Genomic DNA, 72089 nt, shown 5'->3' with positions numbered 1-72089 from the left:
GTCCGTTTTCGTAATTTGTTATCGAGTCGACTTAAAGCCAGATCGTCACCTTGGCCGCTCTGCTGTCTGAAACGGGTACATTTATCGTCTGCAAAGCAATGTCAAGTGCTGCGGTATGCGGAGACGCAAAAAGCACCATAGTAGAACACAGATGAAGCTCCTAAGTTGATGTAATAGCTAGGAAGAAGTAGGAAAATTCAAGTTTTAGGTATCGATTATTGACTTTTTACCCGTCTTTGGTGCCGTGGACATGAGCTAGGGACTTATGATTTTGCATGAAAGGAGGACTAGCAGACGCGTTGCATGGGAGAATGTGAAAAGTTTCATATGTAGTAAAAACCTGAGAAATCCGTCAGTTTTCGTCATTTGTTATCGAATCGACTTCAAGCCAGATCGCCACATTGGCCGCTCTTCTGTCTGAAACGGTTACGTTTATTGTCTGCAAAGCTATGTCGCGTGCTGCGGTATGCGTAGGCACTAAAAGCACCATAGTAGAACACAGATGAAGTTTCTAAGTTGATGTAATAGCCAGTAAGAAGTAGTACAACTCAGGTTTTAGGTATCGATTATTGACTGTTTTGCTGGCTTTGGTGCCTTTGACATGAGCTAGGACCTTAAGATTCTGCATGAAAGGAGGACTAGCAACCGAGTTGCACGGGAGAATGTGAAAAGTGTTCGTATGTAGTAAAAACGTAATAAATCCGTCCGTTTTCGTAATTTGTTATCGAATCGACTTAAAGCCAGATGGTCACATTGGCCATCTCTTCTCTGAAACAGTAGTACTTATCGTCTGCAAAGCTATTTCACGTGCTGCGGTATGCGGAGACAATAAAAGCACCATAGTAGAACACAGATGAAGCTTCTAAGTTGATGTAATAGCCAGTAAGAAGTAGTACAATTCAAGTTTTAAGTATCGATTATTGACTTTTTACGCTTCTTTGGTGCATTGGACATGAGGTAGGAACTTCAGATTTTGCATGTAATAGCTAGGAAGAAGTAGGAAAATTCAAGTTTTAGGTATCGATTATTGACTTTTTACCCGTCTTTGGTGCCGTGGACATGAGCTAGGGACTTATGATTTTGCATGAAAGGAGGACTAGCAGACGCGTTGCATGGGAGAATGTGAAAAGTTTCATATGTAGTAAAAACCTGAGAAATCGTCCGTTTTCGTCATTTGTTATCGAGTCGACTTAAAGCAAGATCGTCACATTGGCCGCTCTTCTGTCTGAAACGGTTACATTTATCATCTGCAAAGCTATGTCGCGTGCTGCGGTATGCGGAGACACAAAAAGCACCATAGTAGAAAACAGATGAAGCTCTTAAGTTGATGTAATAGGTAGTAAGAAGTAGTACAATTCAAGTTTTAGGTATCGATTATTGACTTTTTACATTTCTTTGGTGCCTTGGTCATGAGCTACGGACTTATGAATTTGCATGAAAGGAGGATTAGCAGCCGCGTTGAGCGTGAGAATGTGAAAAGTGTTCATATGTAGTAAAAACCTGAGAAATCCTTCCGTTTTCGTCATATGTTATCAAATCGACTTAAAGAAAGATCGTCACATTGGCCGCTCTTCTGTCTGAAACGGTTACGTTTATCGTCTGCAAAGCTATGTCGCGTGCTGCGTTATGCGGAGACACAAAATGCACCATAGTAGAACACAGATGAAACTACTAAGTTGATGTAATAGCTAGTAAGAAGTAGTACAATTCAAGTTGTAGGTATCGATTATTGACTTTTTATCCTTCTTTGGTGCCTTGGACATGAGCTAGGGACTTATGATTTTGCATGAAAGGAGGACTAGCAGCCGCGTTGCAAGGGAGAATGTGAAATTGTTAATATGTAGGAAAAACCTAAAAAAAATCCGTCAGTTTTCGTCATTTGTTGTCGAGTCGACTTAGAGCCAGATCGTCACATTGGCCGTTCTCCTCTCTGAAACGGTTGTACTTATCATCTGCAAAGCTATGTCGCGTGCTGCGGTATGCGGAGTCAATAAAAGCACCATAGTAGAGCACAGATGAAGCTTCTAAGTTGATGTAATAGCCAGTAAGAAGTAGTACAATTCAAGTTTTAGGTATCGATTATTGACTTTTTACCCTTCTTTGGTGGCTTGGACATGAGCTAAGAACTTAAGATTTTTCATGAACGGAGGACTAGCAGCCGCGTTGCACGGGAGAATGTGAAAAGTTTTCAAATGTAGTAAAAACCTGAGAAATCCGTCCGTATTCTTCATTTGTTATCGAATCGACTTAAAGCCAGATCGTCACATTAGCCGCTCTTCGCTTTGAAACAGTTGTACTCATCGTCTGCAAAGCTATGTCGCGTGCTGCGGTATGTGGAGACACTAAACGCACCATAGTAGAACACAGATGAAGCTTCTAAGTTGAATTAATAGCCAGTAAGAAGTAGTAAAATTCACGTTTTTGATATCGATTATTGACTTTTTACCCTTCTTTGGTGCCTTGGACATGAGCTAGGGACTTATGATTTTGCATGAAAGAAGGACTAGCAGACGCGTTGCATGGGAGAATGTGAAAAGTTTCATATGTAGTAAAAACCTGAGAAATCCGTCAGTTTTCGTCATTTTAATCGAATCGACTTAAAGCCAGATCGTCGCATTGGCCGCTCTTCTGTCTGAAACGGTTACGTTTATTGTCTGCAAAGCTATTTCGCGTGCTGCGGTATGCGGAGACACTAAAAGCACCATAGTAGAGCACATATGAAGCTTCTAAGTTGATGTAATAGCCAATAAGAAGTAGTACAACTCAGGTTTTAGGTATCGATTATTGACTTTTTTGCTGGCTTTGGTGCCTTGGACATGAGCTAGGACCTTAAGATTCTGCATAAAGGGAGGACTAGCAGCCGCGTTACACGGGAGAATGTGAAAAGTGTTCATATATAGAAAAAATCTGAGAAATCCGTCCATTTTCTTCATTTGTTATCGAATCGACTTAAAGCCAGATCGTCACATTAGCCGCTCGTCGCTCTGAAACGGTTGTACTTATCGTCTGCAAAGCTATGTCGCGTGCTGCGGCATGCGGAGACACTAAAAGCACCATAGTAGAACACAGATGAAGGTTCTAAGTTAATGTAATAGCCAGTAAGAAGTAGTACAATTCAAGTTTTAGTTATCGATTATTGACTTTTTACCCTTCTTTGATGCCTTGGACATGAGCTAGGAACTTAAGATTTTGCATGGAAGGAGGACTAGCAGCCGCGTTGCACAGGAGAATGTGAAAAGTGTTCATATGTAGTAAAAACCTGAGAAATCCGTCAGTTTTCGTCATTTTAATCGAATCGACTTAAAGCCAGATCGTCGCATTGGCCGCTCTTCTGTCTGAAACGGTTACGTTTATTGTCTGCAAAGCTATGTCGCGTGCTGCGGTATGCGGAGACACTAAAAGCACCATAGTAGAGCACATATGAAGCTTCTAAGTTGATGTAATAGCCAATAAGAAGTAGTACAACTCAGGTTTTAGGTATCGATTATTGACTTTTTTGCTGGCTTTGGTGCCTTGGACATGAGCTAGGACCTTAAGATTCTGCATGAAGGGAGGTCTATCAGCCGCGTTACACGGGAGAATGTGAAAAGTGTTCATATGTATTAAAAACCTGAGAAATCCGTCCGTTTTCGTCATTTGTTATCGAATCGACTTAGAGCCAGATCGTCACATTGGCCGCTCTTCTGCCTGAAACATTTACATTTATCGTCTGCAAAGCTATGTCAGGTAGTGTGGTATGCGGAGACAATAAAAGCACCATAGTAGAACGCAGATGAAGCTTGTAAGTTGATGTAATTGCCAGTAAGAAGTAGTACAATTCAAGTTTTAGGTATCGATTATTGGCTTTTTACCCTTCTTTGGTGCATTGGTCATGAGATAGGAACTTAAGATATTGCATGGAAGGAGGACTAGCAGCCGCGTTACACGGGAGAATGTGAAAAGTGTTCATATGTAGTAAAAATCTGAGAAGTCTGTCCATTTTCTTCATTTGTTATCGAATCGACTTAAAGCCAGATCGTCACATTAGCCGCTCTTCGCTCTGATACGGTTGTACTTATCGTCTGCAAAGCTATGTCGCGTGCTGCGGCATGCGGAGACACTAAAAGCACCATAGTAGAACACAGATGAAAGTTCTAAGTTGATGTAATAGCCAGGAAGAAGTAGTACAATTCAAGTTTTAGGTAGCGATTATTGACTTTTTACCCTTCTTTGGTGCGTTGGACATGAGCTAAGAACTTAAGATTTAGCATGAAATTAGGACTATTAGCCACGTTGCACGGGAGAATGTGAAAAGTGTTCATATGTAGTAAAAACCTTAGAAATCCGACCATTTTCGTCATAGGTTATCGAATCGACTTAAAGCCATATCGTCACATTGGCCGATCTTCTGTCTGAAACGGTTACATTTATCATCTGCAAAGCTATGTCGCGTGCTGCGGTAAGCTGAGACACAAAAAGCACCATAGTAGAACACAGATGAAGCTCTTAAGTTGAAGTAATAGCTATTAAAAAGTAGTACAATTTAAGTTTTAGGTATCGATTATTGACTTTTTATCCTTCTTTGGTGCCTTGGACATGAGCTAAGAACTTAAGATTTTGCATGAAAGGATGACTAGCGTCCGAGTTGCACGGGAGAATGTGAAAAGTGTTCATATGTAGTAAAAACCTGAGAAATCCGTCCGTTTTCGTCATTTGTTATCTAATCGACTTAAAGCCAGATCGTCACATTGGCCGCTCTTGTCACTGAAACGGTTGTACTTATCGATTGCAAAGCTATGTCGCGTGCTGCGGTATGCGGAGACACTAAAAACACCATAGTAGAACACAGATGAAGCATCTAAGTTGATGTAATAGCCAGTAAGAAGTACTACAATTCAAGTTTTACTTACCGATTATTGACTTTTAGCTGGCTTTGGCGCCTTGAACATGAGCTAGGACCTTAAGATTTTGCATGAAAGGAGCACTAGCAGCCGCGTTGCACGCGAGAATGTGAAAAGCGTTCATATGTAGTAAAAACCTGAGAAATCCGTCCGTTTTCGTCATGTGTTATCGAATCGACTTAAAGTCAGATCGTCACATTGGCCGCTCTTCTGTCTGAAACCGTTACGTTTATCGTCTGCAAAGCTATGTCGCGTGCTGCGGTATGCGGAGATACTAAAAGCACCATAGCAGAACACAGATGAAGCTTCTAAGTTGATGTAATAGCCAGGAAGAAGTAGTACAATTCAAGTTGTAGGTGTCGATTATTGACTTTTTACCCTTCTTTGGTGCCTTGGACATGAGCTAGGGACTTATGATTTTGCTTGAAAGGAGGACTAGCAGCCGCGTTGCATGGGAGAATGTGAAATTGTTCATATGTAGGAAAAACCTGAAAAAATCCGTCCGTTTTCCTCATTTGTTGTCGAGTCGACTTAGAGCCAGATCGTCACATTGTCCGTTCTCCTCTCTGAAACGGTTGTACTTATCATCTGCAAAGCTATGTTGCGTGCTGCGGTATGCGGAGTCAATAAAAGCACCGTAGTAGAGCACAGATGAAGCTTCTAAGTTGATGTAATAGCCAGTAAGAAGTAGTACAATTCAAGTTTTAGATATTGATCATTGACTTTTTACCCTTCTTTGGGGCCTTGGACATAAGCTAAGAACTTAAGATTTTTCATGAACGGAGGACTAGCAGCCGCGTTGCACGGGAGAATGTGAAAAGTTTTCAAATGTAGTAAAAACCTGAGAAATCCATCCGTATTCTTCATTTGTTATCGAATCGACTTCAAGCCAGATCGTCACATTGGCCGTTCTTCTGTCTGAAACGGTTACGTTTATTGTCTGCAAAGCTATGTCGCGTGCTGCGGTATGCGGACACACTAAAAGCACCATAGTAGAACACAGATGAAGTTTCTAAGTTGATGTAATAGCCAGTAAGAAGTAGTACAATTCAAGTTTTAAGTATCGATTATTGACTTTTTACGCTTCTTTGGTGCATTGGACATGAGGTAGGAACTTCAGATTTTGCATGTAATAGCTAGGAAGAAGTAGGAAAATTCAAGTTTTAGGTATCGATTATTGACTTTTTACCCGTCTTTGGTGCCGTGGACATGAGCTAGGGACTTATGATTTTGCATGAAAGGAGGACTAGCAGACGCGTTGCATGGGAGAATGTGAAAAGTTTCATATGTAGTAAAAACCTGAGAAATCGTCCGTTTTCGTCATTTGTTATCGAGTCGACTTAAAGCAAGATCGTCACATTGGCCGCTCTTCTGTCTGAAACGGTTACATTTATCATCTGCAAAGCTATGTCGCGTGCTGCGGTATGCGGAGACACAAAAAGCACCATAGTAGAAAACAGATGAAGCTCCTAAGTTGATGTAATAGGTAGTAAGAAGTAGTACAATTCAAGTTTTAGGTATCGATTATTGACTTTTTACATTTCTTTGGTGCCTTGGTCATGAGCTACGGACTTATGAATTTGCATGAAAGGAGGATTAGCAGCCGCGTTGAGCGTGAGAATGTGAAAAGTGTTCATATGTAGTAAAAACCTGAGAAATCCTTCCGTTTTCGTCATATGTTATCAAATCGACTTAAAGAAAGATCGTCACATTGGCCGCTCTTCTGTCTGAAACGGTTACGTTTATCGTCTGCAAAGCTATGTCGCGTGCTGCGTTATGCGGAGACACAAAATGCACCATAGTAGAACACAGATGAAACTACTAAGTTGATGTAATAGCTAGTAAGAAGTAGTACAATTCAAGTTGTAGGTATCGATTATTGACTTTTTATCCTTCTTTGGTGCCTTGGACATGAGCTAGGGACTTATGATTTTGCATGAAAGGAGGACTAGCAGCCGCGTTGCAAGGGAGAATGTGAAATTGTTAATATGTAGGAAAAACCTAAAAAAAATCCGTCAGTTTTCGTCATTTGTTGTCGAGTCGACTTAGAGCCAGATCGTCACATTGGCCGTTCTCCTCTCTGAAACGGTTGTACTTATCATCTGCAAAGCTATGTCGCGTGCTGCGGTATGCGGAGTCAATAAAAGCACCATAGTAGAGCACAGATGAAGCTTCTAAGTTGATGTAATAGCCAGTAAGAAGTAGTACAATTCAAGTTTTAGGTATCGATTATTGACTTTTTACCCTTCTTTGGTGGCTTGGACATGAGCTAAGAACTTAAGATTTTTCATGAACGGAGGACTAGCAGCCGCGTTGCACGGGAGAATGTGAAAAGTTTTCAAATGTAGTAAAAACCTGAGAAATCCGTCCGTATTCTTCATTTGTTATCGAATCGACTTAAAGCCAGATCGTCACATTAGCCGCTCTTCGCTTTGAAACAGTTGTACTCATCGTCTGCAAAGCTATGTCGCGTGCTGCGGTATGTGGAGACACTAAACGCACCATAGTAGAACACAGATGAAGCTTCTAAGTTGAATTAATAGCCAGTAAGAAGTAGTAAAATTCACGTTTTTGATATCGATTATTGACTTTTTACCCTTCTTTGGTGCCTTGGACATGAGCTAGGGACTTATGATTTTGCATGAAAGAAGGACTAGCAGACGCGTTGCATGGGAGAATGTGAAAAGTTTCATATGTAGTAAAAACCTGAGAAATCCGTCAGTTTTCGTCATTTTAATCGAATCGACTTAAAGCCAGATCGTCGCATTGGCCGCTCTTCTGTCTGAAACGGTTACGTTTATTGTCTGCAAAGCTATTTCGCGTGCTGCGGTATGCGGAGACACTAAAAGCACCATAGTAGAGCACATATGAAGCTTCTAAGTTGATGTAATAGCCAATAAGAAGTAGTACAACTCAGGTTTTAGGTATCGATTATTGACTTTTTTGCTGGCTTTGGTGCCTTGGACATGAGCTAGGACCTTAAGATTCTGCATAAAGGGAGGACTAGCAGCCGCGTTACACGGGAGAATGTGAAAAGTGTTCATATATAGAAAAAATCTGAGAAATCCGTCCATTTTCTTCATTTGTTATCGAATCGACTTAAAGCCAGATCGTCACATTAGCCGCTCGTCGCTCTGAAACGGTTGTACTTATCGTCTGCAAAGCTATGTCGCGTGCTGCGGCATGCGGAGACACTAAAAGCACCATAGTAGAACACAGATGAAGGTTCTAAGTTAATGTAATAGCCAGTAAGAAGTAGTACAATTCAAGTTTTAGTTATCGATTATTGACTTTTTACCCTTCTTTGATGCCTTGGACATGAGCTAGGAACTTAAGATTTTGCATGGAAGGAGGACTAGCAGCCGCGTTGCACAGGAGAATGTGAAAAGTGTTCATATGTAGTAAAAACCTGAGAAATCCGTCAGTTTTCGTCATTTTAATCGAATCAACTTAAAGCCAGATCGTCGCATTGGCCGCTCTTCTGTCTGAAACGGTTACGTTTATTGTCTGCAAAGCTATGTCGCGTGCTGCGGTATGCGGAGACACTAAAAGCACCATAGTAGAGCACATATGAAGCTTCTAAGTTGATGTAATAGCCAATAAGAAGTAGTACAACTCAGGTTTTAGGTATCGATTATTGACTTTTTTGCTGGCTTTGGTGCCTTGGACATGAGCTAGGACCTTAAGATTCTGCATGAAGGGAGGTCTATCAGCCGCGTTACACGGGAGAATGTGAAAAGTGTTCATATGTATTAAAAACCTGAGAAATCCGTCCGTTTTCGTCATTTGTTATCGAATCGACTTAGAGCCAGATCGTCACATTGGCCGCTCTTCTGCCTGAAACATTTACATTTATCGTCTGCAAAGCTATGTCAGGTAGTGTGGTATGCGGAGACAATAAAAGCACCATAGTAGAACGCAGATGAAGCTTGTAAGTTGATGTAATTGCCAGTAAGAAGTAGTACAATTCAAGTTTTAGGTATCGATTATTGGCTTTTTACCCTTCTTTGGTGCATTGGTCATGAGATAGGAACTTAAGATATTGCATGGAAGGAGGACTAGCAGCCGCGTTACACGGGAGAATGTGAAAAGTGTTCATATGTAGTAAAAATCTGAGAAGTCTGTCCATTTTCTTCATTTGTTATCGAATCGACTTAAAGCCAGATCGTCACATTAGCCGCTCTTCGCTCTGATACGGTTGTACTTATCGTCTGCAAAGCTATGTCGCGTGCTGCGGCATGCGGAGACACTAAAAGCACCATAGTAGAACACAGATGAAAGTTCTAAGTTGATGTAATAGCCAGGAAGAAGTAGTACAATTCAAGTTTTAGGTAGCGATTATTGACTTTTTACCCTTCTTTGGTGCGTTGGACATGAGCTAAGAACTTAAGATTTAGCATGAAATTAGGACTATTAGCCAACGTTGCACGGGAGAATGTGAAAAGTGTTCATATGTAGTAAAAACCTTAGAAATCCGACCATTTTCGTCATAGGTTATCGAATCGACTTAAAGCCATATCGTCACATTGGCCGATCTTCTGTCTGAAACGGTTACATTTATCATCTGCAAAGCTATGTCGCGTGCTGCGGTAAGCTGAGACACAAAAAGCACCATAGTAGAACACAGATGAAGCTCTTAAGTTGAAGTAATAGCTATTAAAAAGTAGTACAATTTAAGTTTTAGGTATCGATTATTGACTTTTTATCCTTCTTTGGTGCCTTGGACATGAGCTAAGAACTTAAGATTTTGCATGAAAGGATGACTAGCGGCCGAGTTGCACGGGAGAATGTGAAAAGTGTTCATATGTAGTAAAAACCTGAGAAATCCGTCCGTTTTCGTCATTTGTTATCTAATCGACTTAAAGCCAGATCGTCACATTGGCCGCTCTTGTCACTGAAACGGTTGTACTTATCGATTGCAAAGCTATGTCGCGTGCTGCGGTATGCGGAGACACTAAAAACACCATAGTAGAACACAGATGAAGCATCTAAGTTGATGTAATAGCCAGTAAGAAGTACTACAATTCAAGTTTTACTTACCGATTATTGACTTTTAGCTGGCTTTGGCGCCTTGAACATGAGCTAGGACCTTAAGATTTTGCATGAAAGGAGCACTAGCAGCCGCGTTGCACGCGAGAATGTGAAAAGCGTTCATATGTAGTAAAAACCTGAGAAATCCGTCCGTTTTCGTCATGTGTTATCGAATCGACTTAAAGTCAGATCGTCACATTGGCCGCTCTTCTGTCTGAAACCGTTACGTTTATCGTCTGCAAAGCCATGTCGCGTGCTGCGGTATGCGGAGATACTAAAAGCACCATAGCAGAACACAGATGAAGCTTCTAAGTTGATGTAATAGCCAGGAAGAAGTAGTACAATTCAAGTTGTAGGTGTCGATTATTGACTTTTTACCCTTCTTTGGTGCCTTGGACATGAGCTAGGGACTTATGATTTTGCATGAAAGGAGGACTAGCAGCCGCGTTGCATGGGAGAATGTGAAATTGTTCATATGTAGGAAAAACCTGAAAAAATCCGTCCGTTTTCCTCATTTGTTGTCGAGTCGACTTAGAGCCAGATCGTCACATTGTCCGTTCTCCTCTCTGAAACGGTTGTACTTATCATCTGCAAAGCTATGTTGCGTGCTGCGGTATGCGGAGTCAATAAAAGCACCGTAGTAGAGCACAGATGAAGCTTCTAAGTTGATGTAATAGCCAGTAAGAAGTAGTACAATTCAAGTTTTAGGTATTGATCATTGACTTTTTACCCTTCTTTGGGGCCTTGGACATAAGCTAAGAACTTAAGATTTTTCATGAACGGAGGACTAGCAGCCGCGTTGCACGGGAGAATGTGAAAAGTTTTCAAATGTAGTAAAAACCTGAGAAATCCATCCGTATTCTTCATTTGTTATCGAATCGACTTCAAGCCAGATCGTCACATTGGCCGTTCTTCTGTCTGAAACGGTTACGTTTATTGTCTGCAAAGCTATGTCGCGTGCTGCGGTATGCGGACACACTAAAAGCACCATAGTAGAACACAGATGAAGTTTCTAAGTTGATGTAATAGCCAGTAAGAAGTAGTACAACTCAGGTTTTAGGTATCGATTATTGACTTTTTTGCTGGCTTTGGTGCCTTGGACATGAGCTAGGACCTTAAGATTCTGCATGAAAGGAGGACTAGCAGCCGAGTTGCACGGGAGAATGTAAAATGTGTTCTTATGTAGTAAAAACCTGAGAAATCCGTCAGTTTTCTTCATTTGTTATCGAATCGACTTAAAGTCAGATCGTCACATTGGCCGCTCTTCTGTTTGAAACGGATACATTTATCGTCTGCAAAGCTATGTCACGCGCTGCGGTATGCCGAGACACTAAAAGCACCATAGTAGAGCACAGATGAAGCTACTAAGTTGATGTAATAGCCAGTAAGAAGTAGTACAATTCAAGTTTTAGGTATCGATTATTGACTTTTTACCCTTCTTTGGTGTCTTGGACATGAGCTAGGAACTTAAGATTTTGCATGGAAGGAGGACTAGCAGCCGCGTTGCACAGGAGAATGTGAAAAGTGTTCATATGTAGTAAAAACCTGAGAAATCCGTCAGTTTTCGTCATTTTAATCGAATAGACTTAAAGCCAGATCGTCGCATTGGCCGCGCTTCTGTCTGAAACGGTTACGTTTATTGTCTGCAAAGCTATGTCGCGTGCTGCGGTATGCGGAGACACAAAAAGCACCATAGTAGAAAACAGAAGAAGCTCATAAGTTGATGTAATAGCCAGTAAGATGTAGTAAAATTCAAGTTTTAGGTATCGATTATTGACTTTTTACCCTTCTTTGTTGCCTTGGACATGAGCTATGAACTTAAGATTTTGCATGAAAGGAGAATTAGCACCCGAGTTGCACGGGAGAATGTGAAAAGTGTTCATATGTAGTAAAAATCTGAGAAATCCGTCCATTTTCTTCATTTGTTATCGAATCGACTTAAAGCCAGATCGTCACATTAGCCGCCCTTCGCTCTGATACGGTTGTACTTATCGTCTGCAAAGCTATGTCGCGTGCTGCGGCATGCGGAGACACTAAAAGCACCATAGTAGAACACAGATGAAGGTTCTAAGTTGATGTAATAGCCAGGAAGAAGTAGTACTATTCAAGTTTTAGGTATCGATTATTGACTTTATACCCTTCTTTGGTGCGTTGGACATGAGCTAAGAACTTAAGATTTAGCATGAAATTAGGACTATTAGCCACGTTGCACGGGAGAATGTGAAAAGTGTTCATATGTAGTAAAAACCCTAGAAATCCGTCCGTTTTCGTCATAGGTTATCGAATCGACTTAAAGCCAGACCGTCACATTGGCCGCTCTTCTGTCTGAAACGGTTACATTTATCGTCTGCAAAGCTATGTCGCGTGCTGCAGTATGCGGAGACACAAAAATCACCATTGTAGAACACAGATGAATCTCCTAAGTTGATGTAATAGCTAGTAAGAAGTAGTACAATTCAAGTTTTAGGTATCGATTATTGACTTTTTACACTTCTTTGGTGCCTTGGACATGAGCTAGTACCTTAAGATTTTGCATGAAAGGAGCACTAGCAGCCGCGTTGCAAGCAAGAATGTGAAAAGTGGTCATATGTAGCAAACACCTGAGAAATCCGTCCGTTTTCGTCATTTCTTATCCAATCGACTTAAAGCCAGATCGTCACATTGGCCGCTTTTCTGTCTGCAACGGATACATTTATCGTCTGCAAAGCTATGTCGCGTGCTACGGTATGCGGAGACAATAAAAGTACCATAGAAGAACACAGATGAAATTTCTAAGTTGATGTAATAGCCAGTAAGATGTAGTACAATTCAAGTTTTAGGTACCGATTATTGACTTTTTATCCTTCTTTGGTGCCTTGGACATGAGCTAGGAACTAAAGATATTGCATGAAACGTGGACTAGCAGCCGAGTTGCACGGGAGAATGTGAAAAGTGTTCATATGTAGGAAAAACCTGAGAAATCCGTCAGTTTTCGTCATTTGTTATCGAATCGACTTAAAGCCAGATCGTCACATTGGCCGCTCTTCTGTCTGAAACGGTTACGTTTATTGTCTGCAAAGCTATGTCGCGTGCTGCGGTATGCGGAGAAACTAAAAGCTCATAGTTGAACATAGATGAAGCTTCTAAGTTGATGTAATAGCCAGTAAGAAGTAGTAGAATTCAAGTTTTAGGTATCGATTATTGACTTTTTACCCTTCTTTGGTGCCTTGGACATGAGCTAGGAACTTAAGATATTGCATGAAACGTGGACTAGCAGCCGAGTTGCACGGGAGAATGTGAAAAGTGTTCATATGTAGGAAAAACCTGAGAAATCCGTCCGTTTTCGTCATTTGTTATCGAGTCGACTTAAAGCCAGATCGTCACATTGGTCGCTCTTCTGTCTGGACTGGTTACATTTATCATCTGCAAAGCTATGTCGCGTGCTGCGGTATGCGGAGACACAAAAAGCACCATAGTAGAAAACAGATGAAGCTCCTAAGTTGATGTAATAGGTAGTAAGAAGTAGTACAATTCAAGTTTTAGGTATCGATAATTGACTTTTTACATTTCTTTGGTGCCTTGGACATGAGCTAGGGTCCTATGATTTTGCAGTAGAGCACAGATGAAGCTTCTAAGTTGAAGTAATAGCCAGTAAGAAGTAGTACAACTCAGGTTTTAGGTATCGATTATTGACTTTTTTGCTGGCTTTGGTGCCTTGGACATGAGCTAGGACCTTAAGATTCAGCATGAAGGGAGGACTAGCAGCCGAGTTGCACGGGGGAATGTGAAAAGTGTTCATATGTAGTATAACCCTGATAAATCCGTCCGTTTTCGTCATTTGTTATCGAATCGACTTAAAGCCAGATCGTTACATATTCCGACCTCCTCTCTGAAACAGTTGTACTTATCGTCTGAAAAGCTATGTCACGTGCTGCGGTATGCGGAGACAATAAAAGCACCATAGTAGAACACAGATGAAGCTTCTAAGTTGATGTAATTGCCAGTAAGAACTAGTACAATTCAAGCTTTAGGTATCGATTATTGGCTTTTTACCCTTCTTTGGTGCCTTGGTCATGAGCTAGGATCTTAAGATTTAGCATGGAAGGAGGACTAGCAGCCGCGTTGCACGGGAGAATGTGAAAAGTGTTCATATGTAGTAAAAACCTGAGAAATCCGTCCGTTTTCGTCATTTGTTATCCAATCGACTTAAAGCCAGATCGTCGCATTGGCCGCTCTTGTCTCTGAAACCGTTGTACTCATCGTCTGCAAAGCTATGTCGCGTGCTGCGGTATGCGGAGACACAAAAATGCACCATAGTAGAACACAGATGAAGCTCCTAAGTTGATGTTATAGCTAGTAAGAAGTAGTACAATTCAAGTTTTAGGTATCGATTATTGACTTTTTACCCTTCTTTAGTGACTTGGACATGAGCTAGGGACTTATGATTTTGCATGAAAGGAGGACTAGCAGCCGCGTTGCATGGGAGAATGTGAAAAGTGTTCATATGTAGGAAAAACCTGAGAAATCCGTCCGTTTTCGTCATTTGTTATCGAGCCGACTTAAAGCCAGATCGTCACCTTGGCGGCTCTTCTGTCTGAAACGGTTACATTTATCGTCTGCAAAGCTATGTCGCGTGCTGCGGTATGCGGAGACTCTAAAAGCACCATAGTAGAACACAGATGAAGCTTCTAAGTTGATGTAATAGCCAGTAAGAAGTAGTAAAACTCAGGTTTTAGGTATCGATTATTGACTTTTTTGCTGGCTTTGGTGCCTTGGACATGAGCTAGGACCTTAAGATTTTGCATGAAAGGATGACTAGCAGCCACGTTGCACGTGAGAATGTGAAAAGGTCTCATATGTAGTAAAAACCTGAGAAATCCGTCCTTTTACGTCATTTGTTATCGAATCGACTTAAAGCCAGATCGTCACATTGGCAGCTCTTGTCTCTGAAACGGTTGTACTTATCGCCTGCAAAGCTATGTCGCGTGCTGCGGTATGCGGAAAAAATAAAAACACCATAGTAGAACACAGATGAAGCATCTAAGTTGATGTAATAGCTAGTAAGAAGTACTACAATTCAAGTTTTATGTACCGATTATTGACTTTTAGCTGGCTTTGGTGTCTTGGACATGAGCTAGGACCTTAAGATTTTGCATGAAAGGAGCACTAGCAGCCGCGTTGCACGCGAGAATGTGAAAAGTGTTCATATGTAGTAAAAACCTGAGACATCCGTCAGTTTTCGTCATTTGTTATCGAATCGACTTAAAGCCAGATCGTCACATTGGCCGCTCTTCTGTCTGAAACGGTTACGTTTATTGTCTGCAAAGCTATATCGCGTGCTGCGGTATGCGGAGACACTAAAAGCTCATAGTAGAACACAGATGAAGCTTCTAAGTTGATGTAATAGCCAGTAAGAATTAGTAGAATTCAAGTTTTAGGTATCGATTATTGACTTTTTACCCTTCTTTGGTGCCTTGGACATGAGCTAGGAACTTAAGATAATGCATGAAACGTGGACTAGCAGACGAGTTGCACGGGAGAATGTGAAAAGTGTTCATATGTAGGAAAAACCTGAGAAATCCGTCAGTTTTCGTCATTTGTTATCGAATCGACTTAAAGCCAGATCGTCACATTGGCCGCTCTTCTGTCTGAAACGGTTACGTTTATTGTCTGCAAAGCTATGTCGCGTGCTGCGGTATGCGGAGAAACTAAAAGCTCATAGTTGAACACAGATGAAGCTTCTAAGTTGATGTAATAGCCAGTAAGAAGTAGTAGAATTCAAGTTTTAGGTATCGATTATTGACTTTTTACCCTTCTTTGGTGCCTTGGACATGAGCTAGGAACTTAAGATATTGCATGAAACGTGGACTAGCAGCCGAGTTGCACGGGAGAATGTGAAAAATGTTCATATGTAGGAAAAACCTGAGAAATCCGTCCGTTTTCGTCATTTGTTATCGAGTCGACTTAAAGCCAGATCGTCACATTGGTCGCTCTTCTGTCTGGACTGGTTACATAAATCATCTGCAAAGCTATGTCGCGTGCTGCGGTATGCGGAGACACAAAAAGCACCATAGTAGAAAACAGATGAAGCTCCTAAGTTGATGTAATAGGTAGTAAGAAGTAGTACAATTCAAGTTTTAGGTATCGATAATTGACTTTTTACATTTCTTTGGTGCCTTGGACATGAGCTAGGGACCTATGATTTTGCAGTAGAGCACAGATGAAGCTTCTAAGTTGATGTAATAGCCAGTAAGAAGTAGTACAACTCAGGTTTTAGGTATCGATTATTGACTTTTTTGCTGGCTTTGGTGCCTTGGACATGAGCTAGGACCTTAAGATTCAGCATGAAGGGAGGACTAGCAGCCGAGTTGCACGGGGGAATGTGAAAAGTGTTCATATGTAGTATAACCCTGATAAATCCGTCCGTTTTCGTCATTTGTTATCGAATCGACTTAAAGCCAGATCGTTACATATTCCGACCTCCTCTCTGAAACAGTTGTACTTATCGTCTGAAAAGCTATGTCACGTGCTGCGGTATGCGGAGACAATAAAAGCACCATAGTAGAACACAGATGAAGCTTCTAAGTTGATGTAATTGCCAGTAAAAACTAGTACAATTCAAGCTTTAGGTATCGATTATTGGCTTTTTACCCTTCTTTGGTGCCTTGGTCATGAGCTAGGATCTTAAGATTTAGCATGGAAGGAGGACTAGCAGCCGCGTTGCACGGGAGAATGTGAAAAGTGTTCATATGTAGTAAAAACCTGAGAAATCCGTCCGTTTTCGTCATTTGTTATCCAATCGACTTAAAGCCAGATCGTCACATTAGCCACTCATCGCTCTGAAACGGTTGTACTTATCGTCTGCAAAGCTATGTCGCGTGCTGCGGCATGCGGAGACACTAAAAGCACCATAGTAGAACACAGATGAAGGTTCTAAGTTGATGTAATAGCCAGGAAGAAGTAGTACAATTCAAGTTTTAGGTATCGATTATTGACTTTTTACCCTTCTTTGGTGCGTTGGACATGAGCTAAGAACTTAAGATTTTTCATGAAATTAGGACTATTAGCCACGTTGCACGGGAGAATGTGAAAAGTGTTCATATGTAGTAAAAACCTTAGAAATCCGTTCGTTTTCGTCATAGGTTATCGAATCGACTTAAAGCCATATCGTCACATTGGCCGATCTTCTGTCTGAAACGGATACATTTATCGTCTGCAAAGCTATGTCGCGTGCTGCGGTATGCGGAGACATTAAAAGTACCATAGAAGAACAAGATGAAGCTTCTAAGTTGATGTAATAGCCAGTAAGATGTAGTACAATTCAAGTTTTAGGTACCGATTATTGACTTTTTACCCTTCTTTGGTGCCTTGGAAATGAGCTAGGAACTTAAGATATTGCATGAAACGTGGACTAGCAGCCGAGTTGCACGGGAGAATGTGAAAAGTGTTCATATGTAGGAAAAACCTGAGAAATCCGTCAGTTTTCGTCATTTGTTATCGAATCGACTTAAAGCCAGATCGTCACATTGGCCGCTCTTCAGTCTGAAACGGTTACGTTTATTGTCTGCAAAGCTATGTCGCGTGCTGCGGTATGCGGAGAAACTAAAAGCTCATAGTTGAACACAGATGAAGCTTCTAAGTTGATGTAATAGCCAGTAAGAAGTAGTAGAATTCAAGTTTTAGGTATCGATTATTGACTTTTTACCCTTCTTTGGTGCCTTGGACATGAGCTAGGAACTTAAGATATTGCATGAAACGTGGACTAGCAGCCGAGTTGCACGGGAGAATGTGAAAAGTGTTCATATGTAGGAAAAACCTGAGAAATCCGTTCGTTTTCGTCATTTGTTATCGAGTCGACTTAAAGCCAGATCGTCACATTGGTCGCTCTTCTGTCTGGACTGGTTACATTTATCATCTGCAAAGCTATGTCGCGTGCTGCGGTATGCGGAGACACAAAAAGCACCATAGTAGAAAACAGATGAAGCTCCTAAGTTGATGTGATAGGTAGTAGGAAGTAGTACAATTCAAGTTTTAGGTATCGATAATTGACTTTTTACATTTCTTTGGTGCCTTGGACATGAGCTAGGGACCTATGATTTTGCAGTTGAGCACAGATGAAGCTTCTAAGTTGATGTAATAGCCAGTAAGAAGTAGTACAACTCAGGTTTTAGGTATCGATTATTGACTTTTTTGCTGGCTTTGGTGCCTTGGACATGAGCTAGGACCTTAAGATTCAGCATGAAGGGAGGACTAGCAGCCGAGTTGCACGGGGGAATGTGAAAAGTGTTCATATGTAGTATAACCCTGATAAATCCGTCCGTTTTCGTCATTTGTTATCGAATCGACTTAAAGCCAGATCGTTACATATTCCGACCTCCTCTCTGAAACAGTTGTACTTATCGTCTGAAAAGCTATGTCACGTGCTGCGGTATGCGGAGACAATAAAAGCACCATAGTAGAACACAGATGAAGCTTCTAAGTTGATGTAATTGCCAGTAAGAACTAGTACAATTCAAGCTTTAGGTATCGATTATTGGCTTTTTACCCTTCTTTGGTGCCTTGGTCATGAGCTAGGATCTTAAGATTTAGCATGGAAGGAGGACTAGCAGCCGCGTTGCACGGGAGAATGTGAAAAGTGTTCATATGTAGTAAAAACCTGAGAAATCCGTCCGTTTTCGTCATTTGTTATCCAATCGACTTAAAGCCAGATCGTCACATTGGCCGCTCTTGTCTCTGAAACCGTTGTACTCATCGTCTGCAAAGCTATGTCGCGTGCTGCGGTATGCGGAGACACAAAAATGCACCATAGTAGAACACAGATGAAGCTTCTAAGTTGATGTAATAACCAGTAAGAAGTAGTAAAACTCAGGTTTTAGGTATCGATTATTGACTTTTTTGCTGGCTTTGGTGCCTTGGACATGAGCTAGGACCTTAAGATTTTGCATGAAAGGATGACTAGCAGCCACGTTGCACGTGAGAATGTGAAAAGGTCTCATATGTAGTAAAAACCTGAGAAATCCGTCCTTTTACGTCATTTGTTATCGAATCGACTTAAAGCCAGATCGTCACATTGGCAGCTCTTGTCTCTGAAACGGTTGTACTTATCGTCTGCAAAGCTATGTCGCGTGCTGCGGTATGCGGAAAAAATAAAAACACCATAGTAGAACACAGATGAAGCATCTAAGTTGATGTAATAGCTAGTAAGAAGTACTACAATTCAAGTTTTATGTACCGATTATTGACTTTTAGCTGGCTTTGGTGTCTTGGACATGAGCTAGGACCTTAAGATTTTGCATGAAAGGAGCACTAGCAGCCGCGTTGCACGCGAGAATGTGAAAAGTGTTCATATGTAGTAAAAACCTGAGACATCCGTCAGTTTTCGTCATTTGTTATCGAATCGACTTAAAGCCAGATCGTCACATTGGCCGCTCTTCTGTCTGAAACGGTTACGTTTATTGTCTGCAAAGCTATATCGCGTGCTGCGGTATGCGGAGACACTAAAAGCTCATAGTAGAACACAGATGAAGCTTCTAAGTTGATGTAATAGCCAGTAAGAATTAGTAGAATTCAAGTTTTAGGTATCGATTATTGACTTTTTACCCTTCTTTGGTGCCTTGGACATGAGCTAGGAACTTAAGATATTGCATGAAACGTGGACTAGCAGCCGTGTTGCACGGGAGAATGTGAAAAGTGTTCCTATGTAGGAAAAACCTGAGAAATCCGTCCTTTTTCGTCATTTGTTATCTAGTTGAGTTAAAGCTAGATCGTCACATTGGCCGCTCTTCTGTCTGGAACGGTTACATTTATCGTCTGCAAAGCTATGTCGCGTGCTGCGGTATGCGGAGACACAAAAAGCACCATAGTAGAAAACAGATGAAGCTCCTAAGTTGATGTAATAGGTAGTAAGAAGTAGTACAATTCAAGTTCTAGGTATCGATTATTGACTTTTTACATTTCTTTGGTGCCTTGGACATGAGCTAGGGACCTATGATTTTGCATGAAAGGAGGACTAGCAGCCGCGTTGCATGGGAGAATGTGAAAAGTGTTCATATGTAGGAAAAACTTGAGAAATCCGTCCGTTTTCGTCATTTGTTATCGAATCGACTTAAAGCCAGATCGTCACATTGGCCGCTCTTCTGTCTGAAATGGTTACGTTTATTGTCTGCAAAGCTATGTCGCGTGCTGCGGTATGTGGAGACACTAAAAGCACCATAGTAGAGCACAGATGAAGCTTCTAAGTTGATGTAATAGCCAGTAAGAAGTAGTACAACTCAGGTTTTAGGTATCGATTATTGACTTTTTTGCTGGCTTTCGTGCCTTGGACATGAGCTAGCACCTTAAGATTCAGCATGAAGGGAGGACTAGCAGCCGAGTTGCACGGGGGAATGTGAAAAGTGTTCATATGTAGTATAAACCTGATAAATCCGTCCGTTTTCGTCATTTGTTATCGAATCGACTTAAAGCCAGATCGTTACATTGGCCGACCACCTCTCTGAAACAGTTGTACTTATCGTCTGAAAAGCTATGTCACGTGCTGCGGTATGCGGAGACAATAAAAGCACCATAGTAGAACACAGATGAAGCTTCTAAGTTGATGTAATTGCCAGTAAGAACTGGTACAATTCAAGTTTTAGGTATCGATTAGTGGCTTTTTACCCTTCTTTGGTGCCTTGGTCATGAGCTAGGATCTTACGATTTAGCATGGAAGGAGGACTAGCAGCCGCGTTGCACGGGAGAATGTGAAAAGTGTTCATATGTAGTAAAAACCTGAGAAATCCGTCAGTTTTCGTCATTTGTTATCCAATCGACTTAAAGCCAGATCGTCACATTGGCCGCTATTGTCTCTGAAACGGTTGTACTTATCGTCTGCAAAGCTATGTCGCGTGCTGCGGTATGCGGAGACACAAAAATGCACCATAGTAGAACACAGATGAAGTTCCTAAGTTGATGTTATAGCTAGTAAGAAGTAGAACAATTCAAGTTTTAGGTATCGATTAATGACTTTTTACCCTTCTTTAGTGCCTTGGACATGAGCTAGGGACTTATGATTTTGCATGAAAGGAGGACTAGCAGCCGCGTTGCATGGGAGAATGTGAAAAGTGTTCGTATGTAGGAAAAACCTGAGAAATCCGTCCGTTTTCGTCATTTGTTATCGAGCCGACTTAAAGCCAGATCGTCACCTTGGCCGCTCTTCTGTCTGAAACGGTTACATTTATCGTCTGCAAAGCTATGTCGCGTGCTGCGGTATGCGGAGACACTAAAAGCACCATAGTAGAACACAGATGAAGCTTCTAAGTTGATGTAATAGCCAGTAAGAAGTAGTAAAACTCAGGTTTTAGGTATCGATTATTGACTTTTTTGCTGGCTTTGGTGCCTTGGACGTGAGCTAGGACCTTAAGATTTTGCATGAAAGGATGACTAGCAGCCACGTTGCACGTGAGAATGTGAAAAGGTCTCATATGTAGTAAAAACCTGAGAAATCCGTCCTTTTTCGTCATTTGTTATCGAATCGACTTAAAGCCAGATCGTCACATTGGCAGCTCTTGTCTCTGAAACGGTTGTACTTATCGTCTGCAAAGCTATGTCGCGTGCTGCGGTATGCGGAAAAAATAAAAACACCATAGTAGAACACAATGAAGCATCTAAGTTGATGTAATAACCAGTAAGAAGTACTACAATTCAAGTTTTATGTACCGATTATTGACATTTAGCTGGCTTTGGTGTCTTGGACATGAGCTAGGACCTTAAGATTTTGCATGAAAGGAGCGCTAGCAGCCGCGTTGCACGCGAAAATGTGAAAAGTGTTCATATGTAGTAAAAACCTGAGAAATCCGTCAGTTTTCGTCATTTGTTATCGATTCGACTTAAAGCCAGATCGTCACATTGGCCGCTCTTCTGTCTGAAACGGTTACGTTTATTGTCTGCAAAGCTATGTCGCGTGCTGCGGTATGCCGAGACACTAAAAACACCATAGTGGAACACAGATGAAGCTTCTAAGTTGATGTAATAGGCAGTAAGAAGTACTACAATTCAAGTTTTACGTATCGATTATTGACTTCTTAGCTGGCTTTGGTGCCTTGGACATGAGCTAGGACCTTAAGATTTTGAATGAAAGGAGCACTAGCAGCCGTGTTGCACGCGAGAATGTGAAAAGTATTCATATGTAGTAAAAACCTGAGAAATCCGTCCGTTTTCGTCATTTGTTATCCAATCGACTTAAAGCCAGATCGTCACATTGGCCGCTCTTCTGTCTGAAAAGGGATACATTTATCGTCTGAAAAGCTATGTCGCTTGCTGCGGTATGCGGAGACACTAAAAGTACCATAGAACAGCACAGATGAAGCTTCTAAGTTGATGTAATAGCCAGTACGATGTAGTACAATTCAAGTTTTAGGTGTCGATTATTAACTTTTTACCCTTCTTTGGTGCCTTGGACATGAGCTAGGAACGTAAGATATTGCATGAAACGTGGACTAGCAGCCGAGTTGCACGGGAGAATGTGAAAGGTGTTCATGTGTAGTAAAAACCTGAGAAATCCGTACGTTTTCGTCATTTGTTATCGAATCGACTTAACGCCAGATCGTCACATTTGCCGCTCTTCTGTCTGAAACGGTTACGTTTATTGTCTGCAAAGCTATGTCGCGTGCTGCGGTATGCGGAGGGACTAAAAGCACCATAGTAGAACACAGATGAAGCTTCTAAGTGGATGTAATAGCCAGTAAGAAGTAGTACAATTCAAGTTTTAAGTATCGATTATTCACTTTTTAACCTTCTTTGGTGCATTGGACATGAGCTAGGAACTTCAGTTTTTGCATGGAAGGAGGACTAGCAGCCGCGTTGCACGGGAGTATGTGAAAAGTGTTCATATGTAGTAAAAACCTGAGTAATTCGTCCGTTTTCGTCATTTGTTATCGAATCGACTTAAAGCCAGATCGTCACATTGGCCGCTCTTCTGTCTGAAACGGTTAAATTTATCGTCTGCAAAGCTATGTCGCGTGCTGCGGTATGCGGAGACACTAAAAGCACCATAGTAGAACACAGATGAAGCTTCTAAGTTGATGTAATAGCCAGTAAGAAGTAGTAGAATTCAAGTTTTAGGTATCGATTATTGACTTTTTACCCTTCTTTGGTGCCTTGGACATGAGCTATGAACTTATGATTTTGCATGAAAAGAGCACTAGCAGCCGCGTTGAACGGGAGAATGTGAAAAGTGTTCATATGCAGAAAAAACCTGAGAAATCCGTCCGTTTTCGTCCTTTGTTATCGAATCGACTTAAAGACAGATCGTCACATTGGCCGCTCTTGTGTCTGAAACGGTTACATTTATAGTCTGCAAAGCTATGTCGCGTGCTGCGGTATGCGGAGACACAAAAATGCACCATAGTAGAACACAGATGAAGCTCCTAAGTTGATGTAATAGCTAATAAGAAGTAGTACAATTCAAGTTTAGGGTATCGATTATTGACTTTTTACCCTTCTTTGGTGCCTTGGACATGAGCTATATACTTATGACTTTGCAAGAAAGGAGGACTAGCAGCCGCGTTGCATGGGAGAATGTGAAAAGTGTTCATATGTAGTAAATACCTGAGAAATCCGTCCTTTTTCGGCATTTGTTATCGAATCGACTTAAAGCCAGATCGTCACATTTTCCGCTCTTCTGTCTCAAACGGATACATCTATCGTCTGCAAAGCTATGTCGCGTGCTGTGGTTTGCGTAGACACTAAAAGTACCATAGAAGAACTCAGATGAAGCTTCTAAGATGATGTAGTAGCCAGTAAGGAGTAGTACAATTGAAGTTTTAGGTATCGATTATTGAATTTTTACCCTTCTTTGGTGCCTTGGACATGAGCTAGGAACTTAAGATATTGCATGAAAGGAGGACTAGCAGCCCAGTTGCACGGGAGAATGTGAAAAGTGTTCATATTTAATAAAAACCTGAGAAATCCGTCCTTTTTCGTCATTTGTTATCGAATCGACTTAAAGCCAGATCGTCACATTGGCCATCTCCTCTCTGAAACAGTAGTACTTATCGTCTGCAAAGCTATTTCACGAGCTGCGGTATGCGGAGACACTAAAAGCACCATAGTAGAACACAGATGAAGCTTCTAAGTTGATGTAATAGCCAGTAAGATGTAGTACAACTCAGGTTTTAGGTATCGATTATTGACTTTTTTGCTGGCTTTGGTGCCTTGGACATGACCTAGGACCTTAAGATTCTTTATGAAAGGAGGACTAGCAGCCGAGTTGCACGGGAGAATGTGAAAAGTGTTCATATTTAATAAAAACCTGAGAAATCCGTCCTTTTTCGTCATTTGTTATCGAATCGACTTAAAGCCAGATCGTCACATTGGCCATCTCCTCTCTGAAACAGTAGTACTTATCGTCTGCAAAGCTATTTCACGAGCTGCGGTATGCGGAGACACTAAAAGCACCATAGTAGAACACAGATGAAGCTTCTAAGTTGATGTAATAGCCAGTAAGAAGTAGTACAACTCAGGTTTTAGGTATCGATTATTGACTTTTTTGCTGGCTTTGGTGCCTTGGACATGACCTAGGACCTTAAGATTCTTTATGAAAGGAGGACTAGCAGCAGAGTTGCACGGGAGAATGTGAAAAGTGTTCTTATGTAGTAAAAACGTGATAAATCCGTCCGTTTTCGTAATTTGTTATCGAATCGACTTAAAGCCAGATCGTCACATTGGCCATCTCCTCTCTGAAACAGTTGTACTTATCTTCTGCAAAGCTTTGTCACGAGCTGCGGTATGCGGAGACAATAAAAGCACCATAGTAGTACACAGATGAAGCTCCTAAGTTGATGTTATAGCCATTAAGAAGTAGGACATTTCAAGTTTTAATTATCGATTGTTGACTTTTTACCCTTCTTTGGTGCATTGGATATGAGCTAGGAACTTCAGATTTTGCATGGAAGGAGGGCTAGCAGCCGCGTTGCACGAGAGAATGTGGAAAGTGTTCATATGTAGTTAAAACCTGGGAAATCCGTCCGTTTTCGTCATTTGTTATCGAATCGACTTAAATCCAGATCGTCACGTTGGCCGCTCTTCTGTCTGAAACGGTTACGTTTATAGACTGCAAAGCTATGTCGCGTGCTGCGGAATGCGGAGACACTAAAAGTACCATAGAAGAACACAGATGAAGCTTCTAAGATGATGTAATAGCCAGTAAGGAGTAGTACAAATGAAGTTTTAGGTATGGATTATTGACTTTTTACCCTTCTTTGGTGCCTTGGACATGAGCTATATACTTATGACTTTGCAAGAAAGGAGGACTAGCAGCCGCGTTGCATGGGAGAATGTGAAAAGTGTTCATATGTAGTAAATACCTGAGAAATCCGTCCTTTTTCGGCATTTGTTATCGAATCGACTTAAAGCCAGATCGTCACATTTTCCGCTCTTCTGTCTCAAACGGATACATCTATCGTCTGCAAAGCTATGTCGCGTGCTGTGGTTTGCGTAGACACTAAAAGTACCATAGAAGAACTCAGATGAAGCTTCTAAGATGATGTAGTAGCCAGTAAGGAGTAGTACAATTGAAGTTTTAGGTATCGATTATTGAATTTTTACCCTTCTTTGGTGCCTTGGACATGAGCTAGGAACTTAAGATATTGCATGAAAGGAGGACTAGCAGCCCAGTTGCACGGGAGAATGTGAAAAGTGTTCATATTTAATAAAAACCTGAGAAATCCGTCCTTTTTCGTCATTTGTTATCGAATCGACTTAAAGCCAGATCGTCACATTGGCCATCTCCTCTCTGAAACAGTAGTACTTATCGTCTGCAAAGCTATTTCACGAGCTGCGGTATGCGGAGACACTAAAAGCACCATAGTAGAACACAGATGAAGCTTCTAAGTTGATGTAATAGCCAGTAAGATGTAGTACAACTCAGGTTTTAGGTATCGATTATTGACTTTTTTGCTGGCTTTGGTGCCTTGGACATGACCTAGGACCTTAAGATTCTTTATGAAAGGAGGACTAGCAGCCGAGTTGCACGGGAGAATGTGAAAAGTGTTCATATTTAATAAAAACCTGAGAAATCCGTCCTTTTTCGTCATTTGTTATCGAATCGACTTAAAGCCAGATCGTCACATTGGCCATCTCCTCTCTGAAACAGTAGTACTTATCGTCTGCAAAGCTATTTCACGAGCTGCGGTATGCGGAGACACTAAAAGCACCATAGTAGAACACAGATGAAGCTTCTAAGTTGATGTAATAGCCAGTAAGAAGTAGTACAACTCAGGTTTTAGGTATCGATTATTGACTTTTTTGCTGGCTTTGGTGCCTTGGACATGACCTAGGACCTTAAGATTCTTTATGAAAGGAGGACTAGCAGCAGAGTTGCACGGGAGAATGTGAAAAGTGTTCTTATGTAGTAAAAACGTGATAAATCCGTCCGTTTTCGTAATTTGTTATCGAATCGACTTAAAGCCAGATCGTCACATTGGCCATCTCCTCTCTGAAACAGTTGTACTTATCTTCTGCAAAGCTTTGTCACGAGCTGCGGTATGCGGAGACAATAAAAGCACCATAGTAGTACACAGATGAAGCTCCTAAGTTGATGTTATAGCCATTAAGAAGTAGGACATTTCAAGTTTTAATTATCGATTGTTGACTTTTTACCCTTCTTTGGTGCATTGGATATGAGCTAGGAACTTCAGATTTTGCATGGAAGGAGGGCTAGCAGCCGCGTTGCACGAGAGAATGTGGAAAGTGTTCATATGTAGTTAAAACCTGGGAAATCCGTCCGTTTTCGTCATTTGTTATCGAATCGACTTAAATCCAGATCGTCACGTTGGCCGCTCTTCTGTCTGAAACGGTTACGTTTATAGACTGCAAAGCTATGTCGCGTGCTGCGGAATGCGGAGACACTAAAAGTACCATAGAAGAACACAGATGAAGCTTCTAAGATGATGTAATAGCCAGTAAGGAGTAGTACAAATGAAGTTTTAGGTATGGATTATTGACTTTTTACCCTTCTTTGGTGCCTTGGACATGAGCTAGGAACTTAAGATATTGCATGAAAGGAGGACTAGCAGCCGAGTTGCACGGGAGAATGTGAAAAGTGTTCATATTTAGTAAAAACCTGAGAAATCCATCCTTTTTCGTAATTTGTTATCGAATCGACTTAAAGCCAGATCGTCACATTGGCCGCTCTTCTGTCTGAAACGGATACATTTATCGTCTGCAAAGCTATGTCGCGTGCTGCGGTATGCGGAGACACTAAAAGCACTTTAGTAGAACACAGATTAAGCTTCTAAGTTGATGTAATAGCCAGTAAGATGTACTACAATTCAAGTTTTAGTTATCGATTATTGACTTTTTACCCTTCCTTGATCCCTTGGACATGAGCTACGAACTTAAGATTTTGCATGAAAGGAGCACTAGCAGCCGCGTTGCACGGGAGAATGTGAAAAGTATTCATATGTAGTAAAAACCTGAGAAATCCGACCTTTTTCGGCATTTGTTATCGAATCGACTTAAAGCCAGATCGTCACATTGGCCGCTCTTCTGTCTGAAACGGATACATTTATCGTCTGCAAAGCTATGTCGCGTGCTGCGGTATGCGGAGACACTAAAAGCACTTTAGTAGAACACAGATTAAGCTTCTAGGTTGATGTAATAGCCAGTAAGAAGTACTACAATTCAAGTTTTAGTATCAATTATTGACTTTTTACCCTTCTTTAGTGCCTTGGACATGTGCTAGGGACTTATGATTTTGCATGAAAGGAGCACTAGCAGCCGCGATGCACGGGAGAATGTGAAAAGTGTTCATATGTAGTAAAAACCTGAGAAATCCGTCCGTTTTCGGCATTTGTTATCGAATCGACTTAAAGCCAGAGCGTCACATTGGCCGCTCTTCTGACTGAAATTGATACATTTATCGTCTGCAAACCTATGTCACATGCTGTGGTATGCTGAGACACTAAAAGCACCATAGTCGAACACAGATGAAGCTTCTAAGTTGATGTAATAGCCAGTAAGAAGTAGTACAACTCAGGTTTTAGGTATCGATTATTAACTTTTTTGCTGGCGTTGGTGCCTTGGACATGAGCTAGGACCTTAACATTCTGCATGAAAGGGGGACTAGCAGCCGAGTTGCATGGGAGAATGTGAAAAGTGTTCTTATGTAGTAAAAACGTGATAAATCCGTGCGTTTTCGTAATTAGTTATCGAATCGACTTAAAGCCAGATCGTCACATTGGCCATCTCCTCTCTGAAACAGTTGTACTTATCGTCTGCAAAGCTATGTCACGAGCTGCGGTATGCGGAGACAATAAAAGCACCATAGTAGTACACAGATGAAACTTCTAAGTTGTTGTAATAGCCAATAAAGGAGTAGTACAGTCAAGTTTTAGGTATCGATTGTTGACTTTTTACCCTTCTTTGGTGCCTTTGACTTGAGCTAGGAACTTAAGATATTGCATGAAACGAAGACCCAGCAGCCGAGTTGCTTGGGAGTATGTGAAAATTGTTCATATGTAGTAAAAACCTGAAAAATCCGTCCGTTTTCGTCATTTGTTATCGAATCGACTTAAAGCCAGATCATCACATTGGCCGCTCTTCTGTCTGAAACGGATACATTTATCGTCTGCAAAGCTATGTCGCGTGCTGCGGTATGCGGAGACACTAAAAGCACCATAGGTGAACACAGATGAAGCTTCTAAGTTGATGTAATAGCCAGTAAGAAGTAGTAGAATTCAAGTTTTAGGTATCGATTATTGACTTTTTACCCTTCTTTGGTGCCTTGGACTTGAGCTAGGAACTTAAGATATTGCATGAAAGGAGGACTAGCAGCCGAGTTGCGCGGGAGAATGTGAAAAGTGTTCATACGTAGTAAAAACCTGAGAAATCCGTCCGTTTTCGACATTTTTTAACGAATCGACTTAAAGCCAGATCGTCACATTGGCCTCTCTTCTGTCTGAAACGGTTACGTTTATCGACTGCAAAGCTATGTCGTGTGCTGCGGTATGCGGAGACACTAAAAGCACTTTAGTAGAACACAGATGAAGCTTCTAAGTTGATGTAATAGCCAGTAAGAAGTACTACAATTCAAGTTTTAGTTATCGATTATTGACTTTTTACCCTTCTTTGATCCCTTGGACATGAGCTACGAACTTAAGATTTTGCATGAACGGAGCACTAGCAGCCGCGTTGCACGGGAGAACGTGAAAAGTTTTCATATGTAGTAAAAACCTGAGAAATCCGTCCGTTTTCGGCATTTGTTATCGAATCGACTTAAAGCCAGATCGCCACATTGGCCGCTCTTCTGTCTGAAACGGATACATCTATCGTCTGCAAAGCTATGTCGCGTGCTGTGGTTTGCGTAGACACTAAAAGTACCATAGAAGAACTCACATGAAGCTTCTAAGATGATGTAGTAGCCAATAAGGAGTAGTACAATTGAAATTTTAGGTATGGATTATTGACTTTTTACCCTTCTTTGGTGCCTTGGACATGAGCTAGCAACTGAAGATATTGCATGAAAGGAGGACTAGCAGCCGAGTTGCACGGTAGAATGTGAAAAGTGTTCATATTTAATAAAAACCTGAGAAATCCGTCCTTTTTCGTCATTTGTTATCGAATCGACTTAAAGCCAGATCGTCACATTGGCCATCTCCTCTCTGAAACAGTTGTGCTTATCGTCTGCAAAGCTATTTCACGAGCTGCGGTATGCGGAGACACCAAAAGCACCATAGTAGAACACAGATGAAGCTTCTAAGTTGATGTAATAGCCAGTAAGAAGTAGTACAACTCAGGTTTTAGGTATCGATTATTGACTTTTTTGCTGGCTTTGGTGCCTTGGACATGACCTAGGACCTTAAGATTCTTTATGAAAGGAGGACTAGCAGCCGAGTTGCACGGGAGAATGTGAAAAGTGTTCTTATGTAGTAAAAACGTGATAAATCCGTCCGTTTTCGTAATTTGTTATCGAATCGACTTAAAGGCAGATCATCACATTGGCCATCTCCTCTCTGAAACAGTTGTACTTATCGTCTGCAAAGCTATGTCAGGAGCTGCGGTATGCGGAGACAATAAAAGCACCATAGTAGTACACAGATGAAGCTTCTAAGTTGATGTAATAGCCATTAAGAAGTAGTACATTTCAAGTTTTAATTATCGATTGTTGACTTTTTACCCTTCTTTGGTGCATTGGACAGGAGCTAGGAACTTCAGATTTTGAATGGAAGGAGGGCTAGCAGCCGCGTTGCACGGGAGAATGTGGAAAGTGTTCATATGTAGTTAAAACTTGAGAAATCCGTCCGTTTTCGTCATTTGTTATCGAATCGACTTAAAGCCAGATCGTCACATTGGCCGCTCTTCTGTCTGAAACGGTTACGTTTATCGACTGCAAAGCTATGACGCGTGCTGCGGAATGCGGAGACACTAAAAGCATTTTAGTAGAACACAAATTAAGCTTCTAAGTTGATGTAATAGCCAGTAAGAAGTACTACAATTCAAGTTTTAGTTATCGATTATTGACTTTTTACCCTTCTTTGATCCCTTGGACATGAGCTACGAACTTAAGATTTTGCATGAAAGGAGCACTAGCAGCCGCGTTGCATGTGAGAATGTGAAAAGTGTTCATATGTAGTAAAAACCTGAGAAATCCGTCCGTTTACGTCAATTGTTATAGAATCGACTTAAATCCAGATCGTCACATTGGCCGCTCTTCTGTCTGAAACGGTTACGTTTATCGTCTGCAAAGCTATGTCGCGTGCTGCGGAATGCGGAGACACTAAAAGTACCATAGAAGAACACAGATGAAGCTTCTAAGATGATGTAATAGCCAGTAAGGAGTAGTACTATTGAAGTTTTAGGTATCGATTATTGACTTTTTACCCTTCTTTGGTGCATTGGACATGAGCTAGGAACTTAAGATATTGCATGAAAGGAGGACTAGCAGCCGAGTTGCACGGGAGAATGTGAAAAGTGTTCATATTTAGTAAAAACCTGAGAAATACGTCCTTTTTCGTCATTTGTTATCGAATCGACTTAAAGCCAGATCGTCACATTGGCCGCTCTTCTGTCTCAAACGGATACATTTATTGTCTGCAAAGCTATGTCGCGTGTTGTGGTTTGCGTAGACACTAAAAGTACCATAGAAGAACACAGATGAAGCTTCTAAGATGATGTAATAGCCAGTAAGGAGTAGTACAATTGAAGTTTCAGGTATCGATTATTGACTTTTTACCCTTCTTTGGTGCCTTGGACATGAGCTAGGAACTTAAGATATTGCATGAATTGAGGACTAGCAGCCGAGTTGCACGGGAGAATGTGAAAAGTGTTCATATTTAGTAAAAACCTGAGAAATCCGTACTTTTTCGTCATTTGTTATCGAATCGACTTAAAGCCAGATCGTCACATTGGCCGCTCTTCTGTCTGAATCGGATACATTTATCGTCTGCAAAGCTATGTCGCGTGCTGCGGTATGCGGAGACACTAAAAGCACTTTAGTAGAACACAGATTAAGCTTCTAAGTTGATGTAATAGCTAGTAAGAAGTACTAGAATTCGAGTTTTAGTTATCGATTATTGACTTTTTACCCTTCTTTGATCCCTTGGACATGAGCTACGAACTTAAGATTTTGCATGAAAGGAGCACTAGCAGCCGCGTTGCATGGGAGAATGTGAAAAGTGTTCATATGTAGTAAAAACCTGAGAAATCCGTCCATTTTGTCATTTGTTATCGAATCGACTTAAAGCCAGATCGTCACATTGGCCATCTCCTCTCTGAAACAGTTGTACTTATCGTTTGCAAAGCTATGTAACGAGCTGCGGTATGCGGAGACAATAAAAGCACCATAGTAGTACACAGATGAAGCATCTAAGTTGATGTAATAGCCATTAAGAAGTAGTACAATTCAAGTTTTAAGTATCGATTATTGACTTTGTACCCTTCTTTGGTGCATTGGACATGAGCAAGGAACATCAGATTTTGCATGGAAGGAGGACTAGCAGCCGCGTTGCACGGGAGAATGTGAAAAGTGTTCATATGTAGTAAAAACCTGAGAAATCCGTCAGTTTTCGTCATTTGTTATCGAATCGACTTAAAGCCAGATCGTCACATTGGCCGCTCTTCTCTCTGAAACGGTTGTACTTATCGTCTGCAAACCTATGTCGCGCGCAGCGGTATGCGGAGACTCTACATGCACCATAGTAAAACACAGATGAAACTTCTAAGTTGATGTAATAGCCAATAAGAAGTAGTACAATTCAAGTTCTAGGTATCGATTATTGACTTTTTACCGTTCTTTGGTGCCTTGGACATGAGCTAAGAACTTAAGATTTTGCATGAAAGGAGGCTTAGCAGCCACGTTGCACGTGAGAATGTGAAAAGTGTTCATATGTAGTAAAAACCTGAGAAATCCGTCAGTTTTCGTCATTTGTTATCGAATCGACTGAAAGCCAGATCGTCACATTGGCCGCTCTTCTGTCTGAAACGGTTACGTTTATTGTCTGCAAAGCTATGTCGCGTGCTGCGGTATGTGGAGACACTAAAAGCACCATAGTAGAACACAGATGAAGCTTCAAAGTTGATGTAATAGCCAGTAATAAGTAGTACAACTCAGGTCTTAGGTATCGATTATTGACTTTTTTGCTGGCTTTGCTGCCTTGGACATGAGCTAGGACCTTAAGATTCTGCATGAAAGGAGTACTAGCAGCCGAGTTGCACGGGAGAATGTGAAAAGTGTTCTTATGTAGTAAAAACGTGCTAAATCCGTCCGTTTTCGTCATTTGTTATCGAATCGACTTAAAGCCAGATCGTCACATTGGCCATCTCCTCTCTGAAACAGTTGTACTTATCGTCTGCAAAGCTATGTCACGCGCTGCGGTATGCGGAGACAATAAAAGCACGATAGTAGTACACAGATGAAGCTTCTAAGTTGATGTAATAGCCAGTAAGAAGTAGTAGAATTCAAGTTTTAGGTAGCGATTATTGACTTTTTACCCTTTTTGGTGCCTTGGACTTGAGCTAGGAACTTAAGATATTGCATGAAAGGAGGACTAGCAGCCGAGTTGCACGGGAGAATGTGAAAAGTGTTCATATGTAGTAAAAACCTGAGAAATCCGTCCGTATTCGTCATTTGTTATCGAATCGACTTAAAGCCAGATCGTCACATTGGCCGCTCTTCTGTCTGAAACGGTTACGTTTATCCACTGCAAAGCTATGTCGCGTGCTGCGGTATGTGGAGACACTAAAAGAACTTTAGTAGAACACAGATTAAGCTTCTAAGTTGATGTAATAGCCAGTAAGAAGTACTACAATTCAAGTTTTAGTTATCGATTATTGACTTTTTACCCTTCTTTGATCCCTTGGACATGAGCTTCCAACTTAAGATAATGCATGAAAGGAGCACTAGCAGCCGCGTTGCACGGGAGAATGTGAAAAGTGTTCATATGTAGTAAAAACCTGAGAAATCCGTCCGTTTTCGGCATTTGTTATCGAATCGACTTAAAGCCAGATCGTCACATTGGCCGCTCTTCTGTCTCAAACGGATACATTTATCGTCTGCAAAGCTAAGTCGCGTGCTGTGGTTTGCGTAGACACTAAAAGTACCATAGAAGAACACAGATGAAGCTTCTAAAATGATGTAATACCCAGTAAGGAGTAGTACAATTGAAGTTTATGTATAGATTATTGACTTTTTACCCTTCTTTGGTGCCTTGGACATGAGCTAGGAACTTAAGATATTGCATGAAAGGAGGACTAGCAGCCGCGTTGCACGGGAGAATGTGAAAAGTGTTCATATGTAGTAAAAACCTAAGAAATCCGTCCGTTTTGTCATTTGTTATCGAAATGACTTGAAGCCAGATTCTCACATTGGCCGCTCTTCTGTCTGAAACGGTTACATTTATCGTCTGCAAGGCAATGTCGCGTGCTGCGGTATGCGGAGACACTAAAAGAACCATAGTAGAACACAGATGAAGCACCTGAGTCGATGTAATAGCCAGTGAGAGGTAGTACAATTCAAGTTTTAGATATGGATTATTGAATTTTTAACCTTGTTTGGTGCCTTGGACATGAGCTAGGAACTTAACATTTTGCATTGAAGGAGGACTAGCAGCTGCGTTGCACAGGCGAATGTGAAAAGTGTTCATATGTAGTAAAAACCTGAGAAATCCGTCCGTGTTCGTAATTTGTTATCGAATCGACTTAAAGCCAGATCGTCACATTGGCCGTTCTTCTCTCTGAAACGGTTGTACTTATCGTCTGCAAAGCTATGTCGCGTGCTGCGGTATGCGGGGACACTAAAAGCACCATAGTAGAACTCAGATGAATCTGCTTAGTTGATTGCAATAGCCAGTGAGAAATAGTACTATTCAAGTATTAGGCATCGATTATTGACTTTTTAGCTGGCTTTGGTGCCTTGGACATTACCTAGGACTTTAAGATTCTGCATGAAAGGAGGACTAGCAGCCGAGTTGCATGAGAGAATGTGAAAAGTGTTCATATGTAGTAAAAACCTGAGAAATCCGTCCGTTTTCGTCATTTGTTATAGAATCGACTTAAAGCCAGATGGTCACATTAGCCGCTCTTCTGTCTGAAACGGTTCCATTTATCGTCTGCAAAGCTATGTCGCGTGCTGCGGTATGCGGAGACACTAAAAGCACCATAGTAGAACACAGATGAAGCTTCTAAGTTGATGTAATAGCCAGTAAGAAGTAGTACAATTCAAGTTTTAGTTATCGATTATTGACTTTTTAGCCGGCTTTGGTGACTTGAACATTACCTAGGACTTTAAGATTCTGCATGAAAGGAGGACTAGCAGCCGAGTTGCACGAGAGAATGTGAAAAGTGTTCATATGTAGTAAAAACCTGAGAAATCCGTCCGTTTTCGTCATTTGTTATCGAAACGACTTAAGCCAGATCGTCACAATGACCGCTCTTCTCTCTGAAACAGTTGTACTTATCGTCTGCAAAGCTATGTCGCGCGCTGCGGTATGCGAAGACACTAAAAGCACCAAAGTAGAACACAGATGAAGCTTCTAAGTTGATGTAATAGCCAGTAAGAAGTAGCACAATTCTAGTTTTAGGTATCGATTATTGACTTTTTAGCTGGCTTTTTTGCCTTGGACATGAGCTAGGACCGAAAGATTCTGCTTGAAAGGAGGACTAGCAGCCGAGTTGCATGGGGGAATCTGAAAAGTGTTCATATGTAGTAAAAACCTGAGAAATCTGTCCGCTTTCGTCATTTGTTATCGAATCGACTTAAAGACAGATCGCCACATTAGCCGCTCTTCTGTCTGAAACGGTTACATTTATCATCTGCAAAGCTATGTCGCGTGCTGCGGTATGCGGAGACACTAAAAGCACCATAGTAGACCACAGATGAAGCTTCCAAGTTGATGTAATAGCCAGTAAGGTGTAGTAGAATTCAAGTTTTAGGTATCGATTATTGACTTGTTAGCAGGCTTTGGTGCCTTGGACATGAGCTAGGACCTTAAGATTCTGCATGAAAGGAGGATTAGCAGCCGAGTTGCATGGGAGAATGTGAAAAGTGTTCATATGTAGTAAAAACTTGAGAAATCCGTCAGTTTTCGTCATTTGTTATCGAATCGACTTGAAGCCAGATCATCACATTGGCCGCTATTCTGTCTGAAACGGTTACATTTATCGTCTGCAAAGCTATGTCGCGTGCTGCGGTATGCGGAGACACTAGAAGCACCATAGTAGACCACAGATGACGCTTCTAGGTTGTTGTAATAGCCAGTAAGATGTAGTAGAATTCAAGTTTTAGGTATCGATTATTGACTTGTTAGCTGGCTTTGGTGCCTTGGACATGAGCTAGGACCTTAAGATTCTGCATGAAAGGAGGATTAGCAGCCGAGTTGCATGGGAGATTGTGAAAAGTGTTCATATGTAGTAAAAACTTGAGAAATCCGTCAGTTTTCGTCATTTGTTATCGAATCGACTTAAAGCCAGATCGTCACATTGGCCGCTCTTCTGTCTGAAACGATTACATTTATCGTCTGCAAAGCTAAGTCGCGTGCTGCGGTATGCGGAGACACTAAAAGCACCGTAGTAGAACACAGATGACGCTTCTAAGTTGATGTAATAGCTAGTAAGAAGTGGTACAATTCAAGTTTTAGGTATCGATTACTGACCTTTTACCCTTCTTTGGTGCCTTGGACAAGAGCTAGGATCTTAAGATTTTGCATGAAAGGAGGACTAGCAGCCGCGTGGCACGGGTGAATGTGAAAAGAGTTCATATGTAGTAAAAACCTGAGAAATACGTCCGTTTTCGTCATTTGTTATGGAATCGACTTAAAGCCAGATCGACACATTGGCCGCTCTTCCCTCTATAAAGGTTGTAATTATCGTCTGCAAAGCTATGTCGCGTGCTGCGGTGTGCGGGGACACTAGAAGCACCATAGTAGAACACAGATGAATCTTCTTAGTTGATGCATTTGCCAGTAAGAAGTAGTACTATTCAAGTATTGGGTATCGATTATTGACTTTTTAGCTGGCTTTGGTGCCTTGGACATGACCTAGGACCTTAAGATTCTGCATGAGAGGAGGACTAGCAGCCGAGTTGCACGAGAGAATGTGAAAAGTGTTCATATGTAGCAAAAACCTGAGAAATCCGTCCGTTTTCGTCATTTGTTATTGAACCGACTTAAAGCCAGATGGTCACATTAGCCACTCTTCTGTCTGAAACGGTTACATTTATCGTCTGCAAAGCTATGTCGCGTGCTGCGGTATGCGGAGACACTAAAAGCACCATAGTAGAACACAGATGAAGCTTCTAAGTTGATGTAATAGCCAGTAAGATGTAGTAGAATTCAAGCTTTAGGTATCGATTATTCTCGTTTTAGCTGGCTTTGGTGCCTTGGACATGAGCTAGGACATTAAGATTCTGCATGAAAGGAGGATTAGCAGCCGCGTTGCACGGGAGAATGTGAAAAGTGTTCTTATGTAGTAAAAACGTGCTAAATCCGTCCGTTTTCGTCATTTGTTATCGAATCGACTTAAAGCCAGATCGTCACATTGGCCATCTCCTCTCTGAAACAGTTGTACTTATCGTCTGCAAAGCTATGTCACGCGCTGCGGTATGTGGAGACAATAAAAGCACGATAGTAGTACACAGATGAAGCTTCTAAGTTGATGTAATAGCCAGTAAGATGTAGTAGAATTCAAGTTTTAGGTAGCGATTATTGACTTTTTACCCTTCTTTGGTGCCTTGGACTTGAGCTCGGAACTTAAGATATTGCATGAAAGGAGGACTAGCAGCCGAGTTGCACGGGAGAATGTGAAAAGTGTTCATATGTAGTAAAAACCTGAGAAATCCGTCCGTATTCGTCATTTGTTATCGAATCGACTTAAAGCCAGATCGTCACATTGGCCGCTCTTCTGTCTGAAACGGTTACGTTTATCCACTGCAAAGCTATGTCGCGTGCTGCGGTATGTGGAGACACTAAAAGAACTTTAGTAGAACACAGATTAAGCTTCTAAGTTGATGTAATAGCCAGTAAGAAGTACTACAATTCAAGTTTTAGTTATCGATTATTGACTTTTTACCCTTCTTTGATCCCTTGGACATGAGCTTCCAACTTAAGATAATGCATGAAAGGAGCACTAGCAGCCGCGTTGCACGGGAGAATGTGAAAAGTGTTCATATGTAGTAAAAACCTGAGAAATCCGTCCGTTTTCGGCATTTGTTATCGAATCGACTTAAAGCCAGATCGTCACATTGGCCGCTCTTCTGTCTCAAACGGATACATTTATCGTCTGCAAAGCTAAGTCGCGTGCTGTGGTTTGCGTAGACACTAAAAGTACCATAGAAGAACACAGATGAAGCTTCTAAAATGATGTAATACCCAGTAAGGAGTAGTACAATTGAAGTTTATGTATAGATTATTGACTTTTTACCCTTCTTTGGTGCCTTGGACATGAGCCAGGAACTTAAGATATTGCATGAAAGGAGGACTAGCAGCCGCGTTGCACGGGAGAATGTGAAAAGTGTTCATATGTAGTAAAAACCTAAGAAATCCGTCCGTTTTGTCATTTGTTATCGAAATGACTTGAAGCCAGATTCTCACATTGGCCGCTCTTCTGTCTGAAACGGTTACATTTATCGTCTGCAAAGCTACGTCGCGTGCTGCGGTATGCGGAGACACTAAAAGAACCATAGTAGAACACAGATGAAGCACCTGAGTCGATGTAATAGCCAGTGAGAGGTAGTACAATTCAAGTTTTAGATATGGATTATTGAATTTTTAACCTTGTTTGGTGCCTTGGACATGAGCTAGGAACTTAACATTTTGCATTGAAGGAGGACTAGCAGCTGCGTTGCACAGGCGAATGTGAAAAGTGTTCATATGTAGTAAAAACCTGAGAAATCCGTCCGTGTTCGTAATTTGTTATCGAATCGACTTAAAGCCAGATCGTCACATTGGCCGTTCTTCTCTCTGAAACGGTTGTACTTATCGTCTGCAAAGCTATGTCGCGTGCTGCGGTATGCGGGGACACTATAAGCACCATAGTAGAACACAGATGAATCTGCTTAGTTGATTGCAATAGCCAGTAAGAAATAGTACTATTCAAGTATTAGGCATCGATTATTGACTTTTTAGCTGGCTTTGGTGCCTTGGACATTACCTAGGACTTTAAGATTCTGCATGAAAGGAGGACTAGCAGCCGAGTTGCATGAGAGAATGTGAAAAGTGTTCATATGTAGTAAAAACCTGAGAAATCCGTCCGTTTTCGTCATTTGTTATAGAATCGACTTAAAGCCAGATGGTCACATTAGCCGCTCTTCTGTCTGAAACGGTTCCATTTATCGTCTGCAAAGCTATGTCGCGTGCTGCGGTATGCGGAGACACTAAAAGCACCATAGTAGAACACAGATGAAGCTTCTAAGTTGATGTAATAGCCAGTAAGAAGTAGTACAATTCAAGTTTTAGTTATCGATTATTGACTTTTTAGCCGGCTTTGGTGACTTGAACATTACCTAGGACTTTAAGATTCTGCATGAAAGGAGGACTAGCAGCCGAGTTGCACGAGAGAATGTGAAAAGTGTTCATATGTAGTAAAAACCTGAGAAATCCGTCCGTTTTCGTCATTTGTTATCGAAACGACTTAAGCCAGATCGTCACAATGACCGCTCTTCTCTCTGAAACAGTTGTACTTATCGTCTGCAAAGCTATGTCGCGCGCTGCGGTATGCGAAGACACTAAAAGCACCAAAGTAGAACACAGATGAAGCTTCTAAGTTGATGTAATAGCCAGTAAGAAGTAGCACAATTCTAGTTTTAGGTATCGATTATTGACTTTTTAGCTGGCTTTTTTGCCTTGGACATGAGCTAGGACCGAAAGATTCTGCTTGAAAGGAGGACTAGCAGCCGAGTTGCATGGGGGAATCTGAAAAGTGTTCATATGTAGTAAAAACCTGAGAAATCTGTCCGCTTTCGTCATTTGTTATCGAATCGACTTAAAGACAGATCGCCACATTAGCCGCTCTTCTGTCTGAAACGGTTACATTTATCATCTGCAAAGCTATGTCGCGTGCTGCGGTATGCGGAGACACTAAAAGCACCATAGTAGACCACAGATGAAGCTTCCAAGTTGATGTAATAGCCAGTAAGGTGTAGTAGAATTCAAGTTTTAGGTATCGATTATTGACTTGTTAGCTGGCTTTGGTGCCTTGGACATGAGCTAGGACCTTAAGATTCTGCATGAAAGGAGGATTAGCAGCCGAGTTGCATGGGAGAATGTGAAAAGTGTTCATATGTAGTAAAAACTTGAGAAATCCGTCAGTTTTCGTCATTTGTTATCGAATCGACTTAAAGCCAGATCATCACATTGGCCGCTATTCTGTCTGAAACGGTTACATTTATCGTCTGCAAAGCTATGTCGCGTGCTGCGGTATGCGGAGACACTAGAAGCACCATAGTAGACCACAGATGACGCTTCTAGGTTGTTGTAATAGCCAGTAAGATGTAGTAGAATTCAAGTGTTAGGTATCGATTATTGACTTCTTAGCTGGCTTTGGTGCCTTGGACATGAGCTAGGACCTTAAGATTCTGCATGAAAGGAGGATTAGCAGCCGAGTTGCATGGGAGAATGTGAAAAGTGTTCATATGTAGTAAAAACTTGAGAAATCCGTCAGTTTTCGTCATTTGTTATCGAATCGACTTAAAGCCAGATCGTCACATTGGCCGCTCTTCTGTCTGAAACGATTACATTTATCGTCTGCAAAGCTAAGTCGCGTGCTGCGGTATGCGGAGACACTAAAAGCACCGTAGTAGAACACAGATGACGCTTCTAAGTTGATGTAATAGCTAGTAAGAAGTGGTACAATTCAAGTTTTAGGTATCGATTACTGACCTTTTACCCTTCTTTGGTGCCTTGGACAAGAGCTAGGATCTTAAGATTTTGCATGAAAGGAGGACTAGCAGCCGCGTGGCACGGGTGAATGTGAAAAGAGTTCATATGTAGTAAAAACCTGAGAAATACGTCCGTTTTCGTCATTTGTTATGGAATCGACTTAAAGCCAGATCGACACATTGGCCGCTCTTCTCTCTATAAAGGTTGTAATTATCGTCTGCAAAGCTATGTCGCGTGCTGCGGTGTGCGGGGACACTAGAAGCACCATAGTAGAACACAGATGAATCTTCTTAGTTGATGCATTTGCCAGTAAGAAGTAGTACTATTCAAGTATTGGGTATCGATTATTAACTTTTTAGCTGGCTTTGGTGCCTTGGACATGACCTAGGACCTTAAGATTCTGCATGAGAGGAGGACTAGCAGCCGAGTTGCACGAGAGAATGTGAAAAGTGTTCATATGTAGCAAAAACCTGAGAAATCCGTCCGTTTTCGTCATTTGTTATTGAACCGACTTAAAGCCAGATGGTCACATTAGCCGCTCTTCTGTCTGAAACGGTTACATTTATCGTCTGCAAAGCTATGTCGCGTGCTGCGGTATGCGGAGACACTAAAAGCACCATAGTAGAACACAGATGAAGCTTCTAAGTTGATGTAATAGCCAGTAAGAAGTAGTAGAATTCAAGCTTTAGGTATCGATTATTCTCGTTTTAGCTGGCTTTGGTGCCTTGGACATGAGCTAGGACATTAAGATTCTGCATGAAAGGAGGATTAGCAGCCGCGTTGCACGGGAGAATGTGAAAAGTGTTCTTATGTAGTAAAAACTTGAGAAATCCATCCGTTTTCGTCATTTGTTATCGAATCGACTTAAAGCCAGATCGTCACATTGGCCGCTCTTCTGTCTGAAACGATTACATTTATCGTCTGCAAAGCTATGTCGCGTGCTGCGGTATGCGGAGACACTAAAAGCACCATAGTAGACCACAGATGAAGCTTCTAAGTTGATGTAATAGCTAGTAAGAAGTAGTACAATTCAAGTTTTAGGTATCGATTACTGACCTTTTACCCTTCTTTGGTGCCTTGGACAAGAGCTAGGATCTTAAGATTTTGCATGAAAGGAGGACTAGCAGCCGCGTGGCACGGGAGAATGTGAAAAGAGTTCATATGTAGTAAAAACCTGAGCAATACGTCCGTTTTCGTCATTTGTTATGGAATCGACTTAAAGCCAGATCGACACATTTGCCGCTCATCTTTCTATAAAGGTTGTAATTATCGTCTGCAAAGCTACGTCGCGTGCTGCGGCATGCGGAGACATTAAAAGCACCATAGTAGAACACAGATGAAGCTTCTAAGTTGATATAATAGCCAGTAAGAAGTAGTACAATTCAAGTTTTATGTATCGATTATTGGCTTTGTACCCTTCTTTGGTGCCTTGGACATGACCTAGGACCTTAAGATTCTGCATGAGAGGAGGACTAGCAGCCGAGTTGCACGAGAGAATGTGAAAAGTGTTCATATGTAGCAAAAACCTGAGAAATCCGTCCGTTTTCGTCATTTGTTATTGAACCGACTTAAAGCCAGATGGTCACATTAGCCACTCTTCTGTCTGAAACGGTTACATTTATCGTCTGCAAAGCTATGTCGCGTGCTGCGGTATGCGGAGACACTAAAAGCACCATAGTAGAACACAGATGAAGCTTCTAAGTTGATGTAATAGCCAGTAAGAAGTAGTAGAATTCAAGCTTTAGGTATCGATTATTCTCGTTTTAGCTGGCTTTGGTGCCTTGGACATGAGCTAGGACATTAAGATTCTGCATGAAAGGAGGATTAGCAGCCGCGTTGCACGGGAGAATGTGAAAAGTGTTCTTATGTAGTAAAAACGTGCTAAATCCGTCCGTTTTCGTCATTTGTTATCGAATCGACTTAAAGCCAGATCGTCACATTGGCCATCTCCTCTCTGAAACAGTTGTACTTATCGTCTGCAAAGCTATGTCACGCGCTGCGGTATGTGGAGACAATAAAAGCACGATAGTAGTACACAGATGAAGCTTCTAAGTTGATGTAATAGCCAGTAAGAAGTAGTAGAATTCAAGTTTTAGGTAGCGATTATTGACTTTTTACCCTTCTTTGGTGCCTTGGACTTGAGCTCGGAACTTAAGATATTGCATGAAAGGAGGACTAGCAGCCGAGTTGCACGGGAGAATGTGAAAAGTGTTCATATGTAGTAAAAACCTGAGAAATCCGTCCGTATTCGTCATTTGTTATCGAATCGACTTAAAGCCAGATCGTCACATTGGCCGCTCTTCTGTCTGAAACGGTTACGTTTATCCACTGCAAAGCTATGTCGCGTGCTGCGGTATGTGGAGACACTAAAAGAACTTTAGTAGAACACAGATTAAGCTTCTAAGTTGATGTAATAGCCAGTAAGAAGTACTACAATTCAAGTTTTAGTTATCGATTATTGACTTTTTACCCTTCTTTGATCCCTTGGACATGAGCTTCCAACTTAAGATAATGCATGAAAGGAGCACTAGCAGCCGCGTTGCACGGGAGAATGTGAAAAGTGTTCATATGTAGTAAAAACCTGAGAAATCCGTCCGTTTTCGGCATTTGTTATCGAATCGACTTAAAGCCAGATCGTCACATTGGCCGCTCTTCTGTCTCAAACGGATACATTTATCGTCTGCAAAGCTAAGTCGCGTGCTGTGGTTTGCGTAGACACTAAAAGTACCATAGAAGAACACAGATGAAGCTTCTAAAATGATGTAATACCCAGTAAGGAGTAGTACAATTGAAGTTTATGTATAGATTATTGACTTTTTACCCTTCTTTGGTGCCTTGGACATGAGCCAGGAACTTAAGATATTGCATGAAAGGAGGACTAGCAGCCGCGTTGCACGGGAGAATGTGAAAAGTGTTCATATGTAGTAAAAACCTAAGAAATCCGTCCGTTTTGTCATTTGTTATCGAAATGACTTGAAGCCAGATTCTCACATTGGCCGCTCTTCTGTCTGAAACGGTTACATTTATCGTCTGCAAAGCTACGTCGCGTGCTGCGGTATGCGGAGACACTAAAAGAACCATAGTAGAACACAGATGAAGCACCTGAGTCGATGTAATAGCCAGTGAGAGGTAGTACAATTCAAGTTTTAGATATGGATTATTGAATTTTTAACCTTGTTTGGTGCCTTGGACATGAGCTAGGAACTTAACATTTTGCATTGAAGGAGGACTAGCAGCTGCGTTGCACAGGCGAATGTGAAAAGTGTTCATATGTAGTAAAAACCTGAGAAATCCGTCCGTGTTCGTAATTTGTTATCGAATCGACTTAAAGCCAGATCGTCACATTGGCCGTTCTTCTCTCTGAAACGGTTGTACTTATCGTCTGCAAAGCTATGTCGCGTGCTGCGGTATGCGGGGACACTAAAAGCACCATAGTAGAACACAGATGAATCTGCTTAGTTGATTGCAATAGCCAGTAAGAAATAGTACTATTCAAGTATTAGGCATCGATTATTGACTTTTTAGCTGGCTTTGGTGCCTTGGACATTACCTAGGACTTTAAGATTCTGCATGAAAGGAGGACTAGCAGCCGAGTTGCATGAGAGAATGTGAAAAGTGTTCATATGTAGTAAAAACCTGAGAAATCCGTCCGTTTTCGTCATTTGTTATAGAATCGACTTAAAGCCAGATGGTCACATTAGCCGCTCTTCTGTCTGAAACGGTTCCATTTATCGTCTGCAAAGCTATGTCGCGTGCTGCGGTATGCGGAGACACTACAAGCACCATAGTAGAACACAGATGAAGCTTCTAAGTTGATGTAATAGCCAGTAAGAAGTAGTACAATTCAAGTTTTAGTTATCGATTATTGACTTTTTAGCCGGCTTTGGTGACTTGAACATTACCTAGGACTTTAAGATTCTGCATGAAAGGAGGACTAGCAGCCGAGTTGCACGAGAGAATGTGAAAAGTGTTCATATGTAGTAAAAACCTGAGAAATCCGTCCGTTTTCGTCATTTGTTATCGAAACGACTTAAGCCAGATCGTCACAATGACCGCTCTTCTCTCTGAAACAGTTGTACTTATCGTCTGCAAAGCTATGTCGCGCGCTGCGGTATGCGAAGACACTAAAAGCACCAAAGTAGAACACAGATGAAGCTTCTAAGTTGATGTAATAGCCAGTAAGAAGTAGCACAATTCTAGTTTTAGGTATCGATTATTGACTTTTTAGCTGGCTTTTTTGCCTTGGACATGAGCTAGGACCGAAAGATTCTGCTTGAAAGGAGGACTAGCAGCCGAGTTGCATGGGGGAATCTGAAAAGTGTTCATATGTAGTAAAAACCTGAGAAATCTGTCCGCTTTCGTCATTTGTTATCGAATCGACTTAAAGACAGATCGCCACATTAGCCGCTCTTCTGTCTGAAACGGTTACATTTATCATCTGCAAAGCTATGTCGCGTGCTGCGGTATGCGGAGACACTAAAAGCACCATAGTAGACCACAGATGAAGCTTCCAAGTTGATGTAATAGCCAGTAAGGTGTAGTAGAATTCAAGTTTTAGGTATCGATTATTGACTTGTTAGCTGGCTTTGGTGCCTTGGACATGAGCTAGGACCTTAAGATTCTGCATGAAAGGAGGATTAGCAGCCGAGTTGCATGGGAGAATGTGAAAAGTGTTCATATGTAGTAAAAACTTGAGAAATCCGTCAGTTTTCGTCATTTGTTATCGAATCGACTTAAAGCCAGATCATCACATTGGCCGCTATTCTGTCTGAAACGGTTACATTTATCGTCTGCAAATCTATGTCGCGTGCTGCGGTATGCGGAGACACTAGAAGCACCATAGTAGACCACAGATGACGCTTCTAGGTTGTTGTAATAGCCAGTAAGATGTAGTAGAATTCAAGTGTTAGGTATCGATTATTGACTTCTTAGCTGGCTTTGGTGCCTTGGACATGAGCTAGGACCTTAAGATTCTGCATGAAAGGAGGATTAGCAGCCGAGTTGCATGGGAGAATGTGAAAAGTGTTCATATGTAGTAAAAACCTGAGAAATCCGTCAGTTTTCGTCATTTGTTATCGAATCGACTTAAAGCCAGATCGTCACATTGGCCGCTCTTCTGTCTGAAACGATTACATTTATCGTCTGCAAAGCTAAGTCGCGTGCTGCGGTATGCGGAGACACTAAAAGCACCGTAGTAGAACACAGATGACGCTTCTAAGTTGATGTAATAGCTAGTAAGAAGTGGTACAATTCAAGTTTTAGGTATCGATTACTGACCTTTTACTCTTCTTTGGTGCCTTGGACAAGAGCTAGGATCTTAAGATTTTGCATGAAAGGAGGACTAGCAGCCGCGTGGCACGGGTGAATGTGAAAAGAGTTCATATGTAGTAAAAACCTGAGAAATACGTCCGTTTTCGTCATTTGTTATGGAATCGACTTAAAGCCAGATCGACACATTGGCCGCTCTTCTCTCTATAAAGGTTGTAATTATCGTCTGCAAAGCTATGTCGCGTGCTGCGGTGTGCGGGGACACTAGAAGCACCATAGTAGAACACAGATGAATCTTCTTAGTTGATGCATTTGCCAGTAAGAAGTAGTACTATTCAAGTATTGGGTATCGATTATTGACTTTTTAGCTGGCTTTGGTGCCTTGGACATGACCTAGGACCTTAAGATTCTGCATGAGAGGAGGACTAGCAGCCGAGTTGCACGAGAGAATGTGAAAAGTGTTCATATGTAGCAAAAACCTGAGAAATCCGTCCGTTTTCGTCATTTGTTATTGAACCGACTTAAAGCCAGATGGTCACATTAGCCGCTCTTCTGTCTGAAACGGTTACATTTATCGTCTGCAAAGCTATGTCGCGTGCTGCGGTATGCGGAGACACTAAAAGCACCATAGTAGAACACAGATGAAGCTTCTAAGTTGATGTAATAGCCAGTAAGAAGTAGTAGAATTCAAGCTTTAGGTATCGATTATTCTCGTTTTAGCTGGCTTTGGTGCCTTGGACATGAGCTAGGACATTAAGATTCTGCATGAAAGGAGGATTAGCAGCCGCGTTGCACGGGAGAATGTGAAAAGTGTTCTTATGTAGTAAAAACTTGAGAAATCCATCCGTTTTCGTCACTTGTTATCGAATCGACTTAAAGCCAGATCGTCACATTGGCCGCTCTTCTGTCTGAAACGATTACATTTATCGTCTGCAAAGCTATGTCGCGTGCTGCGGTATGCGGAGACACTAAAAGCACCATAGTAGACCACAGATGAAGCTTCTAAGTTGATGTAATAGCTAGTAAGAAGTAGTACAATTCAAGTTTTAGGTATCGATTACTGACCTTTTACCCTTCTTTGGTGCCTTGGACAAGAGCTAGGATCTTAAGATTTTGCATGAAAGGAGGACTAGCAGCCGCGTGGCACGGGAGAATGTGAAAAGAGTTCATATGTAGTAAAAACCTGAGCAATACGTCCGTTTTCGTCATTTGTTATGGAATCGACTTAAAGCCAGATCGACACATTTGCCGCTCATCTTTCTATAAAGGTTGTAATTATCGTCTGCAAAGCTACGTCGCGTGCTGCGGCATGCGGAGACATTAAAAGCACCATAGTAGAACATAGATGAAGCTTCTAAGTTGATATAATAGCCAGTAAGAAGTAGTACAATTCAAGTTTTATGTATCGATTATTGGCTTTGTACCCTTCTTTGGTGCCTTGGACATGAGCTAGGAACTTAAGATTTTGCATGAAAGGAGGACTAGCCACCGCGTTGCACGGGAGAATGTGAAAAATGTTCATATGTAGTAAAAACCTAAGAAATCCGTCCGTTTCGTCATTTGTTATCGAAATGACTTAAAGCCAGATTGTCACATTGGCCGCTCTTCTGTCTGAAACTTTTACATTTATCGCCTGCAAAGCTATGTCGCGTGCTGCGGTATGCGGAGACACTAAAAGAACCATAGTAGAACACAGATGAAGCTCCTGAGTCGATGTAATAGCCAGTGAGAGGTAGTACAATTCAAGTTTTAGATATTGATTATTGACTTTTTACCCATGTTTGGTGCCTTGGACATGAGCTAGGAACTTAACATTTTGCATGAAAGGAGGACTAGCGGCTGCGTTGCACAGGCGAATGTGAAAAGTGTTCATATGTAGGTATAACCTGAGAAATCCGTCCGTGTTCGTCATTTGTTATCGAATCAACTTAAAGCCAGATCGTCACATTGGCCGCTCTTCTCTCTGAAACGGTTGTACTTACCGTCTGCAAAGCTATGTCGCGTGCTGCGGTATGCGGAGACACTAAAAGCACCATAGTAGAACACAGATGACGCTTCTAAGTTGATGTAATAGCTAGTAAGAAGTAGTACAATTCAAGTTTTAGGTATCGATTACTGACCTTTTACCCTTCTTTGGTGCCTTGGACAAGAGCTAGGATCTTAAGATTTTGCATGAAAGGAGGACTAGCAGCCGCGTGGCACGGGAGAAAGTGAAAAGAGTTCATCTGTAGTAAAAACCTGAGAAATACGTCCGTTTTCGTCATTTGTTATGGAATCGACTTAAAGCCAGATCGACACATTGGCCGCTCTTCTCTCTATAAAGGTTGTAACTATCGTCTGCAAAGCTACGTCGCGTGCTGCGGCATGCGGAGACACTAAAAGCACCATAGTAGAACACAGATGAAGCTTCTAAGTTGATGTAATAGCCAGTAAGAAGTAGTACAATTCAAATTTTAAGTATCGATTATTTGCTTTGTACACTTCTTTGGTGCCTTGGACATGAGCTAGGAACTTAAGATTTTGCATGAAAGGAGGACTAGCCGCCGCGTTGCACGGGAGAATGTGAAAAGTGTTCATATGTAGTAAAAACCTAAGAAATCCGTCCGTTTCGTCATTTGTTATCGAAATGACTTAAAGCCACATTGTCACATTGGCCGCTCTTCTGTCTGAAACGCTTACATTTATCGTCTTCAAAGCTATGTCGCGTGCTGCGGTATGCGGAGACAGTAAAAGAACCATAGTAGAACACAGATGAAGCTCCTGAGTCGATGTAATAACCAGTGAGAGGTAGTACAATTCAAGTTTTAGATATGGATTATTGACTTTTTACCCTTGTTTGGTGCCTTGGACATGAGCTAGGAACTTAACATTTTGCATGAAAGGAGGACTAGCGGCTGCGTTGCACAGGCGAATGTGAAAAGTGTTCATATGTAGTAAAAACCTGAGAAAACCGTCCGTGTTCGTCATTTGTTATCGAATCGACTTAAGCCAGATCGTCACATTGGCCGCTGTTCTCTCTGAAACGGTTGTACTTATCGTCTGCAAAGCTATGTCGCGTGCTGCGGTGTGCGGGGACACTAAAAGCACCATAGTAGAACACAGATGAATCTTCTTAGTTTATGCAATAGCCAGTAAGAAGTAGTACTATTCAAGTATTTTGTATCGATTATTGACTTTTTAGCTGGCTTTGGTGCCTTGGACATGACCTAGGACCTTAAGATTCTGCATGAAAGGAGGACTAGCAGCCGAGTTGCACGAGAGAATGTGAAAAGTGTTCATATGTAGTAAAAACCTGAGAAATCCGTCCGTTTTCGTCATTTGTTATTGAACCGACTTAAAGCCAGATGGTCACATTAGCCGCTCTTCTGTCTGAAACGGTTACATTTATCGTCTGCAAAGCTATGTCACGTGCTGCGGTATGCGGAGACACTGAACGCACCATAGCAGAACACAGATGAAGCTTCTAAGTTGATGTAATAGCCAATAAGAGGTAGTAGAATTCAAGTTTTAGGTATCGATTATTGACGTTTTAGCTGGCTTTGGTGATTTGGACATGAGCTAGGACATTAAGATTCTGCATGAAATAAGGATTAGCAGCCGCGTTGCACGGGAGAATGTGAAAAGTGTTCATATGTAGTAAAAACTTGAGAAATCCATCCGTTTTCGTCATTTGTTATCGAATCGACTTAAAGCCAGATCGTCACATTGGCCGCTCTTCTGTCTGAAACGATTACATTTATCGTCTGCAAAGCTATGTCGCGTGCTGCGGTATGCGGAGACACTAAAAGCACCATAGTAGAACACAGATGACGCTTCTAAGTTAATGTAATAGCCAGTAAGAAGTAGTACAATTCAAGTTTTAGGTATCAATTTTGGACTTTTTACCCTTCTATGGTGCCTTGGACTTGAGCTAGGAACTTAAGATTTTGCATGAAAGGAGGATTAGCAGCCGAGTTTCACGGGAGAATGTGAAAAGTGTTCACATCTAGTAAAAACCTGAGAAATCCGTCCGTTTTCTTCATTAGTTACCGAATCGACTTAATGACAGATCGTCGCATTGGCCGCACTTGTGTCTGAAACGGTTACATTTATCGTCTGCAAAGTTATGTCACGTGCTGCGGTATGCGGAGACACTAAAAGCACCATAGTTGAACACAGATGAAGCTTCTAAGTTGATGTAATAGCCAGTAAGAAGTAGTTCAAATCAAGTTTTAGGTATCGATTATTGCCTTGTTAGCTGGCTTTGGTGTCTTGGACAAGAGCAAGGACTTTAAGATTCGGCATGAAAGGAGGACTAGCAGCCGAGTAGCACGGGAGAATGTGAAAAGTGTTCATATGTAGTAAAAACCTGAGAAACAAATCCGTTTTCGTCATTTGTTATCGAATCGACTTAAAGCCAGATCGTCACATTGGCCGCCCTTCTCTCTGAAACGGTTGTACTTATCGTCTGCAAAGCTATGTCGCGTGTTGCGGTATGCGGAGGCACTAAAGTCACCATAGTAGAACACAGATGAAGCTTCTAAGTTGATGTAATATCCAGTAAGAAGTAGTACAATTGAAGTTTTAGGTATCGATTATTGCCTTGTTAGCTGGCTTTGGTGTCTTGGACAAGAGCAAGGACTTTAAGATTCGGCATGAAAGGAGGACTAGCAGCCGAGTAGCACGGGAGAATGTGAAAAGTGTTCATATGTAGTAAAAACCTGAGAAACAAGTCCGTTTTCGTCATTTGTTATCGAATCGACTTAAAGTAAGATCGTCACATTGGCCGCACTTCTGTCTGAAACGGTTACATTTATCGTCTGCAAAGCTATGTCGCGTGCTGCGGTATGCGGAGGCACTTAAAGCACCATAGTAGAACACAGATGAAGCTTCTAAGTTGATGTAACAGCCAGTAAGAAGTAGTAGAATTCAAGTTTTAGGTATCAATTATTGACATTTTAGCTGGCTTTGGTGCCTTGGACATGAGCTAGGACCTTAAGATTCTGCATGAAAGGAGGATTAGCAGCCGCGTTGCTTGGGAGAATGTGAAAAGTGTTCATATGTAGTAAAAACTTGAGAAATCCGTCCGTTTTCGTCATTTCTTATCGAATCGACTAAAAAACCCAGATCGTCACATTGGCCGCACTTCTGTCTGAAACGGTTAGATTTATCGTTTGCAGAGCTATGCCGCGTGCTGCGATATGCGGATACACTAAAAGCTCCATAGTAGATCACAGATGAAGCTTCTAAGTTGATGTAATAGCCAGTAAGAAGTAGTACAAATCAAGTTTTAGGTATCGATTATAAACTTTTTACCATTCTTCGGTGCCTTGGAAATGATCTAGGAACTTAAGATTTTGCATGAAAGGAGGACTAGCAGTCGCGTTGCACGGGAGAATGTGAAAAGTGTTCATATGTAGTAAAAACCTGAGAAATCTGTCCGTTTTCGTCATTTGTTATCGAAACGACTTAAGCCAGATCGTCACAATGACCGCTCTTCATTCTGAAACAGTTTTACTTATCGTCTGCAAAGCTATTTCGCGTGCTGCGGTATGCGAAGACACTAAAAGCACCAAAGTAGAACACAGATGAAGCTTCTAAGTTGATGTAATATCCAGTAAGAAGTAGCACAATTCCAGTTTTAGGTATCGATTATTGACTTTTTAGTTGGCTTTGGTGCCTTGGACATGAGCTAGGACCGAATGATTCTGCTTGAAAGGAGGACTAGCAGCCGAGTTGCATGGGAGAATGTGAAAAGTGTTCATATGTAGTAAAAACCTGAGAAATCTGTCCGTTTTCGTCATTTGTTATCGAATCGACTTAAAGCCAGATAGCCACATTGGCCGCTCTACTGTCTGAAACGGTTACATTTATCGTCTGCAAAGCTATGTCGCGTATTGCGGTATGCCGAGACACTAAAAGCACCATAGTAGAACACAGATGAAGCTTCTAAGATGATGCAATAGCCAATAAGAAGTAGTACAATTCAAGTTTTAATTATCGATTATTGACTTTTTACCCTTCATTGGTGCCTTGGACATGTGCTAGGAACTTAAGATTTTGCATGAAAGGAGGACTAGCAGCCGCGTTGCACGGGAGATTGTGAAAAGTGTTCATGTGTAGTAAAAACCTAAGAAATCCGTCCGTTTTCTTCACTTGTTATCGAATCGGCTTAAAGCCAGATCGTCACATTGGCCGCCCTTCTCTCTGAAACGGTTGTACTTATCGTCTGCAAAGCTATGTCGCGTGTTGCGGTATGCGGAGGCACTAAAAGCACCATAGTAGAACACAGATGAAGCTTCTAAGTTGATGTAATAGGCAGTGAGAAGTAGTACAATTCAAGTTTTATGTATCGATTTTTGACTTTTTACCCTTCTTTGGTGCCTTGGACATGAGCTAGGTACTTAAGATTTTGCATGAAAGGAGGACTAGCAGCCGCGTTGCACGGGAGAATGTGAAAAGTGTTCATATGTAGTAAAAACCTGAGAAATCCGTCCGTTTTCTTCATTTGTTATCGAAACGACTTAAGCCAGATCGTCACAATGACAGCTCTTCTCTCTGAAACAGTTTTACTTATCGTCTGCAAAGCTATTTCGCGTGCTGCAGTATGCGAAGACACTAAAAACACCAAAGTAGAACACAGATGAATCTTCTTAGTTGATGCAATAGCCAGTAAGAAGTAGTACTATTCAAGTATTGGGTATCGATAATTGACTTTTTAGCTGGCTTTGGTGCCTTGGACATGACCTAGGACCTTAAGATTCTGCATGAAAGGAGGACTAGCAGCCGAGTTGCATGGGAGAATGTGAAAAGTGTTCATATGTAGTAAAAACCTGAGAAGTCTGTCCGTTTTCGTCATTTGTTATCGAATCGACTTAAAGATAGATAGCCACATTGGCCGCTCTTCTGTCTGAAACGGTTACATTTATCGTCTGTAAAGCTATGTCGCGTGCTGCGGTATGTGGAGACACTACAAGCACTATAGTAGAACACAGATGACGCTTCTAGGTTGTTGTAATATCCAGTAAGAAGTAGTACAATTCAAGTTTTAGGTATCGAATATTGCCTTTTTAGCTGGCTTTGGTGCCTTGGACACGAGATAGGACATAAAGATTCTGCATGAAAGGAGGACTAGCAGCCGAGTTGCACGGGAGAATGTGAAAAGTGTTCATGTGTAGTAAAAACCTGAGAACTCCGTCCGTTTTCGTCATTTGTTATCGAAAAGACTTAAAGCCAGATCGTCACATTGGCCGCTCTACTGCCTGAAACGGTTACATTTATCGTCTGCAAAGCTATGTCGTGTGCTGTGGTATGCGGAGACACTAAAAGAACCATAGTAGAACACAGATGAAGCTCCTAAGTCGATGTAATAGCCAGTGAGAAGTAGTATAATTCAAGTTTTAGTTATGGATTATTGACGTTTTACCCTTCTTTGGTGCCTTGGACATGAGCTAGGTACTTAAGATTTTGCATGAAAGGAGGACTAGCAGCCGCGTTGCACGGGAGAATGTGAAAAGTGTTCATATGTAGTAAAAACCTAAGAAATCCGTCCGTTTCCTCATTTGTTATCGAAATGACTTAAAGCCAGATTATCACATTGGCCGCTCTTCTGTCTGAAACGGTTTCATTTATCGTCTGCAAAGCTATGTCGCGTGCTGTGGTATGCGCAGACACTAAAAGAACCATAGTAGAACACAGATGAAGCTCCTGAGTCGATGTAATAGCCAGTGAGAGGTAGTACAATTCAAGTTTTAGGTATGGATTATTGACTTTTTACCCTTCTTTGGTGCCTTGGACATGAGCTAGGAACTTAACATTTTGCATGAAAGGAGGACTAGCGGCTGCGTTGCACAGGCGAATGTGAAACGGTGTTCATATGTAGTAAAAACGTGAGGAATCCGTCCGTTTTCGTCATTTGTTATCGAATCGGCTTAAAGCCAGATCTTCACATAGGCCGCAATTCTCTCTGAAACGGTTGTACTTATCGTCTGCAAACCTATGTCGCGTGTTGCGGTATGCGCAGACACTGAACGCACCATAGTAGAACTCAGATGAAGCTTCTAAGTTGATGTAATAGCCAGTAAGAAGTAGTTCAAATCAAGTTTTAGGTATCGATTATAAACTTTTTACCCTTCTTTGGTGCCTTGGACATGAGCTAGGAACTTAAGATTTTGCATGAAAGGAGGACTAACAGCCGCGTTGCACAGGAGATTGTGAAAAGTGTTCATATGTAGTTAAAACCTGAGAAATCCGTCCGTTTTCGTCATTTGTTATCGAATCGGCTTAAAGCCAGACCGTCACATTGGCCGCCCTTCTCTCTGAAACGGTTGTACTTATCGTCTGCAAAGCTATGTCGCGTGTTGCGGTATGCGGAGGCACTAAAAGCACCATAGTAGAACACAGATGAAGCTTCTAAGTTGATGTAATATCCAGTAAGAGGTAGCACAATTCAAGTTTTAGGTATCGATTATTTACTTTTTAGCTGGCTTTGGTGCCTTGGACATGAGCTAGGACCGTAAGATTCTGCTTGAAAGGAGGACTAGCAGCCGAGTTGCATGGGAGAATGTGAAAAGTGTTCATATGTAGTAAAAACCTGAGAAATCCGTCCGTTTTCGTCATTTCTCATCAAATCGACTTAAAGCCAGATCGTCACATTGGTCGCTCTTCTCTCTGAAACGGTTACATTTATCGTCTGCAAAGCAATGTCGCGTGCTGCGGTATGCGGAGACACTAACAGCACCATAGTAGAACACTGATGAAACTTCTAAGTTGATGTAATAGCCAGTAAGAAGTAGTGCAATAACGTTTTAGATATCGATTATTGACTTTTTAGCTGGCTTTGGGGTCTTGGACATGAGCTAGGACCTTAAGACTTTGCATCAAAGGAGGACTAGCAGCTGCGTTGCACGGGAGAATGTGAAAAGTGTTCATATGTAGTAAAAACCTGAGAAATCCGTCCGTTTTCGTCATTTCTTATCAAATCGACTTAAAGCCATATCGTCACATTGGTCGCTCTTCTCTCTGAAAAGGTTATGTTTATCGTGTGAAAAGCTATGTCGCGTGCTGCGATATGCGGAGACACTAACAGCACCATAGTAGAAAACGGATGAAACTTCTAAGTTGATGTAATAGCCAGTAAGAAGTAGTACAATAACGTTTTTGGTACCGATTATTGACTTTTTAGCTGGATTTGGGGACTTGGACATGAGCTAGGACCTTAAGATTTTGCATCAAAGGAGAACTAGCAGCTGAGTTGCACGGGAGAATGTGAAAAGTGTTCATATGTAGTAAAAAACTGAGAAATCCGTCAATTTTCGTCATTTCTTATCAAATCGACTTAAAGCCAGTTCGTCACATTGGTCGCTCTTCTCCCTGAAATGGTTACATTTATCGTCTGCAAAGCTATGTCGCGTGCTGCGGTATGCGGAGACACTAACAGCACCATAGTAGAACACTGATGAAACTTCTAAGTTGATGTAATAGCCAGTAAGAAGTAGTACAATAACGTTTTAGAAACCGATTATTGACTTTTAAGCTGGCTTTGGGGCCTTGGACATGAGCTAGGACCTTAAGATTTTGCATCAAAGGAGGACTAGCAGCTGCGTTGCCCGGGAGAATGTGAAGAGTGTTCATATGTACTAAAACATGAGAAATCCGTCCGTTTTCGTCATTTCTTATCAAATCGACTTAAAGCCAGGTCTTCACATTGGTCGCTCTTCTCTCTGAAACGGTCACATTTATCGTCTGCAAAGCTATGTCGCGTGCTGCGGTATGTGGGGACACTAAGAGCACCATAGTAGAACACAGACGAAGCTACTAAGTTGATGTTATAGCCAGTAGGAAGTAGTACAATAACGTTTTAGATATCGATTATTGACTTTTTAGCTGGCTTTGGGGACTTGGACATGAGCTAGGACCTTAAGATTTTGCATCAAAGGAGGACTAGCAGCTGCGTTGCACGGGAGAATGTGAAAAGTGTTCATATGTAGTAAAAACTGGGAAATCCGTCCATTTTCGTCATTTCTTATCAAATCGACTTAAAGCCAGATCGTCACATTGGTCGCTCTTCTGTCTGAAACCGTTACATTTATCGTCTGCAAAGCTATGTCGCGTGCTGCGGTATGCAGAGACACTAACAGCACCATAGTAGAACACTGATGAAACTTCTAACTTGTTGTAATAGCCAGTAAGAAGTATTGCAATAACGTTTTAGATATCGATTATTGACTTTTTATCTGGCTTTGTGGTCTTGGACATGAGCTAGGACCTTAAGACTTTGCATCAAAGGAGGACTAGCAGCTCCGTTGCACGGGAGAATGTCAAAAGTGTTCATATGTAGTGAAAACCTGAGAAATCCGTCCGTTTTCGTCATTTCTTATCAAATCGACTTAAAGCCAGATCGTCACATTGGTCGCTCTTCTCCCTGAAACGGTTACATTTATCGTCTGCAAAGCTATGTCGCGTGCTGCGGTATGCGGAGACACTAACAGGTTCATAGTAGAACACAGATGAAACTTCTAAGTTGATGTAATAGCCAGTAAGAAGTAGTACAATAACGTTTTAGATACCGATTATTGACTTTTTAGCTGGCTTTGGGGCCTTGGACATGAGCTAGGACCTTAAGATTTTGCATCAAAGGAGAACTAGCAGCTGTGTTGCACGGGAGAATGTGAAAAGTGTTCATATGCAGTGAAAACCTGAGAAATCCGTCCGTATTCGTCATTTCTTATCAAATCGACTTAAAGCCAGATCGTCACATTGGTCGCTCTTCTCCCTGAAACGGTTACATTTATCGTCTGCAAAGCAATGTCGCGTGCTGCGGTATGCGGAGAAACTAACAGCACCATAGAAGAACACTGATGAAACTTCTAAGTTGATGTAATAGCCAGTAAGAAGTAGTGCAATAACGTTTTAGATATCGATTATTGACTTTTTAGCTGGCTTTGGGGTCTTGGACATGAGCTAGGACCTTAAGACTTTGCATCAAAGGAGGACTAGCAGCTGCGTTGCACGGGAGAATGTGAAAAGTGTTCATATGTAGTAAAGACCTGAGAAATCCGTCTGTTTTCGTCATTTCTTCTCAAATCGACTTAAAGCCATATCGTCACATTGGTCGCTCTTCTCTCTGAAAAGGTTATGTTTATCGTGTGAAAAGCTATGTCGCGTGCTGCGATATGCGGAGACACTAACAGCACCATAGTAGAAAACGGATGAAACTTCTAAGTTGATGTAAAAGCCAGTAAGAAGTAGTACAATAACGTTTTTGGTACCGATTATAGACTCTTTAGCTGGATTTGGGGACTTGGACATGAGCTAGGACCTTAAGATTTTGCATCAAAGGAGAACTAGCAGCTGAGTTGCACGGGAGAATGTGAAAAGTGTTCATATGTAGTAAAAAACTGAGAAATCCGTCAATTTTCGTCATTTCTTATCAAATCGACTTAAAGCTAGTTCGTCACATTGGTCGCTCTTCTCCCTGAAATGGTTACATTTATCGTCTGCAAAGCTATGTCGCGTGCTGCGGTATGCGGAGACACTAACAGCACCATAGTAGAACACTGATGAAACTTCTAAGTTGATGTAATAGCCAGTAAGAAGTAGTACAATAACGTTTTAGAAACCGATTATTGACTTTTAAGCTGGCTTTGGGGCCTTGGACATGAGCTAGGACCTTAAGATTTTGCATCAAAGGAGGACTAACAGCTGCGTTGCCCGGGAGAATGTGAAGAGTGTTCATATGTACTAAAACATGTGAAATCCGTCCGTTTTCGTCATTTCTTATCAAATCGACTTAAAGCCAGGTCTTCACATTGGTCGCTCTTCTCTCTGAAACGGTCACATTTATCTTCTGCAAAGCTATGTCGCGTGCTGCGGTATGTGGAGACACTAAGAGCACCATAGTAGAACACAGACGAAGCTACTAAGTTGATGTTATAGCCAGTAGGAAGTAGTACAATAACGTTTTAGATATCGATTATTGACTTTTTAGCTGGCTTTGGGGACTTGGACATGAGCTAGGACCTTAAGATTTTGCATCAAAGGAGGACTAGCAGCTGCGTTGCACGGGAGAATGTGAAAAGTGTTCATATGTAGTAAAAACTGGGAAATCCGTCCATTTTCGTCATTTCTTATCAAATCGACTTAAAGCCAGATCGTCACATTGGTCGCTCTTCTGTCTGAAACCGTTACATTTATCGTCTGCAAAGCTATGTCGCGTGCTGCGGTATGCAGAGACACTAACAGCACCATAGTAGAACACTGATGAAACTTCTAACTTGTTGTAATAGCCAGTAAGAAGTATTGCAATAACGTTTTAGATATCGATTATTGACTTTTTATCTGGCTTTGTGGTCTTGGACATGAGCTAGGACCTTAAGACTTTGCATCAAAGGAGGACTAGCAGCTCCGTTGCACGGGAGAATGTCAAAAGTGTTCATATGTAGTGAAAACCTGAGAAATCCGTCCGTTTTCGTCATTTCTTATCAAATCGACTTAAAGCCAGATCGTCACATTGGTCGCTCTTCTGCCTGAAACGGTTACATTTATCGCCTGAAAGCTATGTCGCGTGCTGCGGTATGCGGAGACACTAACAGGTTCATAGTAGAACACAGATGAAACTTCTAAGTTGATGTAATAGCCAGTAAGAAGTAGTACAATAACGTTTTAGATACCGATTATTGACTTTTTAGCTGGCTTTGGGGCCTTGGACATGAGCTAGGACCTTAAGATTTTGCATCAAAGGAGAACTAGCAGCTGTGTTGCACGGGAGAATGTGAAAAGTGTTCATATGCAGTGAAAACCTGAGAAATCCGTCCGTATTCGTCATTTCTTATCAAATCGACTTAAAGCCAGATCGTCACATTGGTCGCTCTTCTCCCTGAAACGGTTACATTTATCGTCTGCAAAGCTACGTCGCGTGCTGAGGTATGCGGAGACACTAACAGCACCTTAATAGAACACAGATGAAATTTCTCAGTTATTGTAATAGCCTGTAAGGAGTAGTACAATAACGTTTTAGATATCGATTATTGACTTTTTAGCTGGCTTTGGGGCCTTCGACATGAGCTAGGACCTTAAGATTTTGCATCAAAGGAGGACTAGATGCTCCGTTGCACGGGAGAATGTAAAAAGTGTTCATGTGCAGTAAAAACCTGAGAAATCCGTCCGTTTTCGTAATTTCTTATCAAATCGACTTAAAGCCAGGACGTCACATTGGACGCTCTTCTCTCTGAAAAGGTTACATTACTCGTCTGCAAAGCTATGTCGCGTGCTGCGGTATGCGGAGACACTATCAGCACCATAGTAGAACACAGATGAAACTTCTAAGTCGATGTAATAGCCAGTAAGAAGTAGTACAATAACGTTTTAGATATCGATTATTGACTTTTTAGCCGGCTTTGGGGCCTAGGACATGAGCTAGGACCTTAAGATTTTGCATCAAAGGAGGACTAGCAGCTGCGTTGCCCGGGAGAATGTGAAAAGTGTTCATATGTAGTAAAAACCTTAGAAATCCGTCCGTTTTTGTCATTTCTTATCAAATCGACTTAAAACCAGGTCTTCACATTGGTCGCTCTTCTCTCTGAAACGGTCACATTTATCGTCTGCAAAGCTATGTCGCGTGCTGCGGTAAGCGGAGACCCTAACAGCACCATAGTAGAAAACAGATGAAACTTCTAAGTTGATGTTATAGCCAGTAAGAAATAGTACAATAACTTTTAGATATCGATTATTGACTTTTTAGCTGGCTTTGGGGACTTGGACATGAGCTAGGACCTTAAGATTTTGCATCAATGGAGGACTAGCAGCTGCGTTGCACGGGAGAATGTGAAAAGTGTTCATATGTAGTAAAAACCTGAGAAATCCGTCCGTTTTCGACATTTCTTATAAAAGCGACTTAAAGCCAGATCGTCACATTGGTCGCTCTTCTCTCTGAAACGGTTACATTTATCGTCTGCAAAGCTATGTTGCGTGCTGCGGTATGCAGAGACACAAACAGCACCATAGTAGAACACTGATGAAACTTCTAAGTTGATGCAATAACCTGTAAGAAGTAGTACAATAACGTTTTAGAAACCGATTATTGACTTTTAAGCTGGCTTTGGGGCCTTGGACATGAGCTAGGACCTTAAGATTTTGCATCAAAGGAGGACTAGCAGCTGCGTTGCCCGGGAGAATGTGAAGAGTGTTCATATGTACTAAAACATGAGAAATCCGTCCGTTTTCGTCATTTCTTATCAAATCGACTTAAAGCCAGGTCTTCACATTGGCCGCTCTTCTCTCTGAAACGGTCACATTTATCGTCTGCAAAGCTATGTCGCGTGCTGCGGTATGCGGAGACACTAACAGCACCATAGTAGAACACTAAGTTGATGTAATACCCAGTAAGAAGTAGTATACTTCAAGTTTTAAGTATCGATTATTGGCTTTTTACCCTTCTTTGGTGCCTTGGACATGAGCTAGGAACTTAAGATTTTGCATGAAAGGTGGACTAGCAGCCGCGTTGCACGGGAGAATGTGAAAAGTGTTCATATGTAGTAAAAACCTAAGAAATCTGTCCGTTTCCTCATTTGTTATCGAAATGACTTAAAGCCAGATTATCACATTGGGCGCTCTTCTGTCTGAAACGGTTACATTTATCGTCTGCAAAGCTATGTCGCGTGCTGCGGTATGCGCAGACACTAAAAGAACCATAGTAGAACACAGATGAAGCTCCTGAGTCGATGTAATAGCCAGTGAGAGGTAGTACAATTCAAGTTTTAGGTATGGATTATTGACTTTTTACCCTTCTTTGGTGCCTTGGACATGAGCTAGGAACTTAACATTTTGCATGAAAGGAGGACTAGCGGCTGCGTTGCACAGGCGAATGTGAAAAGTGTTCATATGTAGTAAAAACGTGAGAAATCCGTCCGTTTAGTCATTTGTTATCGAATCGCCTTAAAGCCAGATCGTCAGATTGGCCGCTCTTCTCTCTGAAACGATTACATTTATCGTCTGCAAAGCTATGTCGCGTGCTGCGGTATGCCGAGACACTAAAAGCACCATAGTAGAAAACAGATGAATCTTCTAAGATGATGCAATAGCCAATAAGAAGTAGTACAATTCAAGTTTTAATTATCGATTATTGACTTTTTACCCTTCTTTGGTGCCTTGGACATGAGCTAGGAACTTAAGATTTTGCATGAAAGGAGGACTAACAGCCGCGTTGCACGGGAGATTGTGAAAAGTGTACATATGTAGTAAAAACCTGAGAAATCCGTCCGTTTTCGTCATTTGTTATCGAATCGGCTTAAAGCCAGACCGTCACATTGGCCGCCCTTCTCTCTGAAACGGTTGTACTTATCGTCTGCAAAGCTATGTCGCGTGTTGCGGTATGCGGAGGCACTAAAAGCACCATAGTAGAACACAGATGAAGCTTCTAAGTTGATGTAAAATCCAGTAAGAGGTAGCACAATTCAAGTTTTAGGTATCGATTATTGACTTTTTAGCTGGCTTTGGTGCCTTGGACATGAGCTAGGACCGTAAGATTCTGCTTGAAAGGAGGACTAGCAGCCGAGTTGCATGGGAGAATGTGAAAAGTGTTCATATGTAGTAAAAACCTGAGAAATCCGTCCGTTTTCGTCATTTCTTCTCAAATCGACTTAAAGCCAGATCGTCACATTAGTCGCTCTTCTCTCTGAAACGGTTACATTTATCGTCTGCAAAGCAAAGTCGCGTGCTGCGGTATGCGGAGACACTAACAGCACCATAGTAGAACACTAATGAAACTTCTAAGTTGATGTAATAGCCAGTAAGAAGTAGTGCAATAACGTTTTAGATATCGATTATTGACTTTTTAGCTGGCTTTGGGGACTTGGACATGAGCTAGGACCTTAAGATTTTGCATCAAGGGAGGACTGGCAGCTGCATTGCACGGGAGAATGTGAAAAGTGTTCATATGTAGTAAAAACTGGGAAATCCGTCCATTTTCGTCATCTCTTATCAAATCGACTTAAAGCCAGATCGTCACATTGGTCGCTCTTCTGTCTGAAACGGTTACATTTATCGTCTGCAAAGCTATGTCGCGTGCTGCGGTATGCAGAGACACTAACAGCACCATAGTAGAACACTGATGAAACTTCTAACTTGTTGTAATAGCCAGTAAGAAGTATTGCAATAACGTTTTAGATATCGATTATTGACTTTTTATCTGGCTTTGGGGTCTTGGACATGAGCTAGGACCTTAAGACTTTGCATCAAAGGAGGACTAGCAGCTCCGTATCACGTAAGAATGTCAAAAGTGTTCATATGCAGTGAAAACCTGAGAAATCCATCCGTTTTCGTCATTTCTTATCAAATCGACTTAAAGCCAGATCGTCACATTGATCGCTCTTCTCTCTGAAACGGTTACATTTATCGTCTGCAAAGCTATGTCGCGTGCTGCGGTATGCGGAGACACTAACAGGACCATAGTAGAACACAGATGAAACTTCTAAGTTGATGTAATAGCCAGTAAGAAATAGTACAATAACGTTTTAGATTCCGATTATTGACTTTTTAGCTGGCTTTGGGGCCTTGGACATGTGCTAGGACCTTAAGATTTTGCATCAAAGGAGAACTAGCAGCTGCGTTGCACGGGAGAATGTGAAAAATGTTCATATGTAGTAAAAACCTGAGAAATCCGTCCATTTTCGTCATTTCTTATCAAATCGACTTAAAGCCAGATCGTCACATTGGTCGCCCTTCTCTCTGAAACGGTTACATTTATCGTCTCCAAAGCAATGTCGCGTGCTGCGGTATGCAGAGACACTAACAGCACCACAGTACAACAGTGATGAAACTTCTAAGTTGATGTAATAGCCAGTAAGAAGTAGTGCAATAACGTTTTAGATATCGATTATTGACTTTTTAGCTGGCTTTGTGGTCTTGGACATGAGCTAGGACCTTAAGACTTTGCATCAAAGGAGGACTAGCAGCTGCGTTGCACGGGAGAATGTGAAAAGTGTTCATATGTAGTAAAAACCTGAGAAATCCGACCGTTATCGTCATTTCTTATCAAATCGACTTAAAGCCAGATCGTCACATTGGTCGCTCTTCTCTCTGAAACGGTTACATTTATTGTCTGCAAAGCTATGTCGCGTGCTGCGGTATGCGGAGACACTAACAGCACCATAGTAGAAAACAGATGAAACTTCTAAGTTGATGTAATAGCCTGTAAGAAGTAGTACAATAACGTTTTAGATTCCGATTATTGACTTTTTAGCTTGCTTTGGGGCCTTGGACATGAGCTAGGACCTTAAGATTTTTGCATCAAAGGAGAACTTGCAGCTGCGTTGCACGGGAGAATGTGAAAAGTGTTCATATGTAGTGTAAACCTGAGAAATCCGTCCGTTTTCGTCATTTCTTATCAAATCGACTTAAAGCCAGATCGTCACATTGGTCGCTCTTCTCCCTGAAACGGTTACATTTATCGTCTGCAAAGTTACGTCGCGTGCTGCGGTATGCGGAGACACTAACAGCACCTTAATAGAACACAGATGAAATTTCTCAGTTATTGTAATAGCCAGTAAGGAGTAGTACAATAACGTTTTAGATATCGATTATTGACTTTTTAGCTGGCTTTGGGGCCTTCGACATGAGCTAGGACCTTAAGATTTTGCATCAAACGAGGACTAGATGCTCCATTGCACGGAGAATGTAAAAAGTGTTCATATGCAGTAAAAACCTGAGAAATCCGTCCGTTTTCGTAATTTCTTATCAAATCGACTTAAAGCCAGGACGTCACATTGGACGCTCTTCTCTCTGAAAAGGTTACATTACTCGTCTGCAAAGCTATGTCGCGTGCTGCGGTATGCGGAGACACTAACAGCACCATAGTAGAACACAGATGAAACTTCTAAGTTGATGTAATAGCCAGTAAGAAGTAGTACAATAACGTTTTAGATATCGATTATTGACTTTTTAGCTGGCTTTGGGGCCTAGGACATGAGCTAGGACCTTAAGATTTTGCATCAAAGGAGGACTAGCAGCTGCGTTGCCCGGGAGAATGTCAAAAGTCTTCATATGTAGTAAAAACCTTAGAAATCCGTCCGTTTTTGTCATTTCTTATCAAATCGACTTAAAACCAGGTCTTCACACTGGTCGCTCTTCTTTCTGAAACGGTCACATTTATCGTCTGCAAAGCTATGTCGCGTGCTGCGGTAAGCGGAGACCCTAACAGCACCATAGTAGAAAACAGATGAAACTTCTAAGTTGATGTTATAGCCAGTAAGAAGTAGTACAACAACTTTAGATATCGATTATTCACTTTTTAGCTGGCTTTGGGGACTTGGGCATGAGCTAGGACCTTAAGATTTTGCATCAAAGGAGGACTAGCAGCTGCGTTGCACGGGAGAATGTGAAAAGTGTTCATATGTAGTAAAAACCTGAGAAATCCGTCCGTTTTCGTCATTTCGTATCAAATCGACTTAAAGCCAGATCGTCACATTGGTCGCTCTTCTCCCTGAAATGGTTACATTTATCGTCTGCAAAGCTATGTCGCGTGCTGCGGTATGCGGAGACACTAGCAGCACCATAGTAGAACACTGATGAAACTTCTAAGTTGATGTAATAGCCAGTAAGAAGTAGTACAATAACGTTTTAGAAACTGATTATTGACTTTTCAGCTGGCTTTTAGGGCCTCGGACTTGAGCTAGGACCTTAAGATTTTGCATCAAAGGAGAACTAGCAGCTGCGTTGCACGGGAGAATGTGAAAAGTGTTCATATGTAGTAAAAACCTGAGAAATCCGTCCGTTTTCGTCATTTCTTATCAAATCGACTTAAAGCCAGATCGTCACATTGGTCGCTCTTCTCCCTGAAATGGTTACATTTATCGTCTGCAAAGCTATGTCGCGTGCTGCGGTATGCGGAGACACTAACAGCACCATAGTAGAACACTGAAGAAACTTCTAAGTTGATGTAATAGCCAGTAAGAAGTAGTACAATAACGTTTTAGAAACCGATTATTGACTTTTAAGCTGGCTTTGGGGCCTTGGACATGAGCTAGGACCTTAAGATTTTGCATCAGAGCAGGACTAGCAGCTGCGTTGCCCGGGAGAATGTGAAGAGTGTTCATATGTACTAAAACATGAGAAATCCGTCCATTTTCGTCATTTCTTATCAATTCGACTTAAAGCCAGGTCTTCACATTGGTCGCTCTTCTCTCTGAAACGGTCACATTTATCGTCTGCAAAGCTATGTCGCGTGCTGCGGTATGTGGAGACACTAAGAGCACCATAGTAGAACACAGACGAAGCTTCTAAGTTGATGTTATAGCCAGTAAGAAGTAGTAATATAAAGTTTTAGATACCGATTATTGACTTTTTAGCTGGCTTTGGGGCCTCGGACATGAGCTAGGACGTTAAGATTTTGCATCAAAGGAGAACTAGCAGCTGCGTTGCACGGGAGAATGTGAAAAGTGTTCATATGTAGTAAAAACCTGAGAAATCCGTCCGTTTTCGTCATTTCTTATCAAATCGACTTAAAGCCAGATAGTCACATTGGTCGCCCTTCTCTCTGAAACGGTTACATTTATCGTCTGCAAAGCAATGTCGCGTGCTGCGGTATGCAGAGACACTAACAGCACCAGAGTAGAACAGTGATGAAACTTCTAAGTTGATGTAATAGCCAGTAGGAAGTAGTGCAATAACGTTTTAGATATCGATTATTGACTTTTTAGCTGGCTTTGTGGTCTTGGGCATGAGCTAGGACCTTAAGAATTTGCATCAAAGGAGGACTAGCAGCTGCGTTGCACGGGAGAATGTGAAAAGAGTTCATATGTAGTAAAAACCTGAGAAATCCGTCCGTTATCGTCATTTCTTATCAAATCGACTTAAAGCCAGATCGTCACATTGGTCGCTCTTCCCTCTGAAACGGTTACATTTATTGTCTGCAAAGCTATGTCGCGTGCTGCGGTATGCGAAGACACTCACGGCACCATAGTAGAAAACAGATGAAACTTCTAAGTTGATGTAATAGCTTGCAAGAAGTAGTACAATAACGTTTTAGATACCGATTATTGTCTTTTTAGCTGGCTTTGGGGTCTTGGACATAAGCTAGGACCTTAAGATTTTCCATCAAAGGAGAACTAGCAGCTGCGTTGCACGGGAGAATGTGAAAAGCGTTCATATTTAGTAAAAACCTGAGAAATCCGTCCATTTTCGTCATTTCTTATCAAATCGACTTAAAGCCAGATCGTCACATTGGTCGCTCTTCTCCCTGAAACGGTTACATTTATCGTCTGCAAAGCTACGTCGCGTGCTGCGGTATGCGGAGACACTAACAGCACCATAATAGAACACAGATGAAATTTCTCAGTTATTGTAATAGCCAGCAAAGAGTAGTACAATAACGTTTTAGATATCGATTATTGACTTTTTAGCTGGCTTTGGGGCCTTGGACAAGAGCTAGGACCTTAAGATTTTGCATCAAAAGATGACTAGCAACTGCGTTGCACGGGAGAATGTAAATAGTGTTCATATGTAGTAAAAACCTGAGAAATCCGTCCGTTTTCGTCATTTGTTACCGAATCGACTTAATGTCAGATCGTCTCATTGGCCGCTCATATCTCTGAAACGGTTACATTTATCGTCTGCAAAGCTATGTCGCGTGCTGCGGTATGCGGAGACACTAAAAACACCAAAGTAGAACACAGATGAATCTTCTTAGTTGATGCAATAGCCAGTAAGAAGTAGTACTATTCAAGTATTGGGTATCGATTATTGCCTTTTTAGCTGGCTTTGGTGCCTTGGACACGAGCTAGGACTTAAAGATTCTGCATGAAAGGAGGACTAGCAGCCGAGTTGCACAAGAGAATGTGAAAAGTGTTCATGTGTAGTAAAAACCTGAGAACTCCGTCCGTTTTCGTCATTTGTTATCGAAAAGACTTAAAGCCAGATCGTCACATTGGCCGCTCTACTGTCTGAAACGGTTACATTTATCGTCTGCAAAGCTATGTCGTGTGCTGTGGTATGCGGAGACACTAAAAGAACCATAGTAGAACACAGATGAAGCTCCTAAGTCGATGTAATAGCCAGTGAGAAGTAGTATAATTCAAGTTTTAGTTATGGATTATTGACGTTTTACCCTTCTTTGGTGCCTTGGACATGAGCTAGGTACTTAAGATTTTGCATGAAAAGAGGACTAGCAGCCGAGTTGCAGGGGAGAATGTGAAAAGTGTTCATGTGTAGTAAAAACCTGAGAAATCCGTCCGTTTCGTCATTTGTTATCGAATCGACTTAAAGCCAGATCGTCACATTGACCGCTCTTCTGTCTGAAACGATTACATTTATCGTCTGCAAAGCTAAGTCGCGTGCTGCGGTATGCGGAGACACTAAAAGCACCATAGTAAAACACAGATGAAGCTTCTAAGTTGATGTAATAGCCAGTAAGAAGTAGTACAATTCAAGTTTTAAGTATAGATTATTGGCTTTTTACCCTTCTTTGGTGCCTTGGACATGAGCTAGGAACTTAAGATTTTGCATGAAAGGAGGACTAGCAGCCGCGTTGCACGGGAGAATGTGAAAAGTGTTGATATGTAGTAAAAACCTAAGAAATCCGTCCGTTTCCTCATTTGTTATCGAAATGACTTAAAGCCAGATTATCACATTGGCCGCTCTTCTGTCTGAAACGGTTACATTTATCGTCTGCAAAGCTATGTCGCGTGCTGTGGTATGCGCAGACACTAAAAGAACCATAGTAGAACACAGATGAAGCTTCTGAGTCGATGTAATAGCCAGTGAGAGGTAGTACAATTCAAATTTTTAGGTGTGGATTATTGACTTTTTACCCTTCTTTGGTGCCTTGGACATGAGCTAGGAACTTAACATTTTGCATGAAAGGAGGACTAGCGGCTGCGTTGCACAGGCGAATGTGAAACGGTGTTCATATGTAGTAAGAACGTGAGGAATCCGTCCGTTTTCGTCATTTGTTATCGATTCGGCTTAAAGCCAGATCTTCACATAGGCCGCAATTCTCTCTGAAACGGTTGTACTTATCGTCTGCAAACCTATGTCGCGTGTTGCGGTATGCGCAGACACTGAACGCACCATATTAGAACTCTGATGAAGCTTCTAAGTTGATGTAATAGCCAGTAAGAAGTAGTTCAAATCAAGTTTTAGGTATCGATTATAAACTTTTTACCCTTCTTCGGTGCCTTGGAAATGAACTAGGAACTTTAGATTTTGCATGAAAGGAGGACTAGCAGTCGCGTTTCACGGGAGAATGTGAAAAGTGTTCATATGTAGTAAAAACCTAAGAAATTCGTCCGTTTAGTCATTTGTTATCGAATCGCCTTAAAGCCAGATCGTCAGATTGGCCGCTCGTCTCTCTGAAACGATTACATTTATCGTCAGCAAAGCTATGTCGCGTGCTGCGGTATGCCGAGACACTAAAAGCACCATAGTAGAAAACAGATGAAGCTTCTAAGATGATGCAATAGCCAATAAGAAGTAGTACAATTCAAGTTTTAATTATCGATTATTGACTTTTTACTCTTCATTGGTGCCTTGGACATGAGCTAGGAACTTAAGATTTTGCATGAAAGGAGGACTAACAGCCGCGTTGCACGGGAGATTGTGAAAAGTGTTCATATGTAGTAAAAACCTGAGAAATCCGTCCGTTTTCGTCATTTGTTATCGAATCGGCTTAAAGCCAGACCGTCACATTGGCCGCCCTTCTCTCTGAAACGGTTGTACTTATCGTCTGCAAAGCTATGTCCGGTGTTGCGGTATGCGGAGGCACTAAAAGCACCATAGTAGAACACAGATAAAGCTTCTAAGTTGATGTAATATCCAGTAAGAGGTAGCACAATTCAAGTTTTAGGTATCGATTATTGACTTTTTAGCTGGCTTTGGTGCCTTGGACATGAGCTAGGACCGTAAGATTCTGCTTGAAAGGAGGACTAGCAGCCGAGTTGCATGGGAGAATGTGAAAAGTGTTCATATGTAGTAAAAACCTGAGAAATCCGACCGTTTTCGTCATTTCTTATCAAATCGACTTAAAGCCAGATCGTCACATTGGTCGCTCTTCTGTCTGAAACCGTTTCATTTATCGTCTGCAAAGCTATGTCGCGTGCTGCGGTATGCAGAGACACTCACAGCACCATAGTAAAACACTGATGAAACTTCTAACTTGTTGTAATAGCCAGTAAGAAGTATTGCAATAACGTTTTAGATATCGATTATTGACTTTTTATCTGGCATTGGGGTCTTGGACATGAGCTAGGACCTTAAGACTTTGCATCAAAGGAGGACTAGCAGCTCCGTTGCACGGGAGAATGTCAAAAGTGTTCATATGTAGTGAAAACCTGAGAAATCCGTCCGTTTTCGTCATTTCTTATCAAATCGACTTAAAGCCAGATCGTCACATTGGTCGCTCTTCTCCCTGAAACGGTTACATTTATCGTCTGCAAAGCTATGTCGCGTGCTGCGGTATGCGGAGACACTAACAGGTTCATAGTAGAACACAGATGAAACTTCTAAGTTGATGTAATAGCCAGTAAGAATTAGTACAATAACGTTTTAGATACCGATTATTGACTTTTTAGCTGGCTTTGGGGCCTTGGACATGAGCTAGGACCTTAAGATTTTTCATCAAAGGAGATCTAGCAGCTGTGTTGCACGGGAGAATGTGAAAAGTGTTCATATGCAGTGAAAACCTGAGAAATCCGTCCGTATTCGTCATTTCTTATCAAATCGACTTAAAGCCAGATCGTCACATTGGTCGCTCTTCTCCCTGAAACGGTTACATTTATCGTCTGCAAAGCTACGTCGCGTGCTGCGGTATGCGGAGACACTAACAGCACCTTAATAGAACACAGATGAAATTTCTCAGTTATTGTAATAGCCAGTAAGGAGTAGTACAATAACGTTTTAGATATCGATTATTGACTTTTTAGCTGGCTTTGGGGCCATCGACATGAGCTAGGACCTTAAGATTTTGCATCAAAGGAGGACTAGATGCTCCGTTGCACGGGAGAATGTAAATAGTGTTCATGTGCAGTAAAAACCTGAGAAATCCGTCCGTTTTCGTAATTTCTTATCAAATCGACTTAAAGCCAGGACGTCACATTGGACGCTCTTCTCTCTGAAAAGGTTACATTACTCGTCTGCAAAGCTATGTCGCGTGCTGCGGTATGCGGAGACGCTAACAGCACCATAGTAGAACACAGATGAAACTTCTAAGTCGATGTAATAGCCAGTAAGAAGTAGTACAATAACGTTTTAGATATCGATTATTGACTTTTTAGCCGGCTTTGGGGCCTAGGACATGAGCTAGGACCTTAAGATTTTGCATCAAAGGAGGACTAGCAGCTGCGTTGCCCGGGAGAATGTGAAAAGTGCTCATATGTAGTAAAAACCTGAGAAATCCGTCCGTTTTCGTCATTTCTTATCAAATCGACTTAAAGTTATATCGTCACATTGGTCGCTCTTCTCTCTGAAAAGGTTATGTTTATCGTCTGAAAAGCTATGTCGCGTGCTGCGGTATGCGGAGACACTAACAGCACCATAGTAGAAAACGGATGAAACTTCTAAGTTGATGTAATAGCCAGTAAGAAGTAGTACAATAACGTTTTTGGTACCGATTATTGACTTTTTAGCTGGATTTGGGGACTTGGACATGAGCTAGGACCTTAAGATTTTGCATCAAAGGAGAACTAGCAGCCTCGTTGCACGGGAGAATGTGAAAAGTGTTCATATGTAGTAAAAACCTGAGAAATCAGTCAATTTTCGTCATTTCTTATCAAATCGACTTAAAGCCAGTTCGTCACATTGGTCGCTCTTCTCCCTGAAATGATTACATTTATCGTCTGCAAAGCTATGTCGCGTGCTGCGGTATGCGGAGACACTAACAGCACCAATGTAGAACACTGATGAAACTTCTAAGTTGATGTAATAGCCAGTAAGAAGTAGTACAATAACGTTTTAGAAACCGATTATTGACTTTTTAGCTGGCTTTGGGGCCTTGGACATGAGCTAGAACCTTAAGATTTTGCATCAAAGGAGGACTAGCAGCTGCGTTGCCCGGGAGAATGTGAAGAGTGTTCATATGTACTAAAACATGAGAAATCCGTCCGTTTTCGTCATTTCTTATCAAATCGACTTAAAGCCAGGTCTTCACATTGGTCGCTCTTCTCTCTGAAACGGTCACATTTATCGTCTGCAAAGCTATGTCGCGTGCTGCGGTATGTGGAGACACTAAGAGCACCATAGTAGAACACAGACGAAGCTACTAAGTTGATGTTATAGCCAGTAGGAAGTAGTACAATAACGTTTTAGATATCGATTATTGACTTTTTAGCTGGCTTTGGGGACTTGGACATGAGCTAGGACCTTAAGATTTTGCATCAAAGGAGGACTAGCAGCTGCGTTGCACGGGAGAATGTGAAAAGTGTTCATATGTAGTAAAAACTGGGAAATCCGTCCATTTTCGTCATTTCTTATCAAATCGACTTAAAGCCAGAACGTCACATTGGTCGCTCTTCTGTCTGAAACCTTTACATTTATCGTCTGCAAAGCTATGTCGCGTGCTGCGGTATGCAGAGACACAAACAGCACCATAGTAGAACACTGATGAAACTTCTAAGTTGATGCAATAACCTGTAAGAAGTAGTACAATAACGTTTTAGATACCGATTATTGACTTTTTAGCTGGCTTTGGGACTTGGACATGAGCTAGGACCTTAAGATTTTGCATCAAAGGAGAACTAGCAGCTGAGTTGCACGGGAGAATGTGAAAAGTGTTCATATGTAGTAAAAACCTGAGAAATCCGTCCGTTTTCGTCATTTCTTATCAAATCGACTTAAAGCCAGATCGTCACATTGGTCGCTCTTCTGTCTGAAACGGTTACATTTATCGTCTGCAAAGCTATGTCGCGTGCTGCGGTATGCGCAGACACTAAAAGAACCATAGTAGAACACAGATGAAGCTTTTGAGTCGATGTAATAGCCAGTGAGAAGTAGTACAATTCAAGTTTTAGGTATGGATTATTGACTTTTTACCCTTCTTTGGTGCCTTGGACATGAGCTAGGAACTTTAGATTTTGCATGAAAGGAGGACTAGCAGCCGCGTTGCACGGGAGAATGTGAAAAGTGTTCATATGTAGTAAAAACCTAAGAAATCTGTCCGTTTCCTCATTTGTTATCGAAATGACTTAAAGCCAGATTATCACATTGGCCGCTCTTCTGTCTGAAACGGTTACATTTATCGTCTGCAAAGCTATGTCGCGTGCTGCGGTATGCGCAGACACTAAAAGAACCATAGTAGAACACAGATGAAGCTTTTGAGTCGATGTAATAGCCAGTGAGAAGTAGTACAATTCAAGTTTTAGGTATGGATTATTGACTTTTTTCCCTTCTTTGGTGCCTTGGACATGAGCTAAAAACTTAACATTTTGCATGAAAGGAGGACTAGCGGCTGCGTTGCACAGGCGAATGTGAAAAGTGTTCATATGTAGTAAAAACGTGAGAAATCCGTCCGTTTTCGTCATTTGTTATCGAATCGGCTTAAAGCCAGATCTTCACATAGGCCGTAATTCTCTCTGAAACGGTTGTACTTATCGTCTGCAAACCTATGTCGCGTGTTGCGGTATGC

This window comes from Schistocerca gregaria, unplaced genomic scaffold (assembly GCF_023897955.1).
Source record: "Schistocerca gregaria isolate iqSchGreg1 unplaced genomic scaffold, iqSchGreg1.2 ptg000256l, whole genome shotgun sequence".
Taxonomy (NCBI): domain Eukaryota; kingdom Metazoa; phylum Arthropoda; class Insecta; order Orthoptera; family Acrididae; genus Schistocerca; species Schistocerca gregaria.
Note: the sequence above shows the minus strand (reverse complement) of the source record.